Genomic DNA, 72,089 nt, shown 5'->3' with positions numbered 1-72,089 from the left:
GAGGTGTCATTCTGCGTGATGTGGCTTCCTTTGCTCCCCATGTTGGAGAGGTATGCCTGGTCAAAAGAGAGTGTACGAATGGTGGAAACCAGCTTAACAAAGCTGAAGAGAGTGGGAATAAGTATCGTTCCCACAGACGGCGCCAAATGTTAATGCACAAAATCGGTGAGGACTTTGGTACAACAGAAAGTGTCAAGTTTGTAACCTTCGCTAGATTGCTCCGGTCACTAGTGTGGATAAGTATGCGAATGGATAGAGACAGGGAAGCAAACACAAGATGTACGTGGTTCGCCCAAATTTGCTACGTCCACGGAGTACAGGAGTTCTCATTAATTGTGAAAGGTTTACACAAGGTTCAAGCTCTCCTTTAGTGAGTACTAGTGAATGATTTAGTACCAATGACATTAAGAAATATTGTGAGAGAATGATCTCTATTTATAGAAGAGAGTTTCTAGTTTCATTCTGACATTAGCACGTGTCGTGTTGCGATTGGCTTCTGATGTTGACACGTGTCACGCTATGATTGGCTTCTGATGTCAACACATGTCGCGCTGTAATTGGCCTTCTGGTTGGAGGGAAACTCTTCTGGGTCCTTGATGGTATAACGTTGACCGGTGCTCAATAGTTTCGAGATTGGTCAAGTATGGTACAAACAACATCCATTACTATCCAAGCCAGAAGCAGCGAAGAACCTGTACATTTAACTGGCAGTATCAGAAGCAGCAGTAAGCTCTGCCCTCATACAAGAAGAGTTAGAGGCCCAACTGCTTTTATACATCCAAAGCTCTCCTCGATGCAGAAACCAAATACTCAAAGATCGAAAAGCTAATTTTGGCGCTAGTTGTTGGAGCTCGGAAGCTTAGACCTTACTTCTAAGGGCATTCAGTCATCGTCATGACCCATTACCCATTACGATTAGTTTTGCATAGTTCAAACGCTTCCCAACGAGTGATGAAGTGGGCATTAGAACTGGGCCAATACGGCTTAGTATACCAACCTCGCACGACGATAAAAGCCTAGGCATTGGCGGACTTCATAGAGGAATTCACCTTAGGCCTAAATGATGTAGCAACACAGCTCGAAAATAACCCGGAGGTAGCCGAGCATGCCATAGCTGTACCAGCCCCTCATAATGGAGATTTTTGGCGTTTGCAAGTCAATGGATCATCCAACCACCAAGGATCGGGGGCATGTCTAGTACTCACTACTCCGGACGACTCAATGCTCGAGCAGGCGATCACTCTAAGCTTCAAGGTATCAAACAACTGTTGGAAATATGCCCTGAAAGTCAATCTTTGGAAGAAACCTTTCAGGACAAATGAATCGATGAATGGATGACTCTTATACATCAAATGGCAAAGACACGAATTAGGACTATCTCAATAAACGATATATGTCCTAAATAGTGTATCCATGGATAATGGATTGATTGAAGAAGTAATCTAATGATGTTAGACTACAGAGACCTTCTTCACATAACCATTATGTCCAAAAGGTTCCTAGTCATTGGATTGTCAGAGGGAAACTGACAATGCTTAGACCGGTACATACTGTGTCCGCTTCAAATGGAAGGATGGAAAGTCTTATCCCATTCGTGTTGTGACACTAAGACAAGTATGTAGGTGCTCATTAAGGGAATGAGTTCACTGAACACAATCGAACGAGAGTACTTGCATGGAGGTCTACTCACATGTCAAGCAAGTAACTCTAATGGTTGGAATAATGTAAGTAGTCCTTTGACCTGAGGCATTGTCGTTGTCTTGTGGCTAAGTACTTAATCTTTGATTATGTCAAAGTCACCCCATTCGCGGATGTCCACGGCATAATTGGGGTTAAGCCGCTTAGTCATGAAGGCAAATGAATGCGCAACAAGGAATCTTTAATCCTCGATTAGAGAGGAAGAATACTCTAAGATATGATTCGGGAATCTTCGGCCGAAGTATCGAGCGTAATAAAGGAAAGCGTTCCTATACGACTCAATAGAATCATATAAAAAGGAGTAATCACATTAGGGGTTTGACATAATATATCCATACCCTAATAATGTGATTGAGAGTATTGTTTTAGAGAAGGATCGAATTGCATTGTAATTCCAACTGAATAGGTTCTCCGAACAACTTCTACATTAGCTTGGGTAGCTATGACATATGGTTAGATGTCACTCATAGCTTGTGAGTTCTTCTAGATGATTAAATGTAGTCATCAAAGAAGAAAGGTGAATTAAAATGAAGTTTTAATTCACTAAGTGATTGGATTAAATATAATCAAATGAATTGATGTCAATCACCTCACTGCCTTGCTAATTAGAACCTAAAATGATTGTACACCGTTACACTCTTGTAGTGAGTAATTAATGGATGAAGGAAATAATTAATTGGATTAATTAAGTGTTGTGATTAATTTAGAAAGTCTAAAGAAATCATGAAAGCGATAAAAGATCGTTTTGGGCTTAAAGAAACGTTCGGGTTTAATTGGGCCCATTGGGCCTAAACCCATTGGGCTTTTATTCAAGCATAGGATGACTTGAAATAATAAAAGCCCAAAGCCCAAACCAAACACTAAAGGGCCGGCCACTTAAAGGGTTTGGGAGAGATATTTAGTCAAGTTGTTGACTAGGTTTCTTTTTGTCTATATAAGGAACTTTATAGCACAAAGTTCATTAGGGTTTTTTGTGTGTTTTTGAACAACAAAGAGGCAAAAGAAAATAGCTCTCTAAAACCACAAAGGCTGGCCACCTAGAGGGTGAATTTACTAACAATCTTTCACCCTTTTGGTTATTCCTCCATCCATCTCACTACACTAGTGGGTGTGGATCTTTAGAGATCTTCTCCTTTGGAGACTTAAGGAGAACCTTGGAGCACTCTTACTAACAAAGTGGAGGAGGCAAGGAGGGAGGCTAGGCTCAAGGACTTCAAGGAACAAAGGGTTTGGAGGTGGTCCATCCTTGGTCTCAAGTCTAGATCAAGAGGTATATGACTAAACTTTCACTTTGTTCTTTACTAAAATGTTTTGATGCATTATATGTAAACCTATGAACCTTGAAGGGGATTTGCATGACTATAGCTTTGATTTTATTTGATAAATTGCTTCCGTTGCTCATGTATATAAATTTTGATTTGTATGTGCATGCTAGTCATTTAGAAATCCCACATGTTAAGCTCATAATTTTCCCTTCAACAACAAAGCAGAGTATGAAGCCCTACTAGCAGGTCTCCGATTGGTGAAAAACCTAGCGGTGAAAAGCATCCAAGGATGGCCCGATACCTCGAGGGAGTAAGCATCCCAGCTAATCACCAACCAAACCTCAAGGGAGTACGCAGCATAGCATCCAAGGATGGCTCGATACCTCGAGAAGGTACGAGAACAGCTAGGGATGTTCTAGGCCTACACACTCACTCAGGTTCCACGAGTAGAGAATGCACACGCAGACACACTAGCAAGCCTAGGCTCAAATGAGGGAATCAAGCTACTACATGTGGAACGACATCCTCGTTTGCAGATCCTTTTCATGACCACATCTCCACTGCCTATCGCCTCCCGACAACCTGAAGATTCTTATCTTAATCCATGAAGACGTATGTGGAAACCACTCTAGAGGCCGCTCCCTGGCGCAAAAAGCTCTTAACACTGGCTATTATTGGCCAACCATGCATTAAGACGCCAAAGAGTATGTACAAAGGTGCAACAGCTGCCAGCGCTTCAAGCCCATGCCCGCACTACCTACCAGTGAACTCCACTCACTGATGAGCCCCTGGCCGTTCATGCAGTGGGCGATTGACCTGGTAGGACCAATGCCTCCTGCTACTGGGGGCAAAGGCATGATGATCGTAGCGATCAACTTCTTCACAAAATGGGTCGAAGTTGAACCTATAACTACAACTACCCAAATGGACATAGAGCGCTTCATATGAAGGATCATCATCTGCCACTTCGGTATCCCACACTCCATCGTCAATGATAATGGTTCGCAGTTCGTGGGCAAAGACTTGGTAAAGTGATCGGATCATATTTATATATATTTTTACTTCGAATTCACTCGTCTTTTCTTGGTTAGTTCCTTATATTTTTGAGCTATTTACGTTATTTTTGTGTTTATAGGATCTGTTATGCAATATTACCTTTTATTGTCGCATGATAATATTAATTTACATTTTATAAACAAGGTTTGTCCCTCTCTATGTCTATATGTTGAAAGACAAGCAAAAAAATAATAAAAAGAAGCTGCCCAAGACAGCTAAGGAGAGAATTGAAAGAGGAATCCAAGGAGGGCAGCGGGAGATTAGGCAGACAAAGAAAACCTTTGCAGCTGGCGAGAGAAAGAGGAAATGAGAAGACTGCGACAAAGGGAATCCAAAGAAGAAAGCAGGATAATTAGAGGGGAGGAAATAAAAGGAAATCTGAGGTATGTAGAGAGGGGGGTCTTGGAGCGGGAGAAGGGAGCTGCCCTTTGGGCAGCTCGCAGAAGGTCAGAAAAGAAGTGGGAGGAGTGCGACAACGGGGGGATTGGTGGAAGGCAGAGGCTGCCCTTTGGCAGCAGAAGAAACGTGAGGAAGGAGAGCAGCACGGACAGGGGGAGGGAAAACAGGAGCTGCCTTCGGGCAGCGTAAGAACACAGGGGGGATGCTGGCGTGACAGCTGCTTTGCAGCTGGTCAGAGGGAAGCTGCCAGCGCAGCTGGGGAAAGAAGGTGAGACGGACAGCAAAGCATGAAAACGCAGATAAAGGGAGAAGACAGGGGGGAGCTGAGAGAGCAGCTCAGTGGAAACGCAGACAGAGATCTTCACCTCTCTTTCGGTTTAATCTCTCTAAACTTCTATTTTATTTCTGTTTTAATAATGTGTAATTAAATTTATTTTGGCTAGAGGTTAATTCAAAGCCATGAATATATTTGTAATATGAATTGATTACCTTCGGTTGTGATTTCATAAGTTGTGATTTCAATTTACTTATCCGTTCGTATAAAAACTGATTTGTGTATGTTGGTTGAGAGTGCACGCTTAATTTACATGCATGAATTTGATGCTAGAATATAAGTGAATTTCACCTAATCGTTATGAACTTATTTTCACAAGTAGTAAAGGTTGCTAGTCACAATCACGTTAAGTAAATTCTTGGCAAGAGTATCATGCTTTTCATAGTTACGAATGACTCGTCAATGCTTATAGTTTTCACAAAGTTTAATGATCTTTGATTGTATCTCTATTGTACTTTTCACGTAGGGGACTTTTGAAGAATGTTTTGAATTGTTGTATGCGTTTTCCCGTCCAATTCAATAACTTAAGGAAAACTTGAAGATTAAAAAAGTGTTGTTCACGGTTAATCTGAAGTGTTGAGATTCATAATTCATTGAAAGAACAACTGAAAATTAATTTAGGTTGCATATGTGTCATGTGTGGAGAAGAACCCTTTAGCTAGTCTGTCATTTATCATTTTACCTTAATTTTATGCTTTTGTCAATTCTGTAATTTAATTAAGTTTAATTTACTTTTCATCAAAACCAAACACCCATCCATTATTAAATTATATTATTTAGTTAGTTTTCTTTATTGTTAGTCTTTTAATTTAATTTCCGTCCATTTCAGTTCCTAGTGTTTAAATTGAGTGTTTCCATTATTTTGAGTCATTTTAAGAGTGTTTCGAGTTATTAGAATTTTTAGCCTAGTTTTATGTCCTTGAGTCTTGTTTAATATTTTTAAATTAATTTAGAATAGATTAGCAATCCCTCCTAATCCCCGGCCTAGAACGATACCCTACTTACATCTATACTACAATTGTCAAAAAGAGGGTTTAATTTGTGTGTCAAGTAATTTTCACATCAAATTTTGGCGCCGTTGCCGGGGATTAGCAACTTTGCTAATCCTTTTATTTTTGTTTTTGTTTATGTTTATATTGGTGTTTGTGTATTTTACTTTTGATATTTGATTTATTTTTCTTTCTTTGATTTTAGGTTCAAATGGAGCCGAGGGAAATTTAAAGGAAAGATGCGTCCGGCTAAAGACGTTAAATCAAGCGCTTCTTGGGAGGCAACCCAAGCATTCAACGAAGGGAGACTTTGGAATCACTAACCCAATCAGCTTTGCATTCTTCCACCCTTATCTTTACTGCTTTCATTTTGTTTTGTTTAGTTAGTTGTGTTATTTGGTTGATTTCTGTGAGTTTGTGTTATTTAGTTTAAGTGTGGGGGAAGGTTAACCAAAGTCTCTTTACATTAATTTACATATATATATAAAAAAAAAAAAAAAAAAAGAAGATAAAATTTAAAATTAATAAAAAAAAAAAAAAAAAATACAAATATTTTACAATGATGTAAATTAATAGTATTCATTGGTCGGGCAGGGCTTCAGCAGTCGGCGGGGCCACAGAAGGAGGAGGCGGCAGAGGTTGATCAGTTGGAGCTTCACTACGCGGTGCCGCTCCAGAAGACGAAGGCAGATGTTGTTGGAATAAACCCACAAACCTCCGATGATCAAGTAAAATTTGACCATCGGTGTCCTGCATCTGGTCAATCTTCCTCTTCATGCTGGTGGCATAGCTGTGTGCGAGCTTGTGCAATTGTTTATTTTCATGCTTGAGTCCTTTAATCTCCTCTTTGAGACTCTGTATTTCAGCCACCAACGATTCAACATGACGGGTTCGGGCAAATAGGCGTTGGGCCATGTTGGACACGGAACCGGCACACTGCACGCTAAGAGCCAGAGACTCCTTCACAGCCAACTCATCAGACCGTCTAGCGAGCAGTCTGTTATCTCTGGGAGTGACAAGGTTTCGGGCCACCACCGCAGCGGTCATGTCATTTTTTATCACCGAATCCCCCACGGTAAGAGGACCGGTAGGGGATATGAAGGTTGGTCGCCATATGTTGTCTGGTGAAGGCGGAGCTGCCTCTTCACCAATGTTCAAGTCAAAACGACGATCAGAAGGGCCAGACATTTTTAAGAGGTGGTGAAGAAAGAAGAGAGTCGGAATGATCAAGATTAAACAAGTGCAAGAAGGGAGTGTTTACAGGAGGGTGCTCAAGTGTGTTGTGGAACAAAATTAACGCCTCTATAAAAAGAAGAAATCAAAGAGGCGCTCCTCAGAGAAGCGTCCTCTCGCAAATCGAAGAGTCGGGGCTCGTTTCTCAAACGCCTGATTCTTTTCTCAAAAGAGGCGTTTCATTTCTTAAAAGTTGAGCTTGCTCAGAAACCACGAGCCGAACCCCGGATTTCGCAAAATCAATTTGTCCAGACGTGTTGTCACTCGTCACATGCAACCGGTAGCTTTGCGGAAATCACGGGCAGTTTGTCGAAGCACCAATTCAGAAATCAAAGAGGGAAATTCAACAGTCAATGACACGCTAGCTTTCTCAAAAGCTGGGCTTCAACCCACGGGCAAATCTTCTTTTCCAGATTTATCCGCACGTGTCACATGCTACCTCTACAATCGACGATGCTCAGAGCTCGAAGCGCCGATTCCAGATATCAATGAGGAATTTGCTTTGCGGAAATTACGGGCAGCTTTGTCAGAAAGCGCGTAATTTGTACTATTCATCCATCTACCGGCTGCCGACACTAAGTGAGATAACAGTTCCGGTTGTGAAGACAAGTCCTATAAGTTTCTACCTTCGCCTTCCACAGCAAAAGCACACTCTCTCAGCACACCCTCTCAACACTTCTTCATCTCCGAAAATGCATTCCCAAAGAATCCTCCTAAGTTACTATGTGTTCCTCATTCCTTGGGATACTCCTGCGAACAACCCATTCAAAGCAAAAGTATTTCATATCATGAAGGTTGAAAGCAAGAGTATCTCATATCATGCTTTCTCCCTGTCCTTTCTCCAGCCAGCACCTGCTCTCGAGTACTCATCATCTTGTGCTTTCGCTTTGTTTCTCACTTATAAGGGAAGTGAAGATGATACCTCGAAGCATGTGGAGACAACGTGCTGATTCATCCTCAACTAAGGACAAGGAGAAAGAGAGCAAGAGGTGGGCACTTGGAAAGATTGAAGAAAGAAACAGACCAACACCTCTCCCTCGTGCCTGCCCGTTGTGCAGAAGAAACAAGCAGAGAAGAATGCAGCTTGCACAATCATCCCAGCGGAAGGAGTCCGAGCTGAGGAACTAGAGAAGCTGCCACATCTGCTTGGAGAACAAATAAGGAACTGCAACATTCCCAAAGAGCAAAGCCTCGCCGTACAATATCATCAAATCATCACTTGCAAGTGAAAAGCTAAGTGTCACCCTGTTCAAGAGGAAAGCTGTGGAAAGTCAACAAGCACGACCAATGATTACTTATTAGTTTTATTCATTATCTTTTATCGTAATTTTCAATTTTTCGTTTGCAATTTTTTTAATTAATTTTCTTGCGTACTTAACTGAATTTTTCCTTTTCTTTGCAGGAACTTTTGGTTATTTCCACCCTTGAAGTTGATTGCAGAATTTTAGCTTGGGGGTCATCGCTTGATTTTACTGCAAATTAGGGAAGTTTTCAGTCCAATTGTTTTATTTTGTTTCTTATTATTTATTTATTTTATTTTATTTTTTATTTGCATTATAGTGTTTTCTGACATTGGGGACAATGTCAAGTTTAAGTGTGGGGGTAGAAATCTCTAGAATTTCTATTGTTTCTATGTTTTTGCTTTTTGTTTTCTTAAAAAAAAAAAAAAAAAAAAAATCGGAAAATTTAAAAATCCAAAAAAATTGTCTTGTTTCCCTTATTGTTTTGAATTAGATTTTTGTTAGTTTCCCGACCCAATGATATAATTGGATAAAATTTGAACCATGATCATCAAGAACTTAGTTAACATGTGTTTTGTGAAATTCCTAATTCTCTTGTTAGTTTTGTACATGTTTGACCATCCTTGAAAAACCAAATGCACATAGCCTTGTTAATGTGAAACTAAAGCATGACTTAAAGCTTCATATGTGAATTTAGTGACCATATACATCCGATGTGAGTTCTTTGAGCCTATTGAAAGTGTGTGCATTTTTCATACACTCCTATTATTTCATGTGTGATGAACTTATGTGAGATACATCTCTAGAACTTGCGTAACGATCTTTCGAAATGTTTGTCATTGATTGCATGAACTTGGAAATGATAGAGGCATTAGGTTTATCACTATGGCCCAAATAACCATGTTTCCCAAATAAAAATGATATCATTAGATTGCCAATTTGAGCCGTGTATGTTGAGCCTTTTATTTCTTATCACCAGATATGTCTACCCTTATACCTGAAACATTTTTCCTTACCCTTTCCAAGCGAGCAATGCGGGATTGTCTTATGAGAAATGTTTGTGAAGTACTTTGAAGGTGTTTGGCAAAAGAATAAGTGTGGGGGTATTTCATGTTTGTATTTAAAAAGAAAAGAAAAAAAAAAAAAAAAAAAAAAAAAAAAAAGAAAGAAAGATTGTATACAAAGAAAATAAAAAGTTTTTAAAGTTTCAGTTTAAGGGTGTGATTGGAGGTATCAGAAGAATCGTTGGAGAGCTTGAGTTCTTATAAATCTAAACAAAAGAATTGCTTGCAATGTAGCTTGGAACTTGTGTTTTCCTATTCTTTCATTTCAATAACCATATCCATAAACCTCATTACGTCCAATAAAAGTCCTCTTGATTTAAGTTTTGCAATTATGATTGTGGAGATGAGATCTTTATGCAAGCTTATGGTAGAAATTTCACATTTGATTCTTTGAGCGAAACACATTAAAACTAAACACATGTGTGATTGAGTGAATATTCAGTGAGAAGGTCGCTAGTTTGCATATGATGATTTTAAAAATAAAAACTTGAAATTGCATTAGCATGGCTATCTCACACACTACACTTCAAGGATGATTCAAAGATTACTGCTAATATTTGAATAAGAAAGATGAACTTGGATTAGTTCCTTGATGCTAGCTATGGTTCTTGATGATTTGTTTTCTTGAATGAAATTCTATGAGGGTCACATAGAGGGAAGCTAATGTCTTTCATGTTAGTACTTTTTCATGTTTTCTTTGTTTTGCTCGAGGACTAGCAAAAGTTAAGTGTGGGGGTATTTGATCGGATCATATTTATATATATTTTTACTTCGAATTCACTCGTCTTTTCTTGGTTAGTTCCTTATATTTTTGAGCTATTTACGTTATTTTTGTGTTTATAGGATCTGTTATGCAATATTACCTTTTATTGTCGCATGATAATATTAATTTACATTTTATAAACAAGGTTTGTCCCTCTCTATGTCTATATGTTGAAAGACAAGCAAAAAAATAATAAAAAGAAGCTGCCCAAGACAGCTAAGGAGAGAATTGAAAGAGGAATCCAAGGAGGGCAGCGGGAGATTAGGCAGACAAAGAAAACCTTTGCAGCTGGCGAGAGAAAGAGGAAATGAGAAGACTGCGACAAAGGGAATCCAAAGAAGAAAGCAGGATAATTAGAGGGGAGGAAATAAAAGGAAATCTGAGGTATGTAGAGAGGGGGGTCTTGGAGCGGGAGAAGGGAGCTGCCCTTTGGGCAGCTCGCAGAAGGTCAGAAAAGAAGTGGGAGGAGTGCGACAACGGGGGGATTGGTGGAAGGCAGAGGCTGCCCTTTGGCAGCAGAAGAAACGTGAGGAAGGAGAGCAGCACGGACAGGGGGAGGGAAAACAGGAGCTGCCTTCGGGCAGCGTAAGAACACAGGGGGGATGCTGGCGTGACAGCTGCTTTGCAGCTGGTCAGAGGGAAGCTGCCAGCGCAGCTGGGGAAAGAAGGTGAGACGGACAGCAAAGCATGAAAACGCAGATAAAGGGAGAAGACAGGGGGGAGCTGAGAGAGCAGCTCAGTGGAAACGCAGACAGAGATCTTCACCTCTCTTTCGGTTTAATCTCTCTAAACTTCTATTTTATTTCTGTTTTAATAATGTGTAATTAAATTTATTTTGGCTAGAGGTTAATTCAAAGCCATGAATATATTTGTAATATGAATTGATTACCTTCGGTTGTGATTTCATAAGTTGTGATTTCAATTTACTTATCCGTTCGTATAAAAACTGATTTGTGTATGTTGGTTGAGAGTGCACGCTTAATTTACATGCATGAATTTGATGCTAGAATATAAGTGAATTTCACCTAATCGTTATGAACTTATTTTCACAAGTAGTAAAGGTTGCTAGTCACAATCACGTTAAGTAAATTCTTGGCAAGAGTATCATGCTTTTCATAGTTACGAATGACTCGTCAATGCTTATAGTTTTCACAAAGTTTAATGATCTTTGATTGTATCTCTATTGTACTTTTCACGTAGGGGACTTTTGAAGAATGTTTTGAATTGTTGTATGCGTTTTCCCGTCCAATTCAATAACTTAAGGAAAACTTGAAGATTAAAAAAGTGTTGTTCACGGTTAATCTGAAGTGTTGAGATTCATAATTCATTGAAAGAACAACTGAAAATTAATTTAGGTTGCATATGTGTCATGTGTGGAGAAGAACCCTTTAGCTAGTCTGTCATTTATCATTTTACCTTAATTTTATGCTTTTGTCAATTCTGTAATTTAATTAAGTTTAATTTACTTTTCATCAAAACCAAACACCCATCCATTATTAAATTATATTATTTAGTTAGTTTTCTTTATTGTTAGTCTTTTAATTTAATTTCCGTCCATTTCAGTTCCTAGTGTTTAAATTGAGTGTTTCCATTATTTTGAGTCATTTTAAGAGTGTTTCGAGTTATTAGAATTTTTAGCCTAGTTTTATGTCCTTGAGTCTTGTTTAATATTTTTAAATTAATTTAGAATAGATTAGCAATCCCTCCTAATCCCCGGCCTAGAACGATACCCTACTTACATCTATACTACAATTGTCAAAAAGAGGGTTTAATTTGTGTGTCAAGTAATTTTCACATCATAAAGTTCTTCGAAAAATATGGCATTAAGCAACATATGTCCACGCCCCGTTATTTGCAGGGCAACGGGTAGGCAGAGGCATCCAACAAGACCATCCTCGACTACTTTAAGAAGACCCTCTTAGACAAGAAGGGCAAATGGCCAGACGAGCTCCCTGATGTTCTATAGGCATATCGCACCATCAAAAGACGAGCAATCGGTGAAACTCCATTCTCCCTGGCGTATGGTTCTGAGGTGATCATTCATCCCAACGTCATGGTGCCAAGCATCAACACTGTACTGTTGAATTTCAAGCAAAACCAAAAAGAGATGGCCACTAACTTAGACGTAGCAGAGGAAGAATGCGAGAAAGTTATCACCCGCATTGCGGCCTATCAGCAGCAACTTTTCTCCAGCTACAACAAAAGGGTAAAAATCTGGTATTTCTAGCCAGGAAACTTAGTCCTTATAAGGCCTTCATCACCTCCCGACGAGAAGGCTCCAAAAAGATGGCTCCCATCTGGGAAGGCCTATATAGAATCAATCGAGTAGGTAGAAGAGGAAGCTACACCCTCACCACTATGAGCGACAAAGAAATTGACAAACAATGGAATGCTTACAACCTGAGGAAGTACTACGTGTAACCTCCCACATTTCTTAGACCCCGTTCAAAACGAAAAAGTTTGAAGACTCAAGTAGCTCGATGAACAAGACCTTGCATGCCGAGAATTATCAGTTGTTATGCCATTACTGCTTAAGAGCAAAGTTAATAAAAGCCTCTATTTTCAATAAAGATTGAAGGAATTATTCACAAGCCTGGGCCAAATGCATAAAAAAACTAACCAACCTTGTGACAAGCAGAAGATGCCCGCTGCTCCACAGACATTGCGTAAGCTTTCCAGCGCGAGAAGGTAAACCAATTCCTCGACACCCATGTGGGTATTCTACTCATGTGATAAGTAGAAGACGCTCGCTACATCGCAGACATAGCGTAAGCTCTCCAGCGTGAGAAGGTAAACCAATTCCTCGACGCTCATGTGGGTATTCTACTTATGTGATAAGCAGAAGACGCTCGCTACCCTGCAGACATAGCGTAAGCTCTCCAGCGCGAGAGGGAAAACTAATTCCCCGACACCGACATGGGTATTCTACTCATGTGACAAGCAGAAGATGCCCACTGCCTCACAGACATAGCGTAAGCTCTCCAGCACAAGAGGGTAAACCAATTCCCCTACACCTACATGGGTATTCTACTCCTGTGACAAGCAAAAGACGCCCCCTGCCCGTTCAGACATGGCGTGTTCTCTCAAATACGAGAGCGTAAACTAATCTGGAATATCCAGAATTGGCCACGATAATCTTTCCCTTGGAATAGACATAGCCAACTGAAGGATTCAATTCCACGAGATCCCGGGTCTTTAACCGGAAGAGACGTTAAGTGCATGACCCCTGCCTATGAAAGAATTCGCGTGACAAGATGTTCCATCCTCGACATGCAAATCTTCATGAAATGGCTTGGTTTTAAAGTGTTGCAATACTAGTTAAGCAACCTCCAGAATCAAGTTGCGACTCGGAAGGATATGGCATTTGAGGTGCGATTTCGCTTACACCTTACGCCTAAAATGCCTCCGAGATGCTAAGGACAACGCCTGAAGTGGTTACGCGGTTCATCTGCTTCTGTAAGTAAGACACCCGGCTGACGACCCAATGGCTGGCAGCCTAAGGCAATCCATAAGTTGAGACTTAAACTTACTATGACTACGCAGACTCGCATACTTACTTAAAAGCAGCGATTCCGGCCGACAGTCTACAATTTAAGTTTTGCTGGAATAAAGCTGAGGTACAACTATATTAGTTATGCGGACCTTCTCTGCTCCCTACGAGAAGCATGAGTCCGGCCAATGACTTTATAAGTTAAACACTTCGCAACACACCCTGGGAAGGCCAAGGCTCCAAAAGCCACTACAAAGCTGAGGTACGACTATAATAGCTACGTGGACCTCTTTTGCTCCCTACGAGAAGCATGAGTCTGACCGACGACTCTATAAGTAAAACACTTCGCAATAAGCCCTGGGTGAAGGATTTATTTTGAAAAACATGTTCATTTGAGCAACATCATATAGCATGCAATTAACAATTAAAAGGCGGAATCATGCTTGCATGCACTCAAAAACAAAACATTACCATGAAATTCAAAGCCTAGTAGATTGGTGAACCAATAATCAACTCAAAACAAAGTGAGTTGAAATTATTACCTTTGTAGATTCCTCTTTGCATAAGCAAAGGCTAATCACCCAAAGAGATAGGGCCTTCATTCCTTGCTTCTTAGATCCATGGATTTGGATAGAAAAATAGGTTTCTCCAAGTTCCCAAAATAGGGAACCTCCAAGTCTCTTCACCAAGGTTTGATTGTAGAAGAAATGAGTGACCTTGGAGTAGTAGGATTGCTAGATGTACCCTCCAAGGTGTTGGCCTCTTTAGAGAGAAAATGGAGAGACAATTCTCACCCATTTTCACCCAAAATAAACCCTTAATCACATTTTTGAATATTTTGTTATAAAGTCATTTATATAGTCACTTCTTTAAGTGACCTAAATAACCAAACAACCCTAATTCATCTTCATGGCCGGCCTACCTTGGGAATTTTGGGCTTTTGGGCCTTTGTGAATCTTTATTCATTAAGTTGTCATACAACTTAAGTCAATGGGCTTGACGTTCGAAGCCCATTGGGCCTTAAGGTCCAAAACTATCCCGAGGTCTTTAACGAACTTATTCGTTTGATTAATTAACATATTAATTAATCCTTGCCATAAATTAAATGATTAAACCATTTAATCATTCTTACTCATTTCCGTTTAATCTCCAATCTCTACCTTTTACGGTGTGCGATCCATTAGGTTCCTTTTAGCGAGGCAGTGGGCGATTAAAACAATTTTACATCGATTGTGAATTGAAACAATTTTCAATTCTCCCTTTAGTGGTTATACACGTATAGGGCTTCCACAAACCATGGTTGACGCCTAGCAGCATGTCATGGTTACCCAAGCTAATCAGAAGAGGTTAGAGAACCTATTCAGTTCGGGATTACAAATGCAATACGGTCCTTCTCTAATCTAATACTCTTGACCACATTGTTTGGTATGATAGTTTATTTATTCATGTCTACTATCCAATGTGATTCATTTGCTTATATGATTTCCTTGAATGTGATTTGGAACGCATTCCCCAATCTCATTCATACTCTGGCCAGAGATTCCAAATCATATCATAGAGTATTCTCCCTCAACTGTTTGAAGGTTAGAGATCCCTTGTTGCGCATTTACTTGTCTCCATAGCTAAGTGGCTTAACCCCAACGATGCCGTGACACCCCTAGGGGGTGAATTAGACATAATCAAAGATTAAGGACTTAACCACAAGACAACTGTGATGCCTCAGGTCAAAGGACTACTTTGCATTATCCCAACCATGAGTTCTCATGTGACATGGAATATAAGAACTCTTCGTTGATCACGTTCAGTGAACTCATTCTCTTATTGAGCACCTACGTACTTGTCTTGATGTCACACACACCAATGACTCGAGACTAGTCACTCTCCCTGAGAGAAGACACAGTACGTACTGATCTTAACGGACTGTCAATGCCCAATTGGTAATCCTATGATCAGGAACATTTAGGATGTGTCTACGAAAGAATGGTCTCATTAATCTAACTTCATTAGATTGCATTCTCCCAATCACATATTCCTTGGACTTTATCGTTTAAGCATATAACATTTATATGAGACGGCTCAAACAATAATCTTTGCCCTTTATATGTTAAACTAGATTAGTTTAACATTTGAAATGTCCGTAAAGTATCATCATATGATTGGTTTTAGGGCACATTTCCAACACTGGGAGGGCTAAAGCTCCTGAAGCCATCCAAAGCCGAGATTCACAATTATAGTAGCTACGCGGACTCACCTATTCCCTGCTGAAGCATGAGTCTAGTTGACAACTCTATAAGTTAAAAGTTTCCAACTTTTCCTCTTGCATGTAAAGCTCTATGAGCATCAAAGCCAAAACTAAAGTCTAAAGTGAACACGCGAGTCAACTGCTCCATTGAAGTAGCCAGCTCAACAGCCCGTCTCACGACAAAATTTTACAAGTTGCCTCTAACAGGCAAGACTCCAGAAGCCTCAAAGCTGAAACTAAAACCTAAGTGACGACATGGGATCAACTGCTTCATTGAAGCAGCTCACCCAACCGTTCATCCTATGGTAAAGTTTTGTGAAAGATATGGCAAAATAGAAGGATGAAGCAAAAACAAGGAAAGTTGTTTATTAAATTCTAGCAAATTGATATACCGGCTCGAAGGCCAACAAAGTTCAAGCAAAGCAGAACAAATGGGAAATGAAGAAAATTCCTAAGTCTAAATAAAAAGACTACTTCTTGGTAGCTTGCACAACCACTGGTTCCTCGACTGCCATGCCTTCAGCAGCCGCATCGCTACCCGCAGCCAAAACTTCCATCGGCTCATCCTCAGCCACCCCTGCCTGGACTGCCTGACCTTCAGCTACTCCACCAAAGGTAGCCTCAAATGAGAAATCAAGCAGATCAATTGGAGAAATGGAAAAAAGTCTCGAAGTCCTTCTGGAAAAACTCATAATCCAACTGCTTGCCTTAAAGATGGTATATATAGCCAAGCTTGTAGAAATCGGCCTGACAAGACGCAAGTGCCAGTTCGTGACTAGCTTTCTCATTCTTCAGCTGTATATTCTCCTTAACAAGCCCAATGTGAGCACCCTGCAGCTTATCTAGTTCATTTTTCAAGTTCTCGCTAGCAGACAGCGCACCTTGGATATCCATTTCCTTGGACTCAAGCTTATTGGCAACCTCATTAAGACGAGACACTTCAGCATGCATGAAGATAAGCTCCTCGTCCTTGGCAAAGAAAGCAGACCGTAACTTTGAATTAACACGCTTAAAGTCCTCAAGCACCGGAGAAACATGACTGACTTCCTTCTATGCAACTTCCAACATCGCCTGAGTCGTACTAAGTCTAGCAATCAAATGGGCGACCTCCTGATGAACGATCTCCAACTGCAAAGAAGTGGGGGCAGATGAGAACGAAGCTGAGCCCCCATTGCCACTTCAGCCTCCTTAACACATTTGACAGCATCCTGGTTAACGCGCATAAACTCAGCTGCCAGGATCAAAGTCTTATGCATTGTAGCAATCAAGGAGGACCTTCTCGAGTAGGCATGATGCTTGGCAAATGAGTCTTTGTGAATGACAACTTTCCCAACACTGTCAATAATCTTGGTGCATGCATCAACATCCTTAAGCAGGTCAGCCTTCAGTAGCGTACAAACCTTGGGAAACTCTCTAGCCTCATACTCGGTGGATCTATCACAATTATCCATGCGAGCAGATTTCCTTTTCTCAACAGACGATTCAATCATGATAGAAGAAGGAACAGGCCTAGGAGCCACCTTAGCAGCAGAATGCACCTTCCAGCTTTTCATAGTGATAAGCTTCTCAGAAGCCAATCTAGACTTAGCTCCCGATGGATGTTTCGATATAAATTCAGACACTGGAGGCATCACTGAACCCTTCTGCTGCGCAAGTCTCTCAGCAATGGATGTTGTCGCCTTCGGAGCAGCAGGTTTCACAGGCTCAAGCTCAACGGTCTTCTTCGCTTCCTTAAGGGAAGTTAGATAAATGACAAATTTTTCGGCAACAGACGAGCTCCTACGACCAACAGAAGAAGTCATTGGCTTCTTCTCAACCAAAGGCTCACAAGCAAGTGAGGAATACCTATTCTTTCCACCACCATTGGCAGCAGGCTCTACAGTAGCGATCGGGCGAGCCGATGCCTCATCCTTTATTTGCTTTATCTCTTCCTTCGAAGGTAGACCACCTTTCTCTCGACGAATAGGGCTGAGTAGCCAGCGCCACTCATGGTACTCAGCAGGAATGCCCAAGGCGGCATGCACTTTCTTCATATCTGCCGAAGTCTTGGAGGTTGAGCCAAACTTCGAATCTATGCAAAGCAAGGAAGACAATTAATAAATTGAAATCATGGAGCAGCTCAACAAAAATTCAAGCAGGACAAGAATAAAGCAGTTCACTTACCACTGATAAAGGTAGTCGGGACACATAGTTTAGGAGAAGAGTCAGACTTTCACTCTCCGCTCACCTCTAAGGTATCTCTTGCCTACTCATGATCATCTTTGCTAGAAGCATCAAACAGCTTATGGTGAGACCTCAGCTGCCCATACCTTCCTTGTGGCCAATCTCAAATAAGTACCAAAACTTATTTATGGTCAAGCCAAGATCAAAGAACCTGCTCAAGTTCAAGAACCCCACCATCGCACGAACTGCATTCGGGGAGCACTGAGCAGGCACGCATTTCATGGAGCAGACCACCTCCTAGGAAAGACGCTGCATGGGAAAAAGTAAATCCCAACACGAAGTTGTACAGATGGAATTTGATAACTCTTTTCCTAGTAGAAGCACCCTCATCGTATGGTTCATGGTCATTATCGTCTTTCACCTGCTTGACCTAACCCCTGATGGAATCACATGCTTGTACGCCTCAAGAAAATCCTGAAACAGCTCGTCGAAATTAATCTTGACATGCGCAGCTTTGAAATAGCCCACCTTGTAGAAAGAACCACCTTGACGGTACAAAGGTGGATGATATTCGTCACTGTTGCGATCAGAGGAAGACATCTCAAAGTCTCTACAAAGAATACGAGGAAAAATATTTAAAAGGCACCTCGCAAGAAGAGAATAAAAAATAAATAATAAAAAAAAAGGTCTGCAAGCCCAGCGCCCTCGGGCTAGGCCTCACGGCCCAAGCCGTTCCAACCTAACATGGGGGGAGGCCCACACCTCCTTCCCTTCCCTCTCCTGTGCCCAACGCACACCAAAAGTAGACCTAGGCCTCTCGGCCCAGATTGCAGACCCCAGCAGGAGGCCCGGCCCATGTTGGCCTTTTCTCCTTTCCTCATCTCCACCAATTTCCAGTTGCCCATCGAGCCCAGCTAGGCGCGAGCACCTTGGCAAAGCCAAGCCAACCCAGGCTGCGCCACCAAGCAGCCCTGTGGCTCTTTGTCATGTGTCATCCACCTCCATGGCACTCGCCAAGCCAATTTTTCAAGTCCAAAGACTCCCAAAAAATTCAAGAAGAAAAAAATTCAAATTTTTCTTACCTTGGTGCAACACGGAGAAGAAGAACAACAACGAGAAATGACCCTTTGCAAGGGCAAGAAAAGAAGAACGCCAGGGGAGGGGGAATAAAAATTTCCTTAGGCTTATCTTCCTTGTTGGAATAATGATTGTTCTCCAAATTTATTTAATCCCCTACTTAAGGTAGAATTAAAAAGGTATTGGGGGTAATTATTTTCCTTTTCCTAGAAAAAGTCTATATCCAAATCAAGAAAGAAGATCAAGTTCAAATTGGGAAACAACTCTGCAAGCCTAAGCAGCTTGGAATTCCTACACCTACTATCATTTTCCTGCGTGCATCACAGTAGGTGTGGGGTCATTTGTGGAGCCTAAAATAATCCCAAAAATTCTAGAGGCAACATGTGGACTTTTATTCAAGAAGGACAAGATTGCCCTCAATAAATGGGCAGGCTTCTCAGATGTTCCCATGCGTAGCTCACATCCCTAGATGACTCAGCAGCTGAACACAATTGCCCATAGCTCACCTGCCCTTGGCAAGGAATTAAAGATAAGGATTAATTACCCAAATCCTATCTTAATACATTCCCAATTGAAGATTGACTCCAATCAAGTAAGTAATCCTAATTTAAATCAATTAGGGATAATTACACCATTATCTCAAGATATTATTTTCTATTTAATATCTTGGGAATATTTAGAGAATATCTCTCCATTAAACACTATGGCAGGTCCTATGCCTATAAATACCCCATATTCTACCAAATTTTTAGAGTTTTTGCAACCTTAAAAAAGCCTTAAACACTTTACTCTCTCAGAGAAACTAACTTAGGCATCGGAGATCCATTGACCTAACCCCCCCCCACCTCGTGGGTGCATGTGGCTTAGGTCTCTGATCAAAGGTGTTGATTGTTTTGCAAGTGCATTTTCGTCGGACTGAAGACGACGGAAATTTGCATAGACAGATAGTTATCTTTTTAAAAGTTTAAGCCATGCATGTCCCCCAATTCTATTGGTCCTTCACCAATTTAAAGATTTAGGTGTTCGAACGAAGATTTCTCCGAAGAGGACCCCTCGGCACTCAGCACAGCTCCCCAAGGGATTGACACTTTGGATGTGTAATCGGGCTCTTGCCTACTGATGTGCTGCAAGAAGAGGACATAGTTAGTTTTGAAATGTGCCTTTGTGGGGCCTTAGGTGTAGGCCTTGAGGCTCGTAATCAAAACTAACTAAGTGCTAGGCATGCCACTGCTATCTCAGTATAGCAGATGTAGAACAAGATTGTGTTTAGTCGATTACTTGCGCCCTAAGTTACTCGGACTTCTTGTTATCAAAGGATTATCGTGGATGGGTTAAGTCCACATTAAGTTCTTTTTCTTGCCTTGTGACCGAGGACTTTCAGTTCATAGTCTTGTATATTCTAATGAGGGGAGTCTAGATCCTAAAGTTAGAAAACATGCGGAAATGACTTGAATACATGCTGTAGAATACATGAAGTAGTAGATCTAATATCTTAGAAAACTCATAAAGAACTTTAAGCAAGATTTCACCTTGTCAGTCAAGGTTGATCTTCTTGCAAACACTTCTCTTTGAGTTTACAGAGGTTTCTATGCTAAAAAGGGATGAATGGTAAACCAATTTACACAAGGGAATTGATACTACGCCACTAGGGGTGATAACAGAGCTTTTAAACAAGACAAAAGATAGCTTTTGTGAGGGAGATATCCTAAAAATGACTGAGATCTGGGCTGATTATAACTTTTAAATGCAAATCTGGCTTGAGAACAGAGTTTGTATGTTTGTTTGTTTGATTGGTTGAGTGTCCTTATCTCTGGGGTTTCTTCCTCCTTTTATAGGCAAATTAGCCCGATTGTAGTGACTTTGTTCCTGCCCAGAAGCACTTGGAGGGTAGTGAGTCATCAGCTTTTTACTTGTATTGCCCCTAAAAGTGCTTTTTGGCTGATTGTGAGTTAGTCCCCATCACTTGACATTTAAATCATAAGCACATGGCCTATGCATTAATGGGAAAGTGCCAATTTGTCTCTGGGCTTGATGCTTGGGCCTCGAGCATGTCTCCCTTCTGATAGGCATTTTTGGGCTTTCATATACTTGCAGCCAACGTTCAAATATTAACCCAAACAGTGCCCCCTTTAATCAATGTTGAGGCTGCAATCCCAAGCGCTAATAATGATTAAATAGTCGTCGCATTTTAACAACCGTCGTATGCCTTCTTTCGGGACTTACACCAATTAAAGCAGATGTTGGTTAACGAAAACCCTTGGGCTAACCCACAAACTCCATCATTAAGTAACCGTTCACTATATAATTCGTACTTAACCTCCTCAGTAAAACAACATAACCATTTAGAGCCTTCGAACTTCCAGGAATTCTAGTATGCTCTTGCCTTCTTAGTTCTTTAACTTTTGCCCCCTTAATTCCAACTTTTCCTCCGATCTTCTTCTCAAAGTCCTTAATGGCACCCAAAGTTGCTTGAATCCAATCTCCTTGCGAGACTGGTGAATGGATTTCCACCATGCTTCAAGGAGGGAGGAATGCACTCCTTGGGACCTGCATGGACTTCTCAGGTCCCAATTGTCGTTGAAAACAACATGCCTAAGGAGAAATCAATTTTTAAAATATCCTCAGAAAGGTACACTGCTTCCAGCTTCTGTTTCAGGACTTTTATGGCATTGAAGAGTAACCGAGCAACTTTAATCGCACCGGTAGATTCTACTTATGGAAATAAAACTATCTTCTCTTGTACTGATATCCACAAGCCCAGACCTCCCAATAGCTTCCACTTTCTTGATCACTTCATCATCATGGGTGTATGCTTCAGGATCAATTACCACGACCTTGTTGGTTTTAGGATCATCATCAAAGACTTTGGTAAGATTTGTGGTAAAAGGCTCTGCTATGGAGGTAAGGATCACATAGGTGTCTTCTAAAAATGAGAGGTTGGAAGAGCAATTATCAAGTGACCTTTTGTCATCATTGAATGAGATGAAAATGACTTCTTTAATTCAATTTGGCTTGCATTTCCTTCTTGAAACTCAACTATGATGAGCACATAAGCTGACTTTAGATTTCTTGTAATGCTTATACTTCTTCAATGTAGCAATCTCTAACATCCCACAAGGTTGTGTGATATTTCTTCAAAAACTTAGCATTGATTGGATGCTTCTGTAAGCTTCCATCCACATCTGCCAAGTAATATCCTCCTTTGTCCAATACTTGGTTGATAATGAAAGGACCCTCCCAAGTCGGGCTCCATTTCCCAAATCCTCTAACTTGAGCTCCCCAAGGCAGAATTGCTTTCCAAACTAACTGTCTTTCCTTAAAGGTCTTTAATTTTACCTTCTTGTTTTATGCTCCGGCAATAACTCTCTTCCCTTCTTGAATTTTATCTAAAGCTTTAATTCGGGCTGTATCTAGATCTTCAACTCCCTGACATATAGCCTGAATGTATTCTTCATTGTGTAGCCCGAATTGGTTATGAATTCTGACAGAACTCACATTAATCTCCATGGGGAGTACAACGGCTTACCTGAAGGTTAGAGTATAAGGAGTAGTTCCAGTTGCTACCCTTTTGGAAGTTCTATAAGCCCACAAAGTTTCTCCTAATTTCTCATGCCACTTTTCTGGACTCTCGGCAACCATTCTTTTAATAATGTTCACCATGATCTTGTTGCTAGCTTTTACTTGACCATTTGATTGGGAGTAGTAAGGACTAGACTAAATCATCTTTATTTTGAACTTACTTGCAAATTCCTCTACTTCTTTTGAAATAAAAGATGGCCCACGGTCTGTGACAATTGTTTCGGGCACCCCAAATCTGTGTAAGATCTTGGTTTCAATGAACTTCTTAACTGTGGTTAAAGTGATAGTCTTCACAAATGAAGCTTCTACCCACTTGGTGAAGTAATCCATCTCCATTATTATGAACGTGTGTCCCTGACTAGAGGCTGGGTGAATTTACCCGATGAAGTCCATTGCCCATCCTTTGAAGGGCCAAGGTTTGACCACGAGGTTCAAGGGTATTAAAGGCATATGTTGGTGAGGTCCATACATTTGACATTCTTCACACCCTTGAGCATAAGCCTTGCAGTCTTTTTCCATCTCAGGCCAGAAATAGCCATATCTTCTAAGCAACCATCTCATCTTAGTTCCAACTTGATGTGCCCCATAGATTCCTTCATGTACTCCGGCCATTACCCTCATTGATTCTTCCTGGCCTAAATATTTTAGCAAAAGTCCATCTGGAGTCTTTCTTAATAGATTTCCCTCTCATAAAACATACTTAGCAGCTCATTGTCTATTTTTCATACTCGTGGGGAATGATGGATCTTTCAAATATTGAACAATAAATCCTCTCTCTCTATTTCTTCAGTCATCACATCTAGGCTGAATCCCCTTTCAAAGATAAAGGGGAGATGTCTATTCTGAACTTCTATATCCCTTTTAAACTTCCTTTCTTGGATCTGTACTCCAGAAGCAATCATGTTTGATTCTCTGGGAATATGGCTGACTGATATTTCAGGGCCCTAATAGCTCAATAGTTGTGTGGATGCTAAATAGTAACCCGCCATGGTGATGTGTCTGCACTTGTATTCTCTATTTAACTGATTAATCACCAATTCTGAATCACCACACACCTCAACTTATGTTGCCCCCAACTTTATCAAAATCTCCAGGATAATTCTCATTGCTTTATACTCTGCCCGATTGTTGGTAGTCTCTTGATAATCTAAAAGGAATGAATAGCAATGATGAGTACCCCTGGGATCAATGATGACAATCTCAGCTCCCGCAACATTTTGAGTGCAAGAACCATCAAATACAGTGTCCAAAGAGTGATCCAGAGGCTAGTTATTCTTTTTATTTCTTGTTGGACCCATTCTTCTCTGCTTGAGAAGGCTTTGCCTGGCAGGATCCATTGATGTGAAAATTAACTTGACACACAAATTAAACGCTATTAAACATGTAATTGTAGTATTAAGCAAGTAGGGATCGTTCTAAACCGAGGATTAACTAGGGCTGCTAATCAATGCAAATAAGACTAAAAAACACTAAACTAGACTCTATGAACTCAAAACTGACTTAAATGACTTAAAATAGCAACAAAAAATCAAAGACACTCAATTCTAGACCTAACAAGTGATTTGGACGAAAAATAAAACTTAACTTGACTCAAAAGACTCAATTAAAACAGATTATGACTCAACTAACTCAAAACACACTAAAAAGACTCAAAACAGCACAATACTAACAATTAGACTCAAAACAGACTTTAACGAGTTATTTGAATGAATTTAAGACTAATAAGACTCAAAACACTCAATTGGACAGATTGAAACACTTTTTGAACTAATCTAACACACCTAAGTAAAGGGGGGATTGAATTGAATGAAATTAATTAAATTGAACATATTGCAAAACTAAATCAAACTAGGCACGAAATTAGGTGAATTGAATGGTGAAAAGCTAGCTAGAGGATTCTTCTCCACACATGAAACATATGCAACATAAATTGATTTCCAGTATTGTTTCTTTAAACCATGAACGACAATGCCCCAAATTAATCGTGAAAAGCACAAATTAACTTTCAGATTTTCCTAAGTTCGTTAAATTAGATGGAATACGCATCAGCAACCAAATTATTCTTCTCAAGTTCCCTATATGAACAACATGATAAAGATACAATCAAAGATCATTAAGTTCTATGAAAATCATAAGCATTGACATGACATTCGTAACTATGAACTGCATGATACTCCTGCCATGGATTTACCTAACACGATTGTGACTAGCAACTTCCACTACTTGTAAATATAAGTTCGTAACGATTAGGTGAAACTTCCTTATATTTTAGCATCAGATTCATGCATGCAAATTAAGTGTGCACCCTCAATCAACATACACAAATAAGTTCTCAATCAATCAGATAAGTAAACCACATTCATGTTTTACAAAACAAAAACTGAAGGTAATCAATTCATATCAAACATATGTCCATGGCTTCGAATTCAGCTCTAACTAATAAGAAAATTAGTTACACATGTTCATAACAATTGAAAAGCAATCTGAAATAAACATGGAAACAAAACAAGGGAAGAAAGAACTCTGGAAACTCCAAAGGATGCAGGTAGGCTTGCGGCACACTCCTCTTTCTCCAATGGAAGCCACGGCAAGGTCTTGTCTTCTCTCCTCTGCGGCAAAATATGGATTTCTGAATGGGTGGTGGTGTAGAACGAATTATGGTGTGGTGGGTGGTGGTTTTGCGGCTGAAAGGGGTGTAGAATTATATGGGGGGTGATGGTCAAAATTATGGCTGAAAACATATATTTATAGGCAAGGGTTTGGCCGAATTTCTGTAGGAAAAAGCTTAGGATTTTGGCACAAGGCTTGGCCCAATCTAAAGGGGGAAATAACTACGGTTTCTGGCGGATTTTTAGGGTTTCTAGAAGGGTTTGGGACGGCACTTTTGTAGGGCTTCTAGAAAGAGTGTGTTATGGCTGATTTCTGACCTTTTAGTAGAGTTTGGGGCGCCACCTTTCTAGGGCTTCTAGAAAGGTGGGTGCGGCACATGTATAAGAGAAGATATAGGCCTTCTAGAAGGGTTGTAGGTCCCATTGCAGCTGATTACTCATCTTCCAAGTCTTGAATTAATTTCTCCATCTCTTTAGCACATTCCTCGCTTCATTTGATCTTTAAAAACATCCATTCCTTGTGCTCCACATGCATACAATCCATTCCAGCCCAAAATTGCTCTAAAATGCTTCAAAATGCACTTTCTTGCCAACTTTGCCAATTAGACCTACAAACAAACGAAAATAGCTTAAATCACTATAATAAACACAAACTAACTATGAAAATGCAAGAAAAAAGCTAACTAAGTCGCATAAATATGCTCCTATCATCCACATACTAGCTACTTCCAAAGTTCCTGGGATGTTGATAATCTCTTCTTGAGACTCCTGGTGCTCAGCCAAGAAGTCTGCAATGGCTTGTCCCTTGATCGCTCTTTGAGGCACATATTGAAAGTTGAACTCTGGTAGTGCTAGAATCCACTTTCCAATTCTCCTAGTTAGCATTGGTTTTGACAACATGTACTAGATCACATCTGTCTTGGCGATGATGTGGATGTGGCAAGGCAACATGTAATGCCTTAGTTTGTAGGCAGTGAAGTATAGAGCCAAACATAACCTCTCCACTGGTGTATATCTTATCTTTACCTCAGTAAGGATTCTACTGAGGTAGTACATTGCTTGTTCCTTCCCGTCTCCATTGTTTTGGGCCAGCCAGCTTCCCATTAACTTTTCAAAGGCAGAAATATAAATTTTTAAAGGCTTTCCCCTCTGAGGTCGCATGAGCACTGGTAGGGAGGCTAAGTAAGCCTTTATCCTGTCGAAAGCCTCTTAGTGTGGTGGGCCCCATTCAAATTCTTCCTTGTCTTTCAATCTAAGCAAAAGAGTTAACAGCTGAATCTTGCCCGCTAAGTTAGCGATGAATCTCCTTAAGAAGTTGATTTTCCCCAACAGCCTTTGCAGTTGCACTTTGTTAGTGGGAAGACGTGATTCCATTATTACCCGAGCTTTATTCTTGTCAACCTTTACACCTCTTTGATGAACAAGGAATCCCAAAAAGTTGCCCGATCTTACCCTAAAAGCATATTTCTTTAGATTCATTTTCAGCTTATGGATTCTCATTCTTGTTAAAGCTTGTCTGAGGTCTACCAAGTGATGTTCTTCAGTTTTAGACTTCACCACGATGTCATCAATATATACTTCCACGCTATGGCCGATTAAGTCATGAAAAATGGCATTCATCACTCTTTGATAAGTTGCACCAACATTTTTGAGTCTGAATGGCATGACTAAGTATTCATATGCTCCTACATGACCTAGGCACCTAAAAGCTATTTTGTGTATATCTTCTTTAGCCATTTTTATCTGATTACAACCGGCATTCCCATCCATGAAAGATAGGAATTTATGTTTGGCAACTGCATCCGTGGATAAGTCAGCCATGGGCATGGAATATTCGTCTTTAGGTGTTGCTCCATTAATATTTCTATAGTCAACACAACATCGAACTACATTAGTTAAAGTTTTTAATACAGGTACAATGTTGGCCAACCACTCGACATATTTGGTAGGCCTAATAAATCTAGCCTTTACTAGCCTCTCGATTTCTTCTTTAACTTTCTCTTCGATCTCCTTTGACATCCTCTGTGGTGCTTGCTTTACAGGTTTATATCCCTCCTTAATAGGCACCTTGTGTTCTACTAAGGTTAGACTAAAACTGGCATCTCAGTGTAATGCCAAGCCAAATAATCTTTGAGCTTGTGCAAAAGGCTGACAATTCTTGCCCGATCCTCTACTTCTAATAGGCCACTAATTTGTATAGGTCTTAGATCTTCCTTAGGCCCCAAGTCAATAATCTCCAAGTGGTCCTGCACCTTTGGTGGTGGCTTGTCAACTTCTGCACATAAAAACTCAACTAACTCTGGATTCTCGGGCAAGTCTTCTGGCCCATCCAGGTCATATATACATTCAGCCATTTGTATGGCCGCTTCTAACTCTTTCCTAAAGAACTATTCTTCACATCTGTTCTAGGTGCTTAAGGCCGCTTCCTCTTGTTCCTTAGTCACCTCTCTCTTTCTTGTTTTCTCTCTCTCTCATACACCAACAGTCTTTTGATTAAGGACCTAACTACAATTACTTGGTCATTCCTTCTTTATTCTGACATTACTAGTGTTGGGGAGTTGGGACAATATGGGGTCTATCACATTCTTCCTTGGTGAGGAACAATCCTTTCTCCAAAAGCTTTTGGGCCATCACCTTAGTCGGGCGGCCGTTCTTATTAGCTCCTAAGCACTGGAGAATCCTAATACTAGGATTGTAAAAGCTGGCTTCTATAACATTAGCTATGAGGAGGAATGGCCGTGACTCGGCCTCCACCATCTCCCAAAATCCTGGCCCTATGGTTCATTCCTTATGGTAAATTGCTATCTGTTGGTGTAAGGTGGAAGGCACATATAGACTTTGATGAATCCAATTTCGGCTAAGCAAAGCTCGATAAGTGGAAGTATTGTCTACCATGAAGAAGGCTAGCATGATTTGCTTGGAACCCAAGTTAACCTCTAGGGGCAATATCCCATGAGTTCTAGTAATGGCTCTGGAGAAGCTGGAAACTGTTAATTACGTGGGGATGAGATCCTCCTTACCTCTACACATCTTTTTCATTTTCTTGTACGGTAACACATTAACCGTAGCTCCTCTATCAATTAAAACCATCTTGAAGGGCACTCTCCCCAGATTAGCAGTTAGATAAATAGGCTTGAGATGGTTAGCTAAGGTCAAGTTTGGGCGATTGAAGACCATTATGTCCAAGTACACTCTCTCGAGCTCTTTTTTTGCAAGCTCAGGCAAGCCTATTCTACTCGACTCATTTTTTTCTTGCTTCTTCAACACTAACATGTGCCATCATAGGTTATGTTGCCAAGTAATCACCCTCCATTATGGCAGGTTGATCATGCTTGAGACAAAACATGGCAGATAGAACATATATCATGTTTACGTAGAAGTTGCTAGGTCTAGGTAAGTCCTCATTCTTGCCCCCAATGTGGCTCATGAATTCATCTAACCAGGTTTCTGCTTCTTCAAGTAACATCAACTCGAGCAGCGCTTCCTCTTGAGTTACGCCAAAGTTTGGCACTGGTCCTGGAACTTCACAAAAAGTATCGATCAACAAAGATGAGGGTATCTCCTCTCAAGTGAGATAGTTCCAAATCATATTGGTTTTGGACTCCATCTTGCTATTAGCTTTCTCTACCTCTTTTTTGCTTTTCCACTGAAGTTGATTTCTTCCCTCATGAGGTACTTTCTCAAACTTCACATTCTCTGAGGTTTATGAGACAGTGGGGACTTGTAATGAGTTCATGTAGCCTTTATGCTGCCTTTGAACTCTCCTAATCATAAAAGCTCCTATTTATTTGACGAGTTCATGTAGCCTTTATGCTGCCTCTGATTCTTCTTCGTTACTAGGTTCACTATATTTTCCCTTCTTCTGACATCTCCACCGGTATAGCTTGGCTGGGGTGGCCTCACATCCACCCATCTTGGTGTTTTGGCTTCTCTGTCTTCCACTTCTTCAAAGGATTCATAATTTCTGAATACTTCTGACAAGCCCTTTGGTTGAAAATCTCCTCCCAACCTTTAGAAAACATTTCTTGAGGTCTCTCTCTCAACTGTTCGCAAGACACTTCTGCAGGCTTTTTAGTCTTCTTTCTGTCTTCTTCTGATCAGCTCCTGATCGATAATGGCTCTTGATGTTAGGACTTCCAACACACTCACATTAACATTTACTACACAACATGACTCTTTTGATTATGGCTGCTTTAGACTTCTCGGGCAACTTGATAGCTCATTCAATCGGCTTAACAACTTGCCTCATTTCTACCTTGACTTCCCAGGTGGCCTTCCCTTTTCCTTTCTCAGCCCAAGTCAGGTTGATCATGTTTATTGGGGCTTCCAGGAAGGGATTCGTGTCAACCATCATATTGGCCTGCAGTTTCTCCAACAACAACTTTCCCTTTACTATAAGGTCTTGTATCCAGTCCCTGAACTGGACACAGTTGGTTATGGAGTTATTGAAAGTATAATGCAGCTTGCAATACTTATTTCCTCTCAATTCCTCAGGCTTGGACAGTTTTTTAGAGCTGTCGGGCACAATCACTTGGTCCCATACTTCGTTCTTTCTTACCCGCTCTGCCCTCTACTATTAAGTGAAAATAATTGGGGGAGGTCGGGCAACTCTGCTTCTAGGATTTCCTCCAACACTGGCTGATCAATTCTAGATCCCTCCTTATTTTTATCTTTACCATTCTTTTCCTCGAGCAAAGTAAAGAATGGAATAACTAGTTCTTTCTCAGGGCTTGCTCCCCTCACATAACCATTTTTTGGAGTAGAGTACTCAAGATCTAGTCTTCTTTGCAAACTCCCTGTTAAAGAACATAGTCTGCTTACTTCTGGGAAATCTTTTCCATACTTCTCAGTACTTGTACGATGGTGATTTGCAAGTCCTCATTGGTCACCTTCCCTCCTGACTTCTTGGATGAAGTCGGGCTTTCTAGAATAGTTAGTCCCTGGATGGAAGGAAAATCCTCTAGATGATTTGTCATGCTTACTTTTGGTAAATACTGGGGTGGCTCGTATTCTATATTCCACCTGAAGGCTTTCTCCTTCCTTCTTCTCCTTGGCATACAAGACTAAGTGTATCCCACCGAGCGTGCCAAAATTATGTTCGGGTGAAGATTTCTCCGAAGATGACCCATCGACACTCAGCACAGCTCCCCAAGGGATTGTCACTTTGGATGTGTAGTCGGGCTCTTGCCTGTTGATGTGCTGCAAGAAAATGACAGAGTTAGATTTGAAAGGTGCCTTTGTGGGGCCTTAGGTGTAGGCCTTGAGGCTCGCAATCAAAACTAACTAAGTACTATGCGTGCCACTGCTATCTCAGTATAGCAGATATAGAACAAGATTGTGTTTAGTCGATTACTTGTGCCCCAAGTTACTCAGATTTCTTGTTATCAAAAGATTGTCGTGGATGGGTTAAGTCCACATTAAGTTCTTTTTCTTGCCTTGTGACCAAGGACTTTCAATTCATAGTCTTGTATATTCTAATAAGGGGAGTCCATATCCCTTAAGTCATTTGTTTGGTTCTTGGTTGGTTTTAATGAAAACATATTCATTAAGCTACCCATATCCAGATACAAATAAGACTTCTAAAGTAAGAAAACAAGCGGAAATGACTTGAATACATGTTGTAGAATACATGAAGTAGTAGATCTAATATCTTAGAAAACTCACAAAGAACTTTAATGAAGATTTCACCTTGTCGGTCAAGGTTGATCTTCTTGCAAACACTTCTCTTTGAGTTTACAGAGGTTTCTATGCTAAAAAGGGATGGATGGTAAACCAGTTTACATAAGGGAATCGATACTACGCCACTAGGGATGATAGCCGAGCTTCTAAACAAGACAAAAGATAGCTTTTGTGAGGGAGATATCCTGAAAAGGACTGAGATTTTGGTTGATTACAGCTTTTAGATGCAAATCTGGCTTGAGAGCAGAGTTTGTATGTTTGTTTAGTTGATTGGTCGAGTGTCCTTGTCTCTAGGTCTCTTCCTCCTTTTATAGGCAATTTAGCCCGACTGCAGTGACTTTGTTCTTGCCCGAAAGCACTTGGAGGGTAGTGAGTCATCAGCTTTTTACTTGTATTGCCACTGAAAAGTGCTTTTTGGCTGATTGTGAGTTAGTCCTCATCACTTGACATTTAAATCATAAGCACATGGCCTATGCATTATTGGGAATGCGCCAATTTGTCTATGGGCTTGATGCTTGGGCCTCGGGCAAGTCTCCCTTCTAATTGGCATTTCTAGGCTTCCACATACTTGCAGCTCAATGTTCAAATATTAACTCAAAAATTAGGATATATTTTAGATCATTGGTATTCCTACTCAACCAGTGTTATGCTCTTTTTACACAAATATAAACTTGAAACCCAACAGTTTCTTTGGCTCTCATGAGCTCATTGGCATCAAGACCAACGTGGACAAGCCTGAAGAATGATGATATTGCATGACGGAAGCTTCGTCGTGATCAGTTAATTGCATATATAGATGTGCGATAAATATTCATGTGCATTATCTCAAAAATCAATTATTTGCAGGTCAAAATACTGCTGCATCTGTATTAACCATGAAATGTTCTGATTTCTGAAGAGAACAAAGAAGCCAGAATGGCCGAATCGGAGTTGCATAAAACATAAATATAGTCATGCCATAAGTTAATCATTTCAAATAACACCATAAACTCACCTTAACTTACCTGCGCATCCCGCGTTCACCTTAGCACTTAAAAGCATTCACAACAATAGTATTATAAAATATATAGATATATATATATATATATATATATATATATGATATGGCATAAAATGTATAAATCAATTTAAAAGCATTTGTGGAACTAGGCGGCGATCATTCGTGACGCCTCGATAATTGCGCTAGGGAGTTGTAGCGCGGACTCCAGATGAGTGGGTTTTTGTTATATATATATATATAGGCTTCCCAGAAACTGTTTTTAAAATGAACTTGTGTTTTAAATGCCATATCAATTGCATTACATTTTAGTATATGCAATAGTATAGTTATGCATATTGTCGTTTGGTGCTGCGGACGCTCAGGTAAGCTCTATGTGAGTATATATTGATGGTAGTGATGGTAGTGTATATGGTTATGTCGAGATACATTCAGTGCTTATTATCCTGCATCCCGGTGTTAGTGCTCTGCTTGAGGCCAGGGCCTAGCCTTCACGTGATCGTTCACCTCCCGCACCATATGCTCACCTTGGATCTAAGGCAGGTGCCAACTTGTCGTACAGACCACCTTAGGTGGTTCTGACTCATAGGTGACATGCGATACTTCGCACAGCCTTCACGTGATCATAACACTTGAGCGTGCTTATTTACACCTAGCCTGTCATACAAACCACATTACGTGGTTCCGGCTCGTGTGCAGGATTTGGTAGATGAGTTATGGGCTCAGCTGTACAGGTCACGTTAGGTGACTTCAGTTGACATATCATTTTACATTGATTTATTTTACCTGGCTTACCAATTTCATTGCTGAGATATTTGACATGGCATATACTTGGTTTTCGCTATTCTCGAGTATGATTTCTATATATTTATGTATTATTTTTTGGGAAATTATACAGGTTTTACGGTGAGGGGTTATTATGTTTGGAAAGTGAAATGGTTTTGAAAAACTTTGTTTTTGCCCACTCATGTTTTTTGTTTTTCGCCCCTCTAGGTTTTAGTTGCTAAAAGTTCGTATCGACGAGGATTCTTGGCGAATCTTAGTATAGGTGGCTACCTCTGGGTTCATTCCTTCTCACAGCGCACTCTGGCCTTTAGGCACTTTTAGGTTTAAATTTATTGACATTTTCCACATCAATCCACTTTTTGGCTTCGTCACCTTCCAGGTGTCGGCCAACACAGCCTAATTCGGAGTCCTAGTGGACATTCGGGGTCGGGGTGTGTCACATTGGACCCAGAGAATAGCTTCGGGCTTCATATTTTGGAGGTGGTGTAAAGATATTCCACTTTATTTTCTTCAGTGGTTTCATTCATGATCATTGTTGTCTCGAATATCCTTAAAACTCAAAGACGTTATTTAGGACTGGGGAGAATATAAGGTCTCTATAATGGTAATGCAGTACCATTTATACAACAAGGAACATGCAAATGCTCTTAATCAGGTTGGATAGACCCGAAGTCGTTGCTAGAAAGGTGATTTCGAAGTTAGTGTGCGTAGTATCACATTCATCTAGACAACTGACTTTCCCACATTTGTACCTAATCACATGTTTAATTGAATTCGGTCACATGTATATGAAACATGATTCAATTAACTCATATTTGATGACAATATTAACATTATCTATAAATTATCTATAAATTAAAACAAACACCTAACATAAATTCAAGAACATAGAAAATTGTTCATAAAGTAAATTAAAGTCACCTAGGGGATTCGACCAACAAGACCATCCATGTCAAAATTTTGCTCTTCCAAATGTGTTAGGTGGAGCAAAATTAGTCTCACATATTGATTACGGGAATAATATTCCTCAACAACATTGGTAGGGGCTCAAACATATGCACAACCACTGATCTCTACCATCAAAACGAAAGTAGATTTGCAAGGTCGAGGGTGGGGAATATTATCCCTTATTCTTAAAGGTTTAGGTCTTATGTGCCAAGGATCACGCTTCGGGTTGCAATGCCACCCCTTGGCGAGCATTGATTCTACCGTATGTTGTAAAACAAACCCTAGAATTGGTGAGAGAGAGAGAGTCTTAGATTCAAAATGTTTTAGCCGAACCTTGCGAGTTTATTTGGTACATCTGTGCCGAAGCAAAGCATGTTGTTCAGCAAGCTCTAACTAGAATTGCTAAACATTGAAAATATTTAAGACCAAAATTAAATTTACCCCTCATTAATTCTGTACCTTGGGCCTTTGAACCCATTATTGCCAAAAGAAAAGGAAGGAGTTTATGACACCATATTAAAATATATACATTCAACCTAAAACACTTTGTGCTCCTTTCTCTTCCCTAAAAACCTCTAAAGCTTTGAAACCCTTCCTGCCGTCGGCTCCGTGCTCCGGCTTGAGGTCAGTGGCAGCCCTGTGCCCACCTCTCCTTCCTCTTCTCCTTTCTTCCACCCTCTGAACCCTTCCTTTCTCCCATTCTCTCCTTGTTTTTCGTCCCCCTTTCTTCCACCATCTGTTACCTCCATATCTCCCTTTCTCTCCCTTTGTTTTCCCCTACCTTCCCATCTCCCCCTTTTCCCCCCGACTCCACCCTAATTTTCACTTGTCCAAACCACCATGGTTGGTGATTTGGATTTTCTTTTTATGCATTTACCTTTCACCTTTCTCATTTCTGAGCATTTTGTGTCTCAGTTTGCTCTAAGCTTAGTCTCAATTGTCCCTTAGCTTATCTCAGAACTGGCTTCTATGCCCTGCTCCTTTCCAAACATCGCTCTTCAGTGTGAATTTGTAACCATCTACCCTTGTTGCTCGTTTCATTGGGTGTCGCTTCCTAGGATCTCATGCGGAGGTGCACTTTGGTGGCTTGTAGCATTTAAAGTGCATTTTGAACTAGTTGGTAGGATTATGGGAGCGCTCTCAGCACGGGTAGCTTGCCTACCCCCATTTTTCGTTCATCCACTTGGTTCTTCGACCCTTCTTTCAGGTGATGGTGACAGATCAGCAATGGCGATGATGTTGTTTTGGTGGAGGTGACTGCTTTACATTTTCATGTCTAGACTTTTCTGGTTGTTAGTTGCGTTAGACTGCACACTTTGGGCCCATTTCATTGTAATTTTCTTTATGAAGTTGGGTTTTTGGTTGGTTATTCTGGATTCCCATTTTGAGTTGTTCTTACACCTTGTACTAGTTTTATTTTTTAATGAAATTTAGTTCGATTGAAAAAAAAAAAGAAAGAGAAGGAAGGAGTTTCTCTCCCTTGGGCCTTTTTAGCAAAAATATGCAACAAGGATCGAGCTTCTGATATTCCAGATTATAGAGAACCCGCGGCGACCAATCAATTCCTTTCCAAAACCCTAGAAATACAAAATTTCACAATATTGATTTCTTCCTCTTCTGCTAAACCTAGGGGGTTTCGACGAACCCTAGCTCGGAGAAGATTGACGAGCAATTCTGAATCTAGCGATGGACTTCGACGAGTACGATTATCTGGAGAAGACTGTGCAGGAGAACGACGACCGCGAGTCCAAGCAGAAAACGAGCAAGAAAGGGACCGAGAAGAGCTACAGGAAGAGAGATGTTGACGACGACGTTTCGTTGGGCGGCGAGGAGGACGAAAGGAAGAGCAGTAAGAGGTCAAAGGCGGAGCACGAGAACGGGCGCGAGAAGGATCGGCACCATCGAAGTGGGAGGGAGAGAGACCGGGACAGTGAAGGGGATAAGGACCACGATCGTGATCGTGATCGCGAGAGGGAGAGAGACAGAGAGAGGAGTAGCAGAGAGAAGGACAGGGTCAAGGAGAAGGAGAAGGACAAGGAGAGAGAAAAAGAGCGGAGGGAGAGGGATAAGGAGAGGGAAAGAGAGAGGAGAGATAGGAGAGAGAGGGAGGACAGAGAGAGAAGAGAGAAAGAGGAGAATGAGAGGTCTCGGAGGAGTGTGAGTCGGTCCGACCGCGAAGAGAAAGAGAGGCCTCGCAGGAGTAGTGACCGAGAAGAGAGAGAGCGATCTCGCAGAAGTAGGAGCCGCTCTGAACGCGATAGGGAGAGGGAAATTAGAGAAAGAGATCGAGAGCTTGAGTTGAGGGAGAGCAGGTAATAAAACAATGCGTTTATTCTTCAATTTACTTAATTTATGTTCGTTTGGTTTTGCTAGTTTCATACATTTATTAGCTTCTGGTATTTCTACTAGTTTTCTCTTCATCGTCGATGCTGGTGCTTGCATCTGAATTTTATGTGGTAATGTAAATTGTTTTGTGGGAACTACATATCATGCTTTGTTCCTATAATGTCTGATTATTATTTTTGTTTTAAAATTTTTATCATCTGTTTTTGTGCTTGGTTTTTGTAATATCTCTTATAGATCCGCATTGTACCCTTTTCTTCTTTCACTGTTGATTATTACTTGATGTGAACTCAACTGTTCTGTTTTGGTGAAAATGTTGAATTTTGTAATTTGGAGAGTATAAAATCTCAATAATACACCAGATATTGTGTATCTCAGTTAATTGTCAAGATTTTTGCTAATACGTCGAAAATTGCAATTGGCAATACGATGATGTATAGGATAATTTTTTCTTTCATTGTTATTTTATGTCGAACAATGTCACTGAAAGTTGATACCAAATGTCTCAAAATGTTTTTGTTATATGGATTTGCCTGGCTTATGAGAGGCAGTCTTTAAACATTCAATTTGAAAATGGTTAATTCTAATACAGTTTAAAATTGTTTAACCGTGTCAAATGACATTTAAATGGCAGGAGGTTTAAGGACAAAAAGGAAGCGGTGGAGCCGGAAGCTGATCCAGAAAGGGATCAGAGAACTGTTTTTGCTTACCAGGTATCTGGCTTGCTGTTTTTGGCTCTTCAGAAATTTTATTTATATTTGCAATGAATTCTTAGCCTAATTCCTTCTGTAAGGTTTCTTAGAACTTACAGCTTTGATAATATGATTAAGATTGGAAAATTATGTTTAGTACATGCTGAAATGGTTCATATCCACAGGGAAATAGTCAGAAAATGAGCTGGTAAAAAATACACAACAATATGAGACAAATGAGAGGTGGTTTTAACTGTTTAGAAATTTAAAATCAATTTAATTTTTGTTTGGTTTTAAAATTTTAATTCGCACATGTCGAAAGATTGTTGACATGGGAAACCTAATTTCCTAAGTTGTGGAACCTTATGAATTTCATTTTGCAATATATCTCACTATTTTTTGGTTGGTTAATAATCTGGTGATGACAGATGCCACTGAAGGCAACTGAACGAGATGTTTATGAATTGTTCTCAAAAGCGGGCAAGGTTGGCTTAACTTCATTCATTCTTTCTTTCTTTTACATTTTAGATGTTTTTTCTTCTAATTCTCTTTATAAAGGTTATTTTATATAATAATAGCAGCATGTACATGCTATACATGTGTGAGTTAACTATTACATAAAAGAAAAGTTTTTTTTTTTTTTGGTTAGAAAAAAAATTAGAAAAGTCAGTATCCGTAAGTCAGTTTGAAATAAAATTACTACAATGCCCTTCATTTTAAATGTAAGTATTAAGACTCATAAGAATAAGGGAAAACTTCATATAACAAGGTTTTGTACCTTTAATTCTCATTTTGTGACACCTTGCATTATGATTCTGGTTACTCCTACATATCTGAGAATAATTTCAATCTTGTTGCATGAGATGCTCTTCAAATGCATGTTATTGAGATTCATTTGCTTCCTGTTGCAGTACATGCTCCTCTGCCTTCAGTTACGAGTAATATAATGACTTTATATTCTCTCAACATTCTGTATATGAGGGGTGAGTGAAAATGTACAAATGAACTATGTGGGCATCTTATGAACACCCCAAACTAGGTGTTTTATCATGCTGTGTCAATATCAAAAACCTCTGTATAAGCCAATTTTCTTTCAAGTACATAAATTTCTAAGTGATCTCAACTTGTCTAATTGTTTTTCTTTCACTGTCAGGTGAGGGATGTACGCCTGATCATGGACAGGAATTCTAGACGGTCAAAAGGAGTTGGGTATGTGCATTTAAATGAAACTGTATCATAGACACGTGTGTTCTTTGTAAGATAAATGATAGTATATCATCCTTTTAGAATCAAGTTTAACTGTATTCTTTAATAGACTAGCAATGCGATAATGATGAGGGATGGTGGGAATACCTTGCACTCATGTTTAATCAATTCATGCTGCGTACTCAAGGTAGATGACATAAACCTATTTTACATCCTTTCCTGTTTTCTTCGTCTTCATGTTTTGTGTTACAAGGGCCATTCTGAATCCCGGTGCACCTTTTGGAAAAATTTCATCTAATGGTCCTCCCATTTGGTGATATTATTTATGATAGTAGATTATTTTTTATGCAAAAATATCTCAGGGTAGGGTCGGTGGAGAAGTTTATCTCCATTTCCCTTTGTTCCAGTGTTTCATAAGCTCTAAGTCTATTGACATCTCTATGATCTTTGAGTCCTAGTTAAGGCAATATGTATGTATAATGTATGTATGTACATGTAAGTTTACTGTTAAGTTTTTGTGATTGGGATTTTCATTATCAAACTTGTAGCTCCTAGTGAACTAGAAGAAGACTTGCTTCAAATTTCCCCCCATTCTGCCTTTTTCTATAGTATTCATTAATCGATCAATTTTTAATGAAATATTTGTTATTTTCTTTATTTTATTGTGATGAGCTAACATTTTCTTTTATATGAGTCATCAGATTCATCAAAAGAAATTCAGCTTGAGCTTTCTGCCTAGTTTTTGTTTCCCTACATCTCTTTGATATATGCTTTGTAAGTTTTGACTAGAATACTTATGGTCATGTATATTCCATCAAACTTACTATAAAGGCCCGGTGATACTGCAGGTATATTGAGTTCTATGATGCAATGTCTGTGCCAATGGCTATAGCTTTTTCTGGCCAACTACTTCTGGGGCAACCTGTAATGGTGAAACCTTCGGAGGCTGAAAAGAATCTTGTTCAGTCCAACACAACGAGTGGGGCTGCAGGTGTTGTAGGGCCATATGGTGCGGTTGATAGGAAACTGTATGTGGGGAACTTGCATTTTAACATGACTGAGACTCACCTTAGAGAGGTATTTATGCTCAGTTCATCTAGGTTTAATGTTCTAAATATATGTGTATGAAGTTTTTCCAGAGTAAATATTTGTATGTAACAGATAAGGAAATGAAGTCTACTTCAAATGAAAAGGAGGGAGGTGTAACTTCCTAGTATATATTTGTATATTTATAGTCTTATATATATTTTACTATTTTAATCTAAATTTTTATTCGAAGTTTACCCTCCTATATAATTATGTGGCCCCTTAGCAATTTAATAACCAAGGGCCTTTTTTTATGGGATTATGAAAGTTTCACCTTTTCACTTCTTCCTTATGTGTATATATATACATATATAGATTAAATGTGCACACACTCACTGATGTTTTAAAAAACTAGCCTTGAGGCTAGCCTGGGTGTGTTCTTGGGCATGGCTATACATGTAAGCTGCCGTATATTATCTATATGTAAGCTACTGGATGGCTACATATGTGTTCATGTGAAATGTATACTTTCACAACAGCAAACACATAAAAAGAAAGAAAGGGAGTGCAAGATTATGATGAACTGTCATTCCTTAGGATTTATTATAGACACCATGAGTAGAATCATAGATAAGAGTACTGATTCACTGAAGGATCACATTTTATGCTGTTCTCAGGGTCATGGAGACCATGCTATAAAGTAGGACTAGACAGCAGTTGGAAATAGTAGTATTCCCGAATTTCAACTCTGTCATATATTTTGAGTTCGTTTATAACCATATATTTCTATGTTGAATGCTCAGATTTTTGAACCGTTTGGACCAGTGGAGCTTGTGCAACTTCCCCTTGATCTTGAGACAGGACAGTGCAAGGGTTTTGGCTTTGTTCAAGTCAGTGTCTACTTCTCATTTTAAGTTTAGAAGATTGTTACATTTTGTTGGTGCTTATTTATTTGTTCATTATGTTTATAGTTTGCTCATCTAGAACATGCAAGGGCTGCTCAAAGTTTGAATGGAAAGTTGGAGATTGCTGGTCGAACTATCAAGGTAGGCTTGTATTTTTTTGTAATAGTTTTGATGGGAAGTTGAATGTTAAAATTTCTAGTTTATTATGGTGGCTGCTTGTCAGCAGCTATGGAACTTTTGTAGTTATTTTTGTGAGGAGTCGTGGTGAACACTTATTGGACACTTTGTGTGTAGGTTTCATCTGTTACAGATCATGTTGGATCTCAAGATGCTGGAGCAAAATCTGCAGACTTTGATGATGATGATGGGGGTGGTTTGGTGAGTTTCAACATTTTCATTATGTTGATGACTATTAGTAAGTTCACGAATACTTAAAGCACTAGATTTTAATGTAAAGGAAAAAAAATTAAATGTCAAATGAGTGTGAATATTAATAAAATATCAATGTTTAGACTAAATGATGGAAGTTTTGACTGAAATATTTTGATAAAGAGTATTTATAAAGGGGACTACTATTGGCACTCCAAAAATCTAATTGTGCACTCCTCATAAGAGTATTTGTATTTAATCTTAAAAAACACTCAAGAAAAAAGGTTATTTTTGATATCTAATACTATGCATGTGTGTGTGTATTAAGGTTTAGGTCAGGTCCTGAATGTCTTTATTACTCGACTGTATAGATATCTAACACTATGCATTAGTATTATATATTTGCATGTATACATGCATAGTGTTTGTACCATACTTGACCAATTCCGAAACTACTGAGCACCGGTCAACGTTATACCGTCAAGAACCCAGAAGAGTCTCCCTCAAACCAGGAGGCCAATCACAGCGCGACACGTGTCAACATCAGAAGCCAATCACAACACGACACATGTCAATGTCAGAATGAAACTAGAAACTCTCTTCTATAAATAGAGATTATTTTCTCATAATATTTCCTAATGTCATTTGTACTAAATCATTCACTAGTACTCACTAAAGGAGAGCTTGAACCTATGTACTTGTGTAAACCCTTCACAATTAATGAGAACTCCTCCACTTCGTGGACATAGCCAATCGGGTGAACCACGTACATCTTGTGTTTGTTTCCCTGTCTTTATCCGTTTACTTACTTATCCACATTATGACCGGAGCAATCTAGCGAAGGTCATAACCTTAACACTTTCTGTTGTATTAAAGTCCTCGCTGATTTTGTGCATCAACATTTGACGCCGTCTGTGGGAACGACACTTATTCCCACTCTCTTTAGCTTTGTCAAGTTGGTTTCCACCATTCGTACACTCTCTTTTGACCAGGCATCCCTCTCCAACATGAGGAGCGAAGGAAGCCACAACACACAGAATGACACCCCTTTTGCACCTAGTACGAAGCAACGAAAGAAGGAAGGAAAAAGGGTTGCTCTTCAAGCTAAAGTCGATGAGTTAGAAGCTCAGAACAACAAGATAGCAATGAAGAATGAGGTCCTCTAGGAGCAGTATGAGAAGCTCTTTGAGACGCTCCACGAAACTAGGCGTACTCAAACATGCGAGCTCGTTGCCCCTGTGGATATCAACCATCATCTAGGTGTTATTAGGGAGAATGATATAGTTAGTGAAAAACAGTTTGTTAAAGCTAAGTGTAGTTAGTTTTATTAGTACTTGTAATTAGTTAAGGTAGTTGAGGGTATTATTGTAACTAGCCTAAAGTAGCTAAGCCTATATATATTCACATCTGTGTAACTGAATTATTCATTCAATACCATTGTAAATCTTACATAGGAAGTTTTCTCTTTCTATATGGTATCTTGCCATTCTGCTTCACAGCATCGACCTTCGCTTCCGTTCGTCAACTCGATCGATTTCTGATCGATTTCTCACCTTCTCTCTGATTCTTTGATCTGTCTTTGATCTTTCTTGAATCTTGATCGCTGCAAGAAATGGCTGCTCAATCTACATCGCCACCGACTGGGTCGTCTTCTCCGATCATCTCTCCTTCGAACCAAAACCCTAATTCCTCTTCTAATCCCAGTCGTCTGAATTCGTATACCTCTCTTACGATTCACAACATCGGTAGTATGGTGCCGATCAAGCTGAAAAGGTCCAATTATCTGCCATGGCGCGCTCTGTTTGCTCCAATTTTCCGGCGATACAAACTCCTTGGGATTATTGATGGCATTGAGATCTGTCCTTCGCCATACTTGCCCGATCGATCGCTGAACCCTGCCTTCGAGGATTGGTATGAAAAAGATCAAAATCTCTTGATCTGGCTTAATTCTACTTTATCCGAAAAGATCATTCCTTTCACAGTTGGGGTTTCCTCTTCTCGTGAGCTCTGGTTGAAATTAGAACAACGTTTTGGTGGAATTTCGAAGGCTCATGTTCACCAATTGTGATCGAGGCTTCAATCAATTCAAAAAGGTTCTGAGTCCCATCTCTGAATATCTTCAACAAATCAAGGAAATTGCTGATTCCTTGCAAGCTGATGGTGCTTCAGTCTCTGATCGTGACCTAATTGCTGCCATCCACATGGATTGCCTGATGAATTCGAATCCTTTATTGATTCCATCATGCTCCGATTATCTTCTACCTCTCTTGATGAACTACATGGCCTCTTACTCACCAAAGAGTTGTCTATGGCTCGTCGCAAGACTGTTTCTTCATCCTCTGCAATTGAGCCGTTTCAAGCTTTCTCTGTGCAATCTCAGCCTCCTCTACTGCCTACTCCATCTGCATTTGCTGCTCAGAACCAACCTCTTCAATCTGCTTCTCGGTTCAACTCAAGTTGGGGCAAGCCATCTCGAGGTAATTTCTCCTCCAATCGCAGCAATCGCAACTTCCATAATAATCGTGGTAATTTCTTCAACAATCGTGGCAATCGGACTTATCAAGGCTCTCGCAATTATCAAAGTTCTACTTTCAAAGTTCCCTGTCAGATCTGTGGTTCCACTAGTCATGAGGCCTTTGACTGCTTTGATCGTATGAATCCGGACATTTGTGGTCGCATTCCTCCGGCTAAACTTGCTGCTATGTGTGTGCATCATTCTGCCAAATCCTCTCAGCCGTGGTTAATTGATTCTGGCGCAACCTCTCACATTACTAATGATGTAGCCAATATCTCTTCTCCTACTCCTTACACTGGAGAGGACAAAGTGTATATTGGAGATGGTAAAGGCTTATCTATTCAAAATACTGGTTCATCATCTCTGCACACTTCTCATTCCTCTTTTAAGCTGAGCAATGTTTTACATGTTCCCTTCATGAAACATAATCTCTTATCTGCTTATCAATTTCTTAAGGATAACAACTGTTCATTGACTCTTGACCCTTATGGATCCATTGTTAAGGATCGCATTTCAGGGAAGACACTTTTGCAAGGACCTGTTAAAGATGGTTTATATCCTTTACAAGGTTCTATCAACTCTTCTCCACCTTCAGCTTTTCTTAGCATCAAAGCACCTATCACAGTATGGCACAAGCGCTTAGGACATCCTTCCTCCTCAATTTTCCGAAGGGTCTTATCTACCAATAATCTTGCTTTGCAAGGCAAGCAAACTGTTGATTTTTTCTGCTCAGATTGTGCACTTGCTAAGAACCACAAGCTTCCTTTTGGAGTGGCTTCTTCATCAACAACTCAAAGTCTTCAACTTCTACATTATGACATATGGGGACATGCTTCTATCACATCTAATAGTGGTTTCAAATATTACTTGCTACTTGTTGACAACTTTAGCAAATATAGTTGGTTTTTCCCATTGAAGTCCAAGTCCGATGTATTTTCTACTTTTGTTACTTTCAAAAACTATGTAGAAAACTTCAACAACAACATTTTCATAAGGATTCGACGTGAGAAAACTTCAATGGCAATAAAATCAAGATTCTGCGTTCCGATTCAGGGGGGTGAATTCACTACTAACTCTCTTGCTTCATTTCTTCGTGAACATGGCATATTACATCAGTTTAGTTGTCCTCATACCCCTGAACAAAATGGCTGTGCAGAGAGGAAACATAGACATCTTGTTGAGACAGCTAGAACATTACTTTTTGCTTCTCATGTTCCTCATATTTTTTGGGTTGAAGCATTCTCCACTGCTCTATATCTCATTAATAGACTTCCTATTTCTGGATTAACAAAGTCACCGTGGGAACCTTTCTTCAACCATCCTCCAGATTACTCAAAATTGAAAGTCTTTGGATGTCAATGTTATCTGAGGCTTAAATCGTACATTCACAGTAAATTGGATGCTAAGAGTAAAAGTTGTGTGTTTTTGGGATATAGTCTTCAACATAAAGGCTATAGGTGCCTTGATCCCATTACAAATCGCATCTACATATCAAGACATGTTGTTTTTGATGAACACTCTTATCCATTTCAGTCATTGCAGATTTCAAGTTCATCTTCCACCTCTTCATCATTTTTGGATCTTCATTTCCACAAACACTTATCAAGTTCTCCTAATGCAAGTACTTCTTTAGCACCACTGTGTTCCTTTGCTCCTACTTCTATTACAACTCAGCATTCTTCAAGTCATCAGTGGATACTTCTCCAAGTTGTTCCAGTTCTGTCTCTATCTTAGACTCCTCTCTCTTGCCTTTTCAGCCAAGTCATCTACCTATTTCTGCAAATACACATCCTCTGATTACAAGATCTAAAGCTGGAATCTTCAAGACTCGAGCTTATGCAGCCACCAAACATCCACTTCCTGTTGATATTGACTTTGTTCCTAGTACGTATTTGCAAGCATCAAAACATGCTCATTGGAGAGCTGCAATGCAAGCTGAGTATAATGCTTTAATAACCACTGGCACTTGGTCTCTTGTTCCATCTCATCCTTCTCAGAATGTTGTTGGTTGTAAATGGGTTTTCCGGATCAAGAAAAATCCTGACGGCACCATTGATAGACACAAAGCCCATCTAGTGGCCAAGGGCTTTCATCAACAAGGAGTGGATTTTCAGGAAACTTTTAGTCCTGTTGCTAAACCGGTTACCATTAGGATTCTTCTTACACTTGTTGTTCAACAAAATTGGTTTTTGAACCAATTAGACATCAGCAATGCCTTTCTTCATGGCGATCTAAAAGAGGATGTTTATATGCAACAACCCCCTGGTTTTGTTGATCCTAACTCTCCCAGTTTTGTTTGCAAGCTGCAGAAATCCTTATATGGTCTTAAACAAACTCCTCGAGCTTGGTTTGATAAATTGTTCCAAGCTCTTCGTACACTTGGTTTTCATCAATCACAATTGGATGCTTCGTTATTTGTTCTCAATGGTCCTCACTTGGTTATTGTCCTTGTCTATGTCGATGACATTTTAGTCACTAGGCCTAACTCTCAGCTCTGTCAACAGTTTATCCAGCAACTTAGCACTCAATTTCCAGTTAAAGATCTTGGTCCTTTACACTATTTCTTGGGGTTGGAAGTACACCGATCTAACGAAGGTCTCTTCTTGCATTAGACCAAGTACCTCCTTGATCTTCTTAAGAAAACAAACATGGAAGGTGCGAAACCTTGTTGCACTCCTCTTGGTTCTCAGAAACTGGATCACAGTGGGCCTCTATTATCCAATCCTATTGAATATCGTTCTATAGTTGGTGGGTTACAATATCTTACTTGGACTCGACCGGATCTTGCTTTTGCTGTCAATCAAATTTGTCAATTTATGCATGCTCCACAAGAACAACATCTTCAAGCAGCAAAACGTGTCCTCAGATTTCTCAAAGGTTCTATTTCTCTTGGTTTATGGTTCACTAAGGGTCCTATCACACTTTCAGCATACTCTGATGCTGATTGGGCAGGCTGTCCTTTTGATAGGCGATCTACTAGTGGATATTGTGTTTTTCTTGGCCCTAATCTCATTAGTTGGAGTGCTAAGAAACAAAGCACTGTTGCTCGTTCTTCTACCGAAGCTGAATATCGGTCTTTAGCCCATACTGTTGCAGAAATTACTTGGGTGTGCAAAATCCTTATGGAACTTTATTTTCCTCTACCTTAATTGCCTACACTTTGGTGTGATAATCTCTCGGCTATCTCTTTAGCTTCTAATCCTATTTTTCATGCTCGAACCAAGCATGTTAAGCTTGATTATCATTACATCCAGGAGCTAGTCCTAACAAATCTCATCAAAGTTCACTATGTTTGCAGTGAAGACCAATTGGTTAATCTTCACACCAAGTCTTTGTCTAAAAGTCGATTTTCTTCTCTGTGTTCCAAGCTTCCAATTGGAATCCTCTCTGATTCCTCCTTGAGCTTGAGGGGGTGTATTAGGGAGAATGATATAGTTAGTGAAAAACAGTTTGTTAAAGTTAAGTGTAGTTAGTTTTATTAGTACTTGTAATTAGTTAAGGTAGTTGAGGGTATTATTGTAACTAGCCTAAAGTAGCTAAGCCTATATATATTCACATCTATGTAACTGAATTATTCATTCAATACAATTGTAAATCTTACAGAGGAAGTTTTCTCTTTCTATAGGTGCCCCCCAACACGGAGGGTCACCTTCCTTCGACATGGGTATCCCTGACGAGGAGCGAGCTAAACATCAAAACATTGATCAACGTGAGACTTCTCTCAACCCAGCTGCTTCGACCCGAAGCAGGAGAAGTGCAGGAAGACACCTTCTTACAGAAGGGTTGGAAGGATCGAAAGCCGTTTATCGTGACTGCCGAGACTTCCTAAAGCAACGTCGAGAGAATCCCCTCCACATATGCTCGAAGATCAATGACTCAAGGGTTTCTGAAATACTCGGTCCCCTCCCACGACCCAGGCTAGCTGCCAATCTAGGGAAGGAACGACAGGTCCCAGAGGAACATGAAGGTACAGGAGACTTTGAGGTATTCCGACAGACTCGCCCTAAAAGTCAGTACGGCAAGTCTAAGGAAAAATCACACGCCCTTGCTCAAACTTTCTTACTTCCAAGAGGCGATGTAGACTTACGAAAGAAAATCCCAGTTGTACATGACTCCACTCAGGATCCCCTTGTCCTACTGCTCCTTGAGGAAGTAAACAAGTTGAAGGCCGAACGTCAAGTCGAGATACCTGACTGGAACCAACCCAGGCCTGGCCCTCTCACAAGGAGGATCCTCGACACCCCCCTTCAAGCAAAGACAAACAAAAGCTTAGTTTACGACTCTATACTGGAAAGGAAGATCCAATTGAACACCTTAACCTCTTTGAGTCCATCATGGCATATTGGATGCACACTGAAGAAGAGCGATGTCTTCTCTTCCCCTCCACCCTCTTTGGCGGAGCTCTAAACTGGTATTGTCGTCTTCCACCTGAGACAGTAGACTCATTTGAGGAACTGAGGAAACTGTTTGTCTCTCAACACATCTTCCAGACCGATCGCTTGCATTCTGCAGATGACTTGTATACTATTCGTCAGAAGCCAGACAAGTCACTACGAGAGTATGCCGGTCGTTTCAGCCATGAGTACTCTTGCTGCGCTGAGGCAGATGACAAGACCGCCTTCAAGGCCTTCATGGCAGGCTTATGTGATTGTTTCTTCAAGTACATGATGAATGCAAACACTTAGAAGACTTACTCTGAGGTGATGGCACAAGCTTTCAACCATGCCTCTGTCGAGGCAAGGACATATCAAGGGAAACCCCCCATAGCCACCCCTTATCAATAAGTAGGGAGTGGAAGCCAGATCCAACAAAATGAGAAGACCTTGACCTTCCAAACGGCAGCGGTGCCTCCCCCTGCCTTACTTAATACTTTGCCAAGTCAACAGACATATCAATCTCAAGGCAAAAGGTAAGATTTCCATCCTCACCAATCTCATTTTAGTAAAATGAGTAAGGGACACTACCGCGATAACCAAGGGTATCGCTATAATAATCCCTGACCCCAGACAGTCAACACAGTGGGTCAAGCACGTGTCAGGACAGTCCCTACCCTAAGGTATGAGGCATACACACCTTTAAACGCCACATGCGTGGCCATTTACCCCAGCATAGCACAATTGATACCAAAGCCAAAGCCGAGGCACCTGGATTACAAGCCCACGAAGAACACAGGCACGTTTTTCTGCTACCACGAGCATAGCGGCCATGACAGCAAGAAGTGTATCACCCTTTTTGATCATATTGAAGCTTTGGCACATGAAGGAAAAATTGATCAATTCCTCTTTCACCTTCCAAGGGGTAACTGTAACCAACGCCAGGTGAATGTGATATATTTCATAAGTGGTGGCACACCTATATCTAAATCTTCCAACATGGCTATGAAAAATAGTGAACGAGTTTTAAGGTCTGGCCACCAAGTGTTTCACGTGGAAGACATCAGGGGAGGTAAGTATCAAAAGCCTAACTAAGATCCAATATGTTTCTACCCTGAGGAAGAAAGAGGTATCATCTACCCTCACAACGACCCACTGATCGTGGAAGCTCACATTGCCAACTTTGAAGTACGACGAATCCTGGTAGAAACGGGGGCTTCGATTAATATCATGTTTGCTGAAGCTTTCAGGGCACTTACTGTAGCTGAACATTCGCTCGATTTCCCCTCTGATAAGCTTCTTCAGTGATATCGTGCAACCTTTAGGGAGCATACACTTACCTTTCACCATTGGTACAGACCCTTACACAGCTACCATTACCACTAACTTCTTGATGGTTGATTGCCTAACGGCATACAATGTCATCTTCAAACGCATAGGTATTAATGATCTCAAGGCCATGGTATCCACACATATGTTGATGAAATTTCCAACTCCCTATGACAATGGTTACATCAGAGGAGAACAACTTAGTGCACGATCATGTTACAACACTTCGGTCAAGTAACAGCACCTGCCTGTGCCCAAGGAAACCCTTTCTATACATGACCAAGTCATAAAGACCAGCCCAGACGAAGCCAACTTGGATCTTCATGGTGGCAACAGTCAACCCGACGATCCTTAAGATAACTCTTTCACCCAGCAAGCATAACCCGCTGAAGAGTGGGAAAAGGTCTCTATCTTACAAGATTATCCGAATTGCATGGTGAAGATTGGCACCATCTTGTCACCATCTATTCGGTTGACATTGATCTTTTTTTTGCAAGAAAACATTGAGGTCTTCGCCTGGTCATATGAGGACATGCCAGACATCTCTCCTGTTATCATCTGTCATCGCTTAAGTATTGACCCCAAGACCAAGCCAGTGAGACAGAAGCGAAGATCTTATGACGTTGAATGGTATGAGGCAATGAAGGCAGAAGTTGAAAAACTCAAAGGCATAGGTTTCGTCCGCGAAGTCAATTATCCAACGTGGGTAGTAAATGTTGTCCTTGTTAAGAAGAATCCGACTAAGGAAAGTCTCCTACCAACCAAAGCCAGTTGAAAAGGGCCAAGCAGTGGCAGACTTCATCGCCGACTTCACATATCCTGTTGACATTGTTTCTACGCCTAAAGAAGTGGCTTCATTACCTTCAGAAGCTCAGAAAATAGAATCAACAGCCCTAGCATGGAGTCTATATGTTGATGGCTCGTCCAACCAACATGGTTGTGGAGCAAGACTAGTCCTTACGACCCCTGACAAAGTGGCGATGGAGTATGCTCTTCGTTTCAAATTCAAGGCATCGAACAATGAGGCCGAATATGAAGCCTTCCTAGCAGGTTTACGTTTGGCCAAACACCTTGGGGTTAAACGGATTGATATCTTCAGTGACTCCTAATTGGTGGGTAACCAGGTCACCAACAACTTTGACGCTAATGATAGCTCCATGGTAGCATATCTGGCACAAACACAATTGTTGCTTAAGCACTTCCACTACCAGATTACCCAAATTCCTCGAGCGGCAAACAGTCATGCAGATGCTTTGGCTCGCCTCGCCTCAGCGGTGGAAGACAAGATTGGAAGCAAAATTCAAGTCAAATTGTTGGTAGCACCAAGCACCATGGCTGCGGAAGTGTGCAACTTACAACATGGGGATAGTTGGATTACCCCGATTTATAGATTCCTTGCTCATGGCACCCTTCCAAATGACAGTCCAAGCTAAGCAGATTCGATATAAGGCTACCCGTTACTTGATTATTAATGACCAACTCTACAAGCGGGGGTTTAACCTACCATACCCAAGATGCCTTACATCCGCAGAGGCGGAAACTGTCATTCGGGAAATACATGAAGGAGTCTGCGGAGATCATGCTGGTACAACTTGTACATGTGAACTCCTAGCATTCACAAATAATAAAAAACCCTCAAGCTTCACAGCTCAACTAGGGGTGCATTTATGCCCAACAAGAGTTATAGTCACCAACAAAGTCATATTGCAAGCCAACAACTTCAATGCATGGCATACGAAGATCAAGCTATTCAGCCCTCTTGCATCTGCTTCAGACATTTTACCTCTGTAACAATGCAAACATTACAACTCATAGAAAGCTTCACACACTCTTGATCAAGATAGTGTGAAGTAAAACCAATTTATGGTGCCAACAAGAGCTTCATCAAAGGAGTTCAATCACAATTCTCAAAAGCTGCACTCTTGATCAAGACAGTGTGAAGCAAAACCAATTTATGGTGCCAACAAGAGCTTCATCAATGAAGGGCATTCACAATTCTCAAAAGCTTCACACTCTTGATCAAGACAGTGTGGAGCAGAACCAATTTATGGTGCCAACAAGAACTTCATCAAAGGAGGACAACCACAATTCTCAAAAGCTTCACACTCTTGATCAAGACAGTGTGAAGCAAAACCAATTTATGGTGACAACAAAAGTCTTATCAAAGGAGTTCAACCACAATTCTCAAAAGCTTTACTCTTGATCAAGACAGTGTGAAACAAAACTAATTTATGGTGCCAACAAAAGCTTCATCAATGAAGGGCAATTACAACTCGTAGAAAGCTTCACACTCTTGATCAAGGCTGTTTGAAGCAAATTCAATTTATATAGTTCATCCAAACCTTCGACTACTACAAGGTGTGGTTTGCATCACAATCTCTTGCTCAACAGTGTGGAAGCAAATTTTGTATATGTTGTCTCTCTCACATTTTCAAATTTCTAATTTTTCAAAAAAAAAAAAAAAAATGGGAAATTCAACAAATTTCTAGTTTTCCCAAAAAAAGAAAAGGAAATTGGGAAATTCAACAAAGTTTCACCACAAAATCTTCATCAATGGAGGACAACTACAAATTCTGAAAAGCTTCACACCATCTTGATCAAGATAGTGTGAACCAAAATCAATTCATGGTACCCAACAAAGCTTCACCACAAAAGTTTCACCAACAAAAGCTTCATCAATAAAGGACAACTACAAATTCTCAAAACCTTCACACTATCTTGATCAAGACAGTGTTAAGCAAAATCAATTTAAGGTACCCAACAAAAGCTTCAACTTCAAATCTTCACCTACAAAGCTTCACCTACAAAAACTTCAACACAAAAACTTCACCTACAAAAGCTTCACTTACGAAAACTTAGCCCACAAAAGCTTGACTCACAAAAGCTTGACCTACAAAAGCTTGACCTACAAAAGCTTGACCCACAAAAGCTTCAGCAACAAAAGCTTGACCCACAAAAGCTTGACCCACAAAAGCTTCAGCAACAAAAGCTTGACCTACAAAAGTTTGACCTACCAAAGATTCACCCACAAAAGCTTGACCTACAAAAGCTTCACCCACAAAAACCTCACTTACAAAGTTTCAACACAAAAGCTTCACCTACAAAAGCTTCACACGATCTTGATCAAGATAGTGTGAAACAAAATCAATTCATGGTGTCCAACAAAGCTTCAACCTCAAAGCTTCACCTACAAAACTTCACCTATAAAGCTTAAAATATATATATATCGGAAATTTGAAAATTTGAAAATTCAAAAATTTGAAAAAAAAAAAATTCAAAAAAAAAAAAATGTCTAGGCCTCCTCTTCTTTAGGCTTAACAACTTTCATAACAAATATATATGAAGGAGGAGTTTTGGGCTACCACTTAGAAAGGAATTGCCTCGTTAGGCAACTCCCTTGACCGGAGACTTGAGGGACTCCTACCATATGCTACTGCACCTTGATACTCATAAGTCTCACGACCACTCAGTGACTTGAATTTTTCAAGTCTCCAACCGAAAAGTTTTCCTTACTCGGGAAATTAAGCAAGCACTATCTCAACATACATGCTTCACTCTCAAACCTTCAACATATAAGCTTTAACAAAAGAAAAAATTCAAAGAACTTAATGAAGAAGACCTTGGTGTATTTAACACAATACGTTGAAATGAAGCAAAGCTTGTTTATTGATATCTCCGATAAGTTACAAATATGTACATATATATGAATCAAAATAAACAAACAAGAGAGAGCATTCACAAAGGTTGCTCTTGAGAAGTCTCAGCAATCGGCAGAGTCCCAGAAAGAGTAGGCACCAGAGGGTGATCATTCAGAGCCTCAGTATTGGGTAGAACCCCAAAAAGAGGAGGCATCGAAGGTTGATCATTTGAAGCTTCATTACGCGGTACAGCCCCAAAAGACGAAGACAATAAATGCCTTTGGAACAAACCCACTAACCTCTGATGATCAAGTAAACTCTGACCATCAGACTCCTGCAGCTGGTTAAGCTTCCTCTTCATGTTTGTAGCATAGTCATGTGCAAGCCTGTGCAACTGTTTATTCTTATGCTTGAGCCTTCTGATCTTCTGTTTGAGACTTATCACTTTAGCCGCCAATGATTCAATTTGTCTGGTTCGAGCAAATAGGCGTTGGGCCATATTAGACACATAACTTGCACACTGAACACTGAGAGCTAGAGAATCCTTAACAACCAACTCATCAGACCGTTTGGAAAGTAGTCTGTTATCTTTAGGAGTGAGAAGGTTCTTGGCCACCACCGCAGCGTTCGTATCATTCTTCATCATAGAGTCCCTAACGGTAAGATGACCAATATGGGATAAGAAGGATGGGCGCCATATGTTGTCTTGAGAAGGCATGGCTGCCTCTTCACCAAAGTTCAAGTCAAAACGACGATTGGATAGGCCAGACATTCTCAGAAATGATGAAGAGAAATGAGGTGCAATAAATCTTTTAAGTACAAGAATAAGGGGAAAATTCCTACAAACAATAACTCTCTGAATGTACTTCTTGCACACAATTGGTGCCCTTATAAAAGAAAGGGTAACAGGGTCGTTAGTTCAAAAATCGAAGAGGCACCACTCTTCGAATTTTGAATAGGCACCACTCTCCACACGCAACATCAGTTCCTCGGGTACCACAGATAACTTTGCAAAAGATCTTTGACAATGTTTAGACACATAAATTTTGAAGGTCCAGCTACCCTACTATTACCCACAAAGGTAAAGGAACAACACCACTTTTTGATAACTAGAAAGTTCCTATGTATGTCAACCTCCGTGCTCTGTGGCAAGGCAGACTGGCAAAAATGCCCAACCTTTACTCACATTCGAGAAAACACTCCTAACAAGATTGCTTGCTCAAAAATCGAAGAGGCACCGCTCTCCGAATCTCGAGAGTCAGACTCCCAACATAATTACGTGCTCAAAAATCGAAGAGGCACCACCCTCCGAATCTTGAGAGCCAGACTTCCAACAGGATTACTTTCTCAAAAATCGAAGAGACATTGCTTTTCGAATCTCAAGAGTCAGACTCCCAACATGATTGCTTTCTCAAAAATCGAAATGACACCGTTTTCTGAATCTCGAGAGCCAGATCCCCGACAAGATTGCTTGTTCGAAAACCGAAGAGGCAACGCTTTCCGAACTTCGAGAGCTAGATTTCCTTGGATAAAGCTTATTTGCAATTTTCACATGCAAATCAGCTTTCCAGATACCACAGACCATTTTTTCAAAGTGCTCTGACAAAGTTAAAACACGTGAAGTTTGCAGCTCCCACTACATTGCTATGACCAAGAAGGGTAAAGGAATAGCACTACTACTTGTTAGGGAGACTCCTATATATGTCGACCTCTATCATCCACAGCCAGGCAACCTACAAATAAAAAAAAATGCTCAACTTTTCTTTACATCCGAAAGAGCACTCTCAGCAGAGTCTCTCGAGATACTCAGCTTCTTTTGCCCCCGATAATACCTTTGCAAACAAGCCACACAAGAGCAAGAGTATCACATATCATTAGGGTTAAAAGCAAGAGTATCCCATATCATGCTTTTTCCCTGTCTTTTCCTTTGGCCTTGTTCTTACCTGCAAGACAAGGAGAAAGAGAACAATTAGTCAGCACTTGGAATCAAGCTTCCAATCAGGAACTGATTGCCTAGAACCCCTTGATTGATCACTTATCTGACATTGCTTTCGAGTACTCATCTTCAACATCTTATGCTTCTAGAGAAGATACCACATCTGCCTGAGGAATAGATAGGGCAAGTGAGAAGGATACAAGGAAGCATGTGGAGACAAGAGTAACAGAACACGTGCCGATACATCCATTACTTTGTCAATAGCAAAAGTATCTCATATCATCAATGTCGAACGTATTCTAGATTTGATGGACTTATTTTGACCCTCAAATTCTTGAGTTGGTCTTATACTCTGGAGGAAACCAGAAAACCCTCTAGCCTAGTTCAAGAATAAGCCTGTGAAAAGTTACTTCTTCAAAAGAAAAGATATCTCATATCATCTCTTCTTCATTTGCTTCTCCTTATCCTTGTTGCTGTTTACGACACAAGAAGGAGAATAATCAACTGGAAGCCGAAGTCGAACCTCCGATCCAGGTTGCTTGCTAGTAGTCTGATTGCTTACCTTGTCTGTAACCTTTCGTCAAATCTCCTAGCTCGGTGACTTGGGGGACTCCTATTACATGGTTTGTATCGCGCTTGACCAAGCCTGAAATTACAAGAAAGCTTCAAGTCAAATTGATACATTACCTTGTGCATCTCCACTTCGGTACTTAGAAGTTTTGTGATTACTCAACGGCTTGGATCTTGCAAGTCCCCAACCGAGGAGCTTCCCTCACTCGGTAACTTAGAGGAGGACTGTTTGTACTATATTTGACCAATCCCGAAACTACTGAGCACTGGTCAACGTTATACCGTCAAGAATCCAGAAGAGTTTCCCTCCAACCAGAAGGTCAATCACAGCGCGACACGTGTCGACATCAGAAGCCAATCATAGCGTGACACGTGTCAACATCAGAAGTCAATCACAACACGACACGTGTCAATGTCAAAATGAAACTAGAAACTCTCTTCTATAAATAGAGATCATTCTCTCACAATATTTCTTAATGTCAGTTATACTAAATCATTCACTAGTACTCACTAAAGAAGAGCTTGAACCTATGTACTTGTGTAAACCTTTCACATTTAATGAGAACTCTTCTACTCCATGGACGTAGCCAATCTGGGTGAACCACCTATATCTTGTGTTTGCTTCCTTGTCCCTATCCATTTACTTACTTATCCACACTATAACCGGAGCAATCTAGCGAAGGTCACAACCTTAACACCTTCTGTTGTACCAAAGTCCTCGCTGATTTTGTGCATCAACACATAGTATTAAATATCAGTAATATTATATATTAGGGCTTAGGTCAGCCCCTGTATGTTTTTATTACTCGACTGCATAGATATCTAATACCATGCATGTAGTATTATATATTTGCATGTGTACATGCATAGAATAGATAGCAGTAATATTCATCCAGGGATGGGTTACCATGCATAGTATTCGTTATCAATAATACTACGCAAAGCATTAGATATCAATAATACTATGTATAGTATATTGATATCTAGTACTATGCATGTATATACATCCAGCGGGAAGAGAAGACTTTTTTCATCCTCCTGGATATTTTATTGGAGAAATACAACAAAACAGGTGGAATTGGCGTAGGATAGAGAAACCTTAATGGATAGTGTCATTCACATACCCATTTTTACCTCCCACATATCCTTGTTAATTTTTAGCCATTGATCTTCTTCAATTTATTTGATCCGATGACCGAAAAATGAAAGGGGTGTGTGCAGTGGCGGATCCAGGAAATAATGTTTGGGGGGTCATTAAGGATAGCGCGCGCAGCGCGAAATTTTTTTTTAACAGAAACGGCATGCATATCGTCATTTCATCAGGTCTTGGTAGGATAGCGCGACCAGCTACTCCAAAATCCTTGTTCAAAATCCTACATTCCAGCTCTACATCTGCAAAGAACAATGAAAAAATAAAATAAAAAGTAGAGCCTTTCGGTTCCACTAGCAAAGGCACAAAAATAAGGCTCTGTGCAAAATAAGGTCGAAAGGACACGCTTGGTATTTTTGTTTTTGTTCAGACCTGCCCAGGACACGCTGGGCATTCTTTTTTTGTTTTAACCTGGGCCAAAACGACGTCGTTTTGCCCAGGTTTTTTTTAAAAACAAACTGGCGCCACAGCGCCTTCGTCTTCTTCATCCAACCTGCCCAGACCAACGAACTTTCGTCGAACAGTTGGTGTGCAGCGAACGGGGTCGCACCAGGGGTCGCACCACCAGTCCAAGGGGTCTCTAAGGTTGCTTCCATGGCTTCCAAGGGGTCGCGCGACCCCAATGACCCCACTGTGGATCCGCCACTGGGTGTGTGAGAAGTGAAAATGGGTTTGTGGATAACACTACCCAACCTTAATATATGACCTGTTATTGATATGTATGATATTACTGAATAATCTAATTTCTACGAAAGAGGCTTGCTCTCCAATGTTAAGTGCTTTTCTTTGCAGTCTTTAAATGCCCAATCTAGAGCACTGCTAATGCAGAAGCTGGATCGCACTGGTATTGCCACAAGGTGTGCAACCATTTTTCCTCACTGCTTTCTGGTAGTTATGTCGTTTTCCTATGTCTGATTGTCTCTCTTTTGGTAGTATTGTGGGTTCTCTTGGAGTTCATGCGCTGAATGGGGCAGCTCCTAATCAACTAGCTGTTGCATTGCCAATCAATGGTCAAGCTGCAGTCTCTGCTCCTATTCTTCCACCAGCAGTTGCAGTCAATGAACCTGTTGGTAACCCCAGCGAATGTCTACTACTGAAGAATATGTTCGATCCAGCCACTGAGGTGTGTGTTCTTTGCAAAAATTGTTTTCACTCGCCTCCCCAAATACTTTTTAGTCCTAAAATTCAGTATTATGTTTGCAGAGGGAGCCAGATTTTGATATAGACATTAAAGAGGATGTTGAAGAAGAATGTTCGAAATATGGCCATGTGAAGCATATTTATGTGGACAAGTAAGTGCTTAAATATGAATACTAAGTATGCAATTATAATATGAATGTCTTGTTTGTGTAATATTATTGCAAGATGTCGTTGATATTTATGAAATACTGGGTGGGCACTTTTTGTGTTAACCAGTCTCACCTTATAGGGTGGAGGAAATTGGAAAATAGAACTCCCAAGGGGAGATTAAACTAAGTCACCCCAACCCAATTCAACAAGGGTTGGGTGTTCAGTTTCTTGGGTTGTGATTGATTATAGAGGCATCGAAATCGAAAGGAACCCATTGCAAAACCATATGAAATAGAGAAAAAAAAACAGTAGATTTCTCTATTTGAAAATATGTAGTTTTTAGTAGATGCCTCTATTCTCATTTCTCAAAACCCTTGTAACATTAAGAACTAATATAATTTTTGTTACATTGAATATTGTTCAAGAAAATAAATAGGGGTCACACACCTTCTTAATTTTTGGCCGTTGGATCGAATGAATTGAAGAAGATTAACAACAACAAAGCATTTTCTCACTAAGTGGGGTTAGCTGTATGAATCCTAGAAAATCATTGCGCTCGGTTCTGTGCCACGTCAGAACATATCCAAGTACTTTTAAGTCTTTTCTTAGAGTTTCTTCCAAAATTTTCCTAGGTCTTCCTTCACCCCTTTGGCCCTGAACTTCTGTACTGTAATCGCAGTAGGCCTTCGTTTCACATGTCCAAACCATTGTAACCGATTTTCTCTCACCTTTCCTTCAATTTTGGCTACTCCTATTTGACCTCGGATATCCTCATCCCTAATCTTATCTTTTCTTGTGTGTCCACACATTCAACGAAGCATTCTCATATCTGTTACACTAATTTTATGTACGTGTTGATGCTTCACTGTCCAACACTCTGAGCCATAAAGCATTGTTGGCCTTATTGCCATCCATCTTCAATGGCATATGACGGTCACACAACATGTCGGATGCACTCTTCCACTTCTTCCATCCAGCTTGTATTCTATGGTTGAGGTCTCCATCCAACTCTTCGTTCTTTTGCAAGATAGATCTTAGGTAGCGAAATCGGTCGCTCTTTGGTACTTCATGATCTCCAATCCTCACCCCTAACTCATTTGAGCCTTCGTTTGCACTGAACTTGCACTTCGTATACTCTATCTTTGACCAACTTAGGCAAAGACCTTTAAATTCCAACACTTCTCTCCAATGGTTAAGCTTCACATTTACTCCTTCCTAGTTTCATCTATCAATACTATATCGTCTGCAAAAAGCATACACCAAGGAATATCATCTTGAATGTCTCGTTAACTCATCCATTACCTATGCAAAAAGGTAAGGACTTAAAGATGAGCCTTGATGTAACCCTACAGTTATGGGGAAGCTTTGAGTTTGTCCTTCATGTGTTCTTATGGCAGTCCTTACTTCATCATACATATCCTTTATAGCTTGGATATATGCTACTTGTACTCCTTTCTTCTCTAAAATCCTTCAAAGAATGTCTTTTGGGACCTTATCATACACTTTTTCCAAATCTATAAAGACTATGTACAAAAAGGGTGTGTGGATATCACACCCCAATAAATAATGTCACGTTGAATGATGAAATATTTTTGTCAAATCCTGGTTAAGAAACAAAGGGTTTTTTTTTTTTTTTTTTTTTTTTATAATTTAATTTTTTTATAAAATCCTCTGTATTTTCAATTTTATTTTGTTTGATAATGTGAAAAGATACTAAAGAGTACAAAAGCAGTTCTTTCCCACTTGTTTCTGCATACGTGTGTTGCGTTTGATATTTGAGAAAGCAGGTGAATTTCAAAACTGAATTGGTCTTTTTTCTCCTAATTTGCTTTGCTTGATACAGAAACAGTGCTGGTTTCGTGTATTTGTGGTTTGAAACTGTGGAAGCAGCAGCCGGAGCTCAACGTGCAATGCATTGGAGATGGTTTGCAGGAAGGCTGATTTCAGCCCTGTTCATGGTAACATGTCTTTAACTTTCTGTTGTCAAGTATGTTTTTGCTAATTCCTGTGTGGATCTTAAAAAAATAGATGCAAGGGCTCGTTTGGTGCATAGGATTGGATTGAAATGGATAACTCTCAAACGTTAAGGCATGTTATGGGGAGAAATGAAGAAATTATGACCCACTAGGATTGAGTTTTCTTCATGTCTAATCCTCTTCTAATCCCCTATAAATGAATAATCTACCTTCAATTTGCCTTGAAATTGGAGAATTATCTATTCCAATCCAATTCTACTCACCAAACGAAGGCCTTAGTTTTCTTGTTATGAACTTACGAGTGCACATATAATTTATGATGTCAAGTATTATTGTTGGACATTTTTGGTATAGCACGTGGAAACTTTTCTGACAATAAGTTTGAGTCGACTTTGTTTCTTCATCAAAACTGAGCATGTAGTAGTGTAGATGTTGTCTAGGACTCCATGGTTGTGTTAACTGTAGAGTTGATTTCTCGTTGCCGCACCCTTTTCTTTTGGTTCATTTTCATGAATAATCTTGTTGCTCATCGTCTTTCGGTGTCTTGTGCAGCAACCTCAAGTTTACGAGGCCAAGTTTGGAGCTTAAACCGCTGCTCAGATGCGGGAGTGGAAAAGTCTCTGCGGACATGCATTGAGTGTTTTTAGTTGAAGGATGGTTACTTGTTTTTGTTTAGGATACCGAACTTTCTAGTTTTGATCATACACATGTAATGATTATATGGTATGCACGACATGTGGAAAATGTGCCCTGTTTTTTTTATACTAAGCTAGATGTGTGAGAAATATAATTTTATTTTTATTCTTCTCAAATATTGTTTTTAAATTTTTTTTTTGGTAGGAGTTATGCACAGGAAAAAATAAGTACTGGCAGTAATGGAGAGAGAAGGTGAAACAGCGAGTGAGTTCAAAGGGTAGTGATAGGGTGACATGGTTTAGAAAAAAAAAAACAGTAAAAAGTTGTTTGCTTGAAATTACCTTAATATCCTCATTTTTTTCCTCACATTTTCTTTTAGTTATGTATTTAAAGGGTATAATTGTAATTTCACTGATTTCTAATTGACAAAGTGAGTATTATTAAGGGCTTTTATCACAAATGGTCTCTGAAATTGACCCTTACCATTAAGATGGTTCTTGAAATTGAAAATCAATCAATGTAGTCCCTGAATATAGGTGTTGCAAATCAATGTGGTCATTTCGTTATAATTCTGTTAAAATTTTTGTTAGGTGTTGGTATGGCACATAAACGGGTCTTATAAGTCATTTTTTTCCTCACAAATGGTCTCTAAAATTGATTCGCGACATCAAAATGATTCTTGAAATTGACTTGTGACATCAAAATGGTCCCTGAAATTGAAAATTGAGTGCTCAAAATCAATGTACTCATTCCGTCATAATTCTGTAAAAATTTCTATTATGTGCACACAAAAATGGGTCACACAAGTCTAATTAAATAAAAAAATTACAAATAGGTTTAATAACTTAATAATTAATAAAACGATGTTAATCCAAAAACCTAGTCCTGCAATCACCTCCGATCCCAATCCACATTCCTCTATCTCATTCGTTGTCTATTCTCTACAAAAAAAAAAAAATCTCAATACATCCCATCTTTACACACTTCGACACCCTTCATTGAATTGAACTTGGATCGAGATCACCTTTGGTGACGACTTGGCCAATTGACAACGACTTCTAGGACATCACCGTTAATATTTAGGCAAACAACATCCTCACAACCTTAATCTTGGAGAGCTTGTTCGGCAGGGGCTTCCCTAATGGTCTGATGACTCAAAGAACGACGAGGTTTGCCTTGAGATAATGAGGTTATAATTGAGGTATGTCTATTGTTGGTTGAAAACTATTTCCAAACCCACCTCTTAGGCCTTGGTTAAGCCTTGTGCCTTTGAGAATTTATGGAATGGATCTCTCTTCGAAGTAGGCCATCCTATAAGAAAAAAAGTTCCATTGCGCAAAAACGTATTTAGACAACTTTTTTTATTAATTATGAAACTCACATCATCACATAACAATTATTTTTTTTTACAGAATTGTGGTGGAAGGATCATAATGATTTGCGACACCTATTTTTGAGGATTACATTCATCGATTTTCAATTTTAGGGATCATCTTGATGTGTGGGTCAATTTCAGAGATTATTTCTGTTAATGAGAACTCTTCTACTCCGTGGACGTAGCCAATCTGGGTGAACCACGTACATCTTGTGTTTGCTTCCCTGTCCCTATCCATTCATATACTTATCCACACTAGTGACCGGAGCAATCTAGCGAAGGTCACAAACTTAACATTTTCTGTTGTACCAAAGTCCTCACTGATTGTGTGCATCAACATTTGGCGCCGTCTGTGGGAACGACACTTATTCCCACTCTCTTCAGCTTTGTCAAGCTGGTTTCCACCGTTCATACACTCTCTTTTGACCAGGCATCCCTCTCCAACATGGGGAGCGAAGGAAGCCACAGCACACAGAATGACACCCCTCTTGCATGTAGTGCGAAGCAACGAAAGAAGGAAGGAAATAGGGTTGCTCTTCAAGCTAAAGTCGATGAACTAGAAGCTCAAAACAACAAGATAGCAATGAAACTATGAGAAGCTCTTTGAGACACTCCATGAAACTATGCGTACTCAAACAGGCGAGCTTGTTGCCCCTGTGGACATCAACCATTATCTGGGTGCCCCCCAACACGGAGGGTCACCTTCTTTCGACATGGGTATCCTTGATGAGGAGCGAGCTAATCATCAAAACATTGATTAACATGAGACTTTTCTCAACCCAGCTGCTTCGACGCGAAGCAGGAGAAGTGGAGGAAGACACCTCATTGCAAAAGGGTTGGAAGGATCGAAAGCCGTTTATCGTGACTACCGAGACTTCCTAAAGCAACGTCGAGAGAATCCCCTCCACATATGCTCGAAGATCAATGACCCAAGGGTTTCTGAAAAACTCGGTCCCCTCCCACGACCCAGGTCAGCTGCCAATCTAAGAAAGGAACGACATGTCCTAGAGGAACATGAAGGTACAGGGGACTTTGAGGTATTCCAACAGACTCGCCCTAGAAGTCAATACGGCGAATCCAAGGAAAAATCACACACCCTTGGTCAAACTATCCTACTTCCAAGAGGCGATGAAGACTTACGAAAGAAAATCCCAGTGGTACATGACTCCACTCAAGTGTTGGAAATGTGCCCTAAAACCAATCATATGATGATACTTTGCGGACATTTCACATGTTAAACTAATCTAGTTTAATATCAAGGGCAAAGATTATTGTTTAAGCCGTCTCATATAAATGTTATATGCTTAAACGATAAGTCCAAGGAATATGTAATTAGAAGAAGGAACTCACCATTCATTCCACCTACCAGAAGACAAGTGGTACAACTTGTACATGTGAACTCCTAGCATTCACAAATAATCAAAAACCCTCAAGCTTGACAACTCAACTAGGGGAGCACTTATACCCAACAAGAGTTATAGTCACCAATAAAGTCTTATTGCAAGCCAACAACAACTTCAGTGCATGGCTTACGAAGATCAAGCTATTCAGCTCTCTTGCATCTGCTTCAAACATTTCCCCTCTGTAACAATGCAAACACTACAACTCGTAGAAAGCTTCACACACTCTTGATCAAGACAGTGTGAAGCAAAACCAATTTATGGTGCCAACAAGAGCTTCATCAATGGAGGGCAACCACAATTCTTAAAAGCTTCACACACTCTTGATCAAGATAGTGTGAAGCAAAACCAATTTATGGTGCCAACATGAGCTTCATCAAAGGAGTTCAACCACAATTCTCAAAAGCTTCACACACTCTTGATTAAGACAGTGTGAAGCAAAACCAATTTATGGTGCCAACAAGAGCTTCATCAATAGAGCGCAACCACAATTCTCAAAAGCTTCACACACTCTTGATCAAGACAGTGTGAAGCAAAACCAATTTATGGTGCCAACAAGAACTTCACCAATGGAGGGCAACCATAATTCTCAAAAGCTTCACACACTTTTGATCAAGATAGTGTGAAGCAAAACCAATTTATGGTGCCAACAAGAGCTTCATCAAAGGAGTTCAACCACAATTCTTGATGCGTAAAATAACTAAACACACAAATTAACCCTCTTGTTGACAATTGTAGTATGGATAAGTAGGGATCGTTCTTAAACCGGGGATTAGGAGGGATTGCTAAAACACTCTAAACTGACTCAAATATGTAAAACAAGGTTTAAAACACTCAACTAGACTCAAAGAATGCAAAACTAAACTCTAAAACACTAAAACAAATCAAAAGACTCAAAACAGCACCAAAAACACTCAAAACTGCCTTAAAACACTTTTTGGGCAGTTTTGGGACTCTAATGCAAACTTGGACGAATTTTGGTTTTCTAATGACCTAAAACACTTAAAAACATAATCTAAGACAAGTTCTAACTAAAATATGACTCAAAGAAATAAAGTGGGGTTGATTTTGGACGAATTTAAATTAAATGGCAGATTGTAAAGAAAACAGATTGTAGACAAAATTGTGATGAATTAATGAATGATGGAAGAGCTAAGGGGTTCTTCTCCACACATGAAATATATGCAACGTAAATCAATTTCCAGTTATCAATTCAATAAGTTATGAACCTCGACACTCCAAGTTAATTAGGTCCGCTTAAATTAACCTTCAGATTTCCCTAGAATCATTGAATTGGATGAATATATTCCTAACAAGTTCTCTATATGAACAGCATGATAAAGACACAAGTTAGAATCATTACGTTCCTTGGAAATCATAAGCATCGACATGGCAATTGTAACTATGAAAAGCATGATACTCTTGCCAGGAATCTACTTAACACGATCGTGACTAGCGACCTTCACTACTTGTGAATATAAATTCATAACGATTAGGTGAAACAAACTTATATCCTAGCACCAAATTCAAGCATGCAAATTAAGCGTGCACTCTCAATCAACATACAAGAATAAGTTCTAAATCAAACGGTTAAGCAAATTGTATTCACGACTTATGCAACGATAACTGGAAGTAATTAACTTATTTCACATATATAATCATGGTTTTGAATCCCCCCCTAGCCAAGGGTGTTGGAAATGTGCCCTAAAACCAATCATATGATGATACTTTACGGACATTTCACATGTTAAACTAATCTAGTTTAATATCAAGGGCAAAGATTATTGTTTGAGCCGTCTCATATAAATGTTATATGCTTAAACGATAAGTCCAAAGAATATGTGATTGGGAGAATGCGATCTAAAGAAGTTAGATTCATGAGACCATTCTTTCGTAGACACATCCTAAACGTTCCTGATCATAGGATTGCCAATTGGGCATTGACAGTCCGTTAAGATCAGTACGTGCTGTGTCTTCTCTCAGGGAGAGTGACTAGTCTCGAGTCATTGGTGTGTGTGACATCAAGACAAGTACGTAGGTGCTCAATAGAGAATGAGTTCACTAAACACGATCAACGAAGAGTTCTCATATTCATGTCACATGAGAACTCATGGTTGGGATAATGCAAAGTAGTCATTTGACCTGAGGCATCACGTTTGTCTTGTGGTTAAGTACTTGATCTTTGATTATGTCAAAGTCACTCCATCAGGAGGGTGTCCACGGCATCGTTGGGGTTAAGCCACTTAGCTATGGAGGCAAGTGAATGCGCAACAAGGGATCTCTAACCTTCAAACCGTTTGGGGGAGAATACTCTATGATATGATTAAGAATCTCTGGCCAGAGTATGAATGAGATTTAGAAAAGTCGTTCTAAATCACATTCAAGGTAATCATATAAGCACACGAATCACATTGGATAGTAGACATGAATAAACTATCAAACCAAACAATGTGGTCAAGAGTATTATATTAGAGAAATACCGTATTGCATTTGTAATCCTAAACTGAATAGGTTCTCTACCTCTTCTGATTAGCTTGGGTAACCATGATATGCTGCTAGGTGTCACTCTTGGTTTGTGGAAGCCCTAAACGTGTATAAACACTAAAGGGAGAATTGAAAGTAAGTTTCAATTCACAATCGATTTTAAAGAGTTTTAATCGCCCACTGCCTCGCTAAAAGGAACCTAATGGATCGTACACCGTGTAAGGTGGAGATTGAAGAAACAATGGAGATGAGTAAGAATAATTAAATGGTTTAATTATTTATGGCAAGGATTAATTAATATGTTAATTAATTAAACGAATAAGTTCGTTAAAGACCTCGGGATAGTTTTGGACCTTAAGGCCCAATGGGCTTCGAACGTCAAGCCCATTGACTTAAGTTGTATGACAACTTAATTCACAAAGGCCCAAAAAGCCCAAACAAAACCCTATGGCCGGCCATTTAGAGGAGGGTAGTGAACTTGCTTTAATTACAAGTTTGCCACTCCAATGAATAAAGGTATAAATATGACTTTATAGCCAAAATTCATTTAGGGTTTTCTTTTAGGAAATTGGAGAGAACACAATGCTCTCATTTCTCTCTAAAGAGGCCGGCCCCCTTGGAGGGTGTATCTAGCAATCCCACTACTCCAAGGTCACTAATTTCTTCATCAATCTGACCTTGGTGTGGATACTTAGAGGTTCTCAATTTTTGGAACTTGGAGAACCATATTCTTCCATCCAAATCCATGGATCTAAGAAGCAAGGAATGAAGGCCCTCTCTTTGGGTGATTAGCCTTTGCTTATGCAAAGAGGAATCTACAAAGGTATATATTTCTCAACTCACTTTGATTTGAGTTGAGTCTTGGTTCACCAATCTACTAGGCTTTGAATTTCATGGGTAATGTTTTGTTTTTGAATGCATGCAAGCATGATTCCGCCTTTTAATTGTTAATTCCATGCTATAGATGTTATTCAAATGAACATGTTTTAACAAAATTATCCTTCAAAGGGGGGTTTAGTTCCTCATACTCATAGCAAAACGAAAGGGAAAGAAATTACACATTGAAATCATGAAACGAATTACACCTAGAATGCACCAACAATGCAGCTTGGACATCCGAGGATCCTTCCTTCTTCCTCCTTGCTGCAACGCACAAGTGGGTGAGTTTTTGGGGATTATGGATGGTGTAGAAGTATGGATTTAGGGTTAGGATGAGTGTATGGGGCGGCTAGGGATGTTTTTAGGCAGAAACTAGGGTGAATGGTGGTAGAATGGTGCGGCTTAAGATGGAGTTTTGTTTCTGGCGTGAATGGTTACTTTTTGGATGAATGGGGAATGTTTGTGGCTGCACAAGGATGTTTATTTAAAGGGATTAGGAAATTAAAAACCCTAGACTATTTTGGTAAACAGAAATTAAGTCAAAAGCTTCTAGAAATAGGAAATCAAATCAGAAACTTAAGGGAAAGTCAAGGGATATGCGGCAACACCTTGAAACACATTAGGAATGTGTTTTAATGCATAAAATCAGGAAAGAACCCTCTCCCTTGCACGGCAAGGAAGAGGAAAGGGCAAGGAACCTTCACAAGGTGCGGCAAAGACTTTAGGAAAGGCCTAAGTGTCCTAAAACTAATGGAAGAGGGGATCCCTTGCAAGGCAAGGAAAGGGAAAATTGGGAAAGGTGCGGCAAGGACTTTCAATGTGCAAGAGAGGTGTATTTGATGTCCTAGAATGCTTAGGATGTCTTCAAAGTTGATAAAACTTAGGAACATTTAGGAAAGGTCAAACCAAAGTAAGAAACCTTGGCTTAACTTTCCTACTTCAAGTAGGAATCCTTCTTGGAGTAGGAATCCTTCTTGGAGTAGGAATCCTCATGTGATTAGGAATCCATCTTCAATTAGGAATCCTTCGTTGATTAGGAATCCTAATTTCATCAAGTCTTCAATTCATCCATTCCTTTTGCTCCAAGCATGTGATAATCATTCCAAGCTCCATTTTGCTCCAAAAGGCTCCAAAATGCATACTTTGCCTTTAGAATCTGAAAACACACAAAAGTAACTTTAAACACTAAAATAGCTAACGAAACATAACATGCTCCTATCAATTCTCAAAAGCTTCACACACTCTTGATCAAGACAGTGTGAAGCAAAACCAATTTATGGTGCCAACAAGAGCTTCATCAATGGAGGGCAACCACAATTCTCAAAAGCTTCACACACTCTTGATCAAGACAGTGTGAAGCAAAACCAATTTATGGTGCCAACAAAAGCTTCATCAAAGGAGGGCAACTACAATTCTCAGACCTTCGAAGCAAATTCAATTTATATGGTTCATCCAAACCTTCGACTACTACAGGCTTGCATCACAATCTCTTGCTTAACAGTGTGGAAGCAAAATTTGTATATGTTGTCTCTCCCACATTTTCAAATTTCTAGTTTCCCAAAAAAAAAAAAAAAAAAGAAGGGAAATTCAACAAAGCTTCATCAATGGAGGACAACTACAAATTCTCAAAAGCTTCACACTATCTTGATCAAGATAGTGTGAAGCAAAATCAATTCATGGTACCCAACAAAAGCTTCAACTCCAAAGCTTCATCAGTGGAGGACAACAACAAATTCTCAAAAGCTTCACAATATCTTGATTAAGATAGTGTGAAGCAAAATCAATTCATGGTACCTAACAAAAGCTTCAACTTCAAAGCTTCACCTACAAAAGCTTCAACACAAAAGCTTCACCCACAAAAGCTTCAACACAAAAGCTTGACCTACAAAAGCTTGACCCACAAAAGCTTGACCCACAAAAGCTTCACCTACAAAAGCTTGACCTACAAAAGCTTGACCCACAAAAGCTTGACCCACAAAAGCTTCAACACAAAAGCTTCACCTACAAAAGCTTCACACTATCTTGATCAAGATAGTGTGAAGCAAAATCAATTCATGGTGCCTAACAAAGCTTCAACCTCAAAGCTTCACCTACAAAGCTTCAACACCACAGCTTCATCTACAAACCTTTAATATATATATATATATATATATATATATTCGGAATTTCAAAAATTCAAAAATTCGGAAATTCGAAAATTCAAAAATTTGAAAATTCGAAAAAAAAAATGGAAAAAAATAATTTAGAAAAAAAAAAAATTTGCCTAGGCCTCCTCTTCTTTGGGCCTAACAACTTTCATAACAAATATATATGAAGAAGGAGTTTTGGGCTACCATTTAGAAAGGAAATGCCTCATTCGTCAACTCCCTCGACCGGAGACTTGGGGGACGCCTACCATATGCTATTGCACCTTGATACTCGGAAGTTTCACGACCACTCAGTGACTTGGATTTTTCAAGTCTCCAGACGAGAAGTTTTTCTCACTCAGGAAATTAAGGGAGCACTACCTCAACCTACATGCTTCACTCACAAGGCTTCAACATACAAGCTTCAACAAAAGGAAAAATTCAAAGAACTTAGTGAAGAAGGCCTTGGTGTATTTAACACAATACGTTGAAATGAAGCAAAGCTTGTTTATTGATATCTTCGATAAGTTACAAATATGTACATTTACATGAATCAAAATAAACAAACAAGAGGGAGCCTTCACAAAGGTTGCTCAGGAGAAGTCTTAGCAGTCAGCAGAGCCCCACAAAAAGGAGGCACCAGAGGGTGATTATTCGGAGCCTCAGTACTAGGCAGAACCTCAGAAGGAGGAGGCATCGAAGGTTGATCATTTGGAGTTTCATTACGCGGTACAGCCCCAGAAGACGAAGGCAATAAATGCCTTTGGAACAAACCTAGAAACCTCTGATGATCAAGTAAAATCTGACCATCAGATTCCTGCAGCTGGTCGAGCTTCCTCTTCATGTTTATAGCATAGTCATGCGCGAGCCTGTGCAACTGTTTATTCTCATGATTGAGCCCTCTGATCTCCTGTTTGAGACTTATCACTTCAGCCGCCAATGATTCCACTTGGCGGGTTCGAGCAAATAGGCGTTAGGCCATATTAGACACAGAACCTTCACACTGAACACTGAGAGCCAGAGAATCCTTAACAGCCAACTCATCAGACCGTTTGGAAAGTAGTCTGTTATCTTTGGGAGTGAGAAGGTTCCTGGCCACCACCGCAGCGGTCATATTATTCTTCATCACAGAGTCTCTAACGGTAAGAGGACCAGTAGGGGATAAGAAGGATGGGCGCCATATGTTGTCTTGAGAAGGCATGGCTGCCTCTTCACTAAAGTTCAAGTCAAAACAACGGTCGGATCGACCAGACATTCTCAGAAATGATGAAGGAGAAATGAGGTGCAATAAATCTCTGAAGCAAGGGGAAAATTCCTACAAGCAATAACTCTCTGAATGTACTCATTGCACACAATTGGTGCCCTTATAAAAGAAAGGACAATAGGGCCATTGATTCAAAAATCGAAGAGGCACCACTCTCTGGATTCCGAAGAGGCACCACTCTCCGGATTTCGAAGAGGCACCACTTTCCACATGCAACATCAGCTCCTCGAGTACCACAGATAACTTTGCCAAAGATCTCTGACAAAGTTTAGACACATAAATTTGAAGGTCCAGCTACCCTACTATTACCCACAAGGGTAAAGGAATAGAACCACTGCTTGATAACTAGAAAGTCCCAATGTGTGTCAACCTCCGTGCTCCGTGGCAAGGCAGACTGGCAAAAATGCCCAACCTTTACTCACATTTGAGAACACACTCCCAACAAGATTTCTTGCTAAAAAATCGAAGAGGAACCACTCTCCAAATCTCGAGAGCCAAACTCCCAACAGGATTACTTTCTCAAAAATCGAAGAGACACTACTCTCTGAATCTCAAGAGTTAGACTCCCAACAGGATTGCTTTCTCAAAAATCGAAGAGGCACCGTTCTTTGAATCTTGAGAGCCAGATCCCCAACAGGATTGCTTGTTTGAAAATCGAAGAGGCATCGCTCTCCGAACTTCGAGAGCCAGATTTCCTTGGATAAAGCTTATCTGCAATCTTCACACGCAACATCAGCTTTCCAAATACCACAGACCACTTTTTCAAAGCGCTCTGACAAAGTTAAAACATGTGAAGCTTGCAGCTCCCACTACATTGCTATGACCAAGAAGGGTAAAGGAATAGCATTATTACTTGCTCAAAAATAGAAGAGGCACCGCCCTCCAAATCTCGAGAGCCAGACTCCCAACATGATTACTTTCTCAAAAATAGAAGAGGCACCGCTCTCTGAATCTCAAGAGCCAGACTCCCAACAGGATTGCTTTCTCAAAAATCGAAGAGGCACCGTTCTCCGAATCTCGAGAGCCAGATCCTCGACAGGATTGCTTGTTTGAAAACCGAAGAGGCATCTCTCTCCGAACTTCAAGAGCCAGATTTCCTTGGATAAAGCTTGTCTGCAATCTTCACATGCAACATCAGCTTTCTAAATACCACATACAACTTTTTCAAAGTGCTCTGACAAAGTTAAAACACGTGAAGCTTGCAGCTCCCACTACATTCCTACGACCAAGAAGGGTAAAGGAATAGCATTACTACTTGTTGTTAAGGAGACTCCTATATATGTCGACCTCCATCCTCCACGGACAGGCAGACCTGCAAAAATGCTCAACCCTTCCTTATATCTGAGAGGGCACTCCCAACGAAGCCTCTCGAAATACTCAGCTTTCCTCCCCCCCAATAATACCTATGCAAACCAACCACACCAGAGCAAGGCTATCTCATATCATAAGGGTCAAAAGAAAGAGTATCCCATATCATGCTTTTTCCCTGTCTTTTCCTTTGCCCTTGTTCTTACCTGCAAGACAAGGAGAAAGAGAGCAATCAATCAGCACTTGGAATCAAGCTTCCAGTCAGGAACTGACTGCCTGGAACCCCTTGCCTGATTACTTACCTGGCATTGCTCTCGAGTGCTCATCTTCAACATCTTATGTTTCCAGAAAAGATACCATATCTGCCTGAGGAACAGATAGGGTAAGTGAGAAGGATACAAGGAAACATGTGGAGACAAGTGTAACAGAACACGTGCTGATTCATCTATTACTTCGTCAACAGCAAAAGTATCTCATATCATCAAGGTCGAACGCACTCTTGATTTGATGGACTTGTTTTGACCCTCAAATTCTTGAGTCGGCCTTATACTCTGGAGGAAACTAGAAAACCCTCCAGCCCAGTTCAAGAATAAGCCTGTGGAAAGTTACTTCTTCAAAAGCAAAAGTATCTCATATCATATCTTCTCCATTTGCTTCTCCTTATCCTTGTTGCTGTTTACGACACAAGGAGAAGGAGAACAATCAACCGGAAGCTGAAGTCGAACCTCCGATCCAAGTTACTTGCTTGGAAGTCTGATTGCTTACCTTGTCTGTTACCTCTTTTGGCAAATCTCCTAGCTCAGTGACTTGGAGGACTCCTACTATAGGGTTTTGTATTGCACTTGACCAAGCCCGGAACTACAAGTAAGCTTCAAGTGAAATTGATACATTACCTTGTGCATCTTTATCGGTTAAAGATACCACCCCTGGATGGAGGAAAAGTACTTCTAGAAAAGATGCCACATCTACGCATGAGATAAATAAGGGAAGTGAAAATGATACCACACTTCGGTACTTAGAAGTTTTGTGATTACTTAATGGCTTGCAAGTCCCCAACCAAGGAGCTTCCCTCACTCGGGAACTTAGGGGAGCACTGTTTGTACCATACTTAACCAATCCCGAAACTACTGAGCACCGGTCAACGCTATACCGTCAAGGACCCAAAAGAGTTTCCTTCCAACCAAGAGGCCAATCACAGTGCGACACGTGTCAACATCAGAAGCCAATCATAGCGCGACACGTGTCAACATCAGAAGCCAATCACAACACGGCACGTGTCAATGTCAGAATGAAACTAGAAACTCTCTTCTATAAATAGAGATCATTCTCTCACAATATTTCCTAATGTCATTTGTACTAAATCATTCACTAGTACTCACTAAAGGAGAGCTTGAGCCTATGTACTTGTGTAAACCCTTCACAATTAATGAGAACTCCTCTACTCCGTGGACATAGCCAATCTAGGTGAACCACGTACATCTTGTGTTTGCTTCCCTATCCCTATCCATTTACATACTTATCCACACTAGTGACCGGAGCAATCTAGCGAAGGTCACAAACTTAACATTTTCTACTATACCAAAGTCCTCACTGATTTTGTGCATCAACAGGGGTTAAAACCTAAATTTTGGGCAAATTTAATTCATAGTTTATGCCAGGTTTAGAAGTTTGGCTCACAAAAATTTAG

General features: G+C 40.1%; 1 protein-coding gene across 2 annotated transcripts; it reads left to right on the top strand.

Moving 5' to 3' along the window:
- Positions 1–34,856: 34,856 nt before the first annotated feature.
- On the top strand, positions 34,857–59,742 carry LOC103453456 (uncharacterized). Of its 2 annotated transcripts, XM_029100375.2 has the most exons (13): positions 34,857–35,924; positions 36,590–36,668; positions 37,076–37,132; positions 37,801–37,856; positions 38,702–38,930; positions 39,683–39,769; positions 39,851–39,925; positions 40,079–40,162; positions 56,457–56,521; positions 56,598–56,787; positions 56,868–56,956; positions 58,798–58,912; positions 59,483–59,742. In XM_029100375.2, exons 1-13 carry the CDS (start codon positions 35,299–35,301, stop codon positions 59,516–59,518), a joined length of 1,788 nt encoding a protein of 595 aa, XP_028956208.1. In that variant the 5' UTR covers positions 34,857–35,298; the 3' UTR covers positions 59,519–59,742. The 2 variants fall into 2 exon arrangements, with proteins under 2 accessions (XP_028956208.1, XP_070678665.1); XM_070822564.1 differs by lacking the exons at positions 56,457–56,521; positions 56,598–56,787; positions 56,868–56,956; positions 58,798–58,912; positions 59,483–59,742 and adding an exon at positions 46,294–46,552.
- Positions 59,743–72,089: the final 12,347 nt, after the last annotated feature.

The sequence above is a fragment of the Malus domestica genome, chromosome 01, assembly GCF_042453785.1.
Source record: "Malus domestica chromosome 01, GDT2T_hap1".
In the NCBI taxonomy this organism is placed as follows: Eukaryota; Viridiplantae; Streptophyta; class Magnoliopsida; order Rosales; family Rosaceae; genus Malus; species Malus domestica.
Note: the sequence above shows the minus strand (reverse complement) of the source record. Positions and strands in the feature narration are given on the sequence as shown.

Coding starts and splice junctions, on each gene's coding strand:
- LOC103453456 (XM_029100375.2), top strand. CDS start 35,299: ATGGACTTCGACGAGTACGATTATCTGGAGAAGACTGTGCAGGAGAAC. Junction 36,669..37,075: donor GAACTGTTTTTGCTTACCAG/GTATCTGGCTTG, acceptor TGGTGATGACAG/ATGCCACTGAAGGCAACTGA. Junction 37,857..38,701: donor AGACGGTCAAAAGGAGTTGG/GTATGTGCATTT, acceptor GTGATACTGCAG/GTATATTGAGTTCTATGATG.